This window comes from Botryllus schlosseri, chromosome 13 (genome assembly GCF_051294905.1).
Source record: "Botryllus schlosseri isolate E-star chromosome 13, Bs_hap1, whole genome shotgun sequence".
NCBI lineage: Eukaryota > Metazoa > Chordata > Ascidiacea > Stolidobranchia > Styelidae > Botryllus > Botryllus schlosseri.
In genome coordinates this window covers 22,781,138-22,849,805 of record NC_137248.1, presented here as the reverse complement: position 1 = coordinate 22,849,805, position 68,668 = coordinate 22,781,138, and the positions used below count along the sequence as shown (strand labels likewise).

The 68,668-nt window shown below is 41.1% G+C and overlaps 2 protein-coding genes across 3 annotated transcripts; both read left to right on the top strand.

Moving 5' to 3' along the window:
• Positions 1 to 37,958: 37,958 nt before the first annotated feature.
• On the top strand, positions 37,959 to 43,646 carry LOC145453304 (uncharacterized). Of its 2 annotated transcripts, XM_080331291.1 has the most exons (3): positions 37,959 to 39,220; positions 39,277 to 39,387; positions 43,388 to 43,646. In XM_080331291.1, the coding sequence occupies exons 1-3, from the start codon at positions 38,543 to 38,545 to the stop codon at positions 43,607 to 43,609; spliced, it is 1,011 nt and encodes a 336-aa protein (XP_080187417.1). In that variant the 5' UTR covers positions 37,959 to 38,542; the 3' UTR covers positions 43,610 to 43,646. The 2 variants fall into 2 exon arrangements, with proteins under 2 accessions (XP_080187417.1, XP_080187416.1); XM_080331290.1 differs by lacking the exon at positions 43,388 to 43,646 and having other exon boundaries at positions 39,277 to 40,315.
• A 2,880-nt stretch (positions 43,647 to 46,526) lies between these two features.
• On the top strand, positions 46,527 to 53,609 carry LOC145454319 (uncharacterized). Its single transcript, XM_080332312.1, has 3 exons — positions 46,527 to 47,274; positions 47,541 to 47,662; positions 52,674 to 53,609. The coding sequence occupies exons 1-3, from the start codon at positions 47,175 to 47,177 to the stop codon at positions 53,082 to 53,084; spliced, it is 633 nt and encodes a 210-aa protein (XP_080188438.1). The 5' UTR covers positions 46,527 to 47,174; the 3' UTR covers positions 53,085 to 53,609.
• The last annotated feature ends 15,059 nt before the right edge of the window (positions 53,610 to 68,668 follow it).

Here is a 68,668-nt window from a genome sequence, read left to right as displayed (position 1 = left end):
ATGGTAGATATGGTGCTGACTTTAATTTTGAAACTGCTATAGTGCAGGCATTAGGCCTGGTTACATGTTCGACTCGACTTGGCGTTCAAGTCGTCTCCGGTGACGTCACGTCTCATCTCCAAGCTGACTCGTTAAAGGGCCCTGTTTACATGATCCTTCAGGGAGCTGTATCGTGGACGACCCGATGTCGCTTTACCCCTTACAAATATATATTCGTAGTAAGTTTGGTGGGCAAAGGTACAACGACAATCTGTGTTTGGTCGTACTCTGAAACGTTTCTTATCCTCGAAATTAACGAGGATGATGAGATACTCATAATATCGATATTTGTAGAGGAAAATAATCTTGTTCATATCATGATTGTAGAGGAAAACAACAAGTATAAGTTATCAGCTAGCTTTTTCGGCGTCAACGAAGATGGACCGTGGAGTATAGGCGGGAGTAACGACTGTTTTGATATGTCAGGCATCACTTGTCGATGCGATTAAAATAAGGTCATTAACACTCAAGTGACCCACTTGCAAACCCCATGTGGCCTCTAGTTGTTCAGCCGTTCCTCTGTAACAGACTACTCCATGTATGCCGGTGACTTAAGAGTCAGTCACGATACAGGAACTACTGCAGAGATTTTATTGAAGCATCTTGTCGGCATGATATGCCAAATAGCAAGTTAACAATACCAAGAATGTCTAAAAACTGTCATAAAGAGCAGTATAGAGCACTACTACTAAATTGCTACCCACCAATTAAACTTTGAGAAGTGCCAATTTCAGCACCATCACAAACACATAGGCTACCATGAATACAATATCAAAACGGCAAGCTGAAAATCGTGAACACCCGCACGACCGCATCATATCAGCAGAACACTATATAACCCAGAACCCAGAACTGAAAACAAAGCAATAACACCGCTGCGCTTCATCATCACCGGGAGAGTCACAAATCTCCATATCATCCACCCGGGAGAGACACCATCAGCTCCATCCCATCACATGCGCGCTCACATCAGTTTATCCAGTGGAACAGTAGGCCTATGTACGAAATGCAGCAATCGTTCATGTATTCCCGTATCGATATAGCACACTGCAAGGCCGCTTCTTCCATCAGTTCACTATGCATGTCGTAGTCGAATTGTAGTACCGGTACAATCCACATCTCTTCCGAACTGTAGTCTGAGAAGTTGAAATATACAGATGCAACGTTTTACATTGTTAGCCATTTTATGTAGCTGATGACAGCAACTAGGCTACTACAGATCGAAGCGTCGCAGCCAAATATCAAATATAAAACTGCCCTAAAAGAGCACGGTTGCTACTCCGGTACTGGTGTACTACATATATTCCATCGTAAACAAGCGAGCACTTACAAAGTAACCCCACTTTTCCTTGCCATGTTTGTCCAATTTCTTAACATCAGATGGAAAACATGAATTACGATGCCAAGAGCCCGCGCGGCAAAAACCAGCGCTGTCGAACGAAAATCGTCGGACGCCGATGACCAAATACTCAAGCCGATCGTAAACCACATTACACAACAGCTTGAGGCTCGAGTCGACTTGAAGCAGTTTGCCTTTCTCTTTTCATCGAATACGAGAGAGTCGGATCGACGAGTCAGCTTCGAAGCTGACTTAAACCGTCATGTAAATGGGCTGTATACAGGATTCCGTTCCAACTGCAAGCATAACAAGAATGGTTTTAGCCTTTTTAGGGATGTCGACTAAACATTGGTCGCGGAAATATTTTACTGGAATGTGCTGAGTGACAGGGCCGATGTAGGACTATGTCTTTTCATGCACAGAGATGTCGCCAATGAGTATATAGAAAAAGTTTTCCCTCTCGTCAACTAGGAGAAATGTGCTTGCCATAGAGGAGCTCCTATACGACACCAACGAAATGCAGTTTGCAAAAAAACTTTTCACAGCATTAACAAATTTGATAAAAATTTTGACTCTTTTGACATGTCAAAAGTCGAAAATTATTCGCCCTAGTCATCACTAACAGTGGAATATTTACATATTCTCTAGTGAAAATTGTTACATAGATTTGTAATGCGAAACGAGTATTTATACTTCCTGTGTGGCCTTGCATGTGAAATGCATTGATAACCTTGAACGAAAATTGAAAAGGAAGGAACATACACATAATTTGCCATTTTTATTGCTGAGAAATTGCATCATTTATATCAAATAAATATCACCAGAGCAACAATAATGACTTGTGCAAATCCTAAATCAGACTTTGAAATGTGTAGGAAAGCAGATTTGCGATTTGGAATTTCTGCTGTCCTTGAGTGCATATTAGGGTTGTTCAAAATTTGGAAAATGTTTGGAATTCTGCCTGTCCATCGCTTATTCTGTAGATTATTGTTAAAAAACAATGATGGGCTTGAAAGAAGCTCACAGGAAAGCCGGTAATATTTGTCTAAATGCGTTTGAAAGTAGCCGTCGGCGAGTGGGCGGGGAATCGATGAAGTGGGCGGGCAAAGAGAAGCCATTAATCCTGATTAGTTGAAGCCGGTAATAATAAGCTAATGATTGGCTGAAAGACCGACTTTGTGAACACTGCTGGTAACGATTTTTGCGTACTGTTTTGCAGTCGTTTCTGTTGGTGGCAATACAGACATGATATATTGCCTTTGTTAATGTTGTCATCAAGAGTCTATAGTACAACATTGCAACCGCCTAAGTTAATATCTACCTGCAGAATGTGTATAAGTGCTATGTATTGCACAGGTGCTCTCGCTAGTTGAGATACGAATAAACTAGATGCATGCATCTTGCTACCTTCAACCTTTCCAAAAGTTGCCACCAGGAGTCAACATCTCAGTAGTACTTGTTATGACTAGTCGACGTCTCACCCATAAACGAACGCATATTGCACTTTTTATTCACAATTGAATGAAGGCGAAAAGCACTATTTACAAAAGACAATAAAAAAGTACGTTGCAGATCAGTGTTGCATTGTCAGGCACAAGTTGCAGATTACAGGCTTTTGATTAGAGTTGACTTCCTGCTGTCTCCATCTGTCTTCCTATGCTGTTCCACAGCTTGAAGCAGACTGTCTCTTTGTTGTTCATTGTCAGTCAAGATTGCAGCATAGTCTGTGCTTAGCTTTACACCTCGTTCTGCGGCATCATTAACGACTTTGACAGAACTGATGTAGGAGCTCATTCTGGTGTAGGAATATGATAAGTGCCAAATATCAACCGGTTGAGCTAGCCACGCCCCAGAGCATTCAAAAACATCAAATATGTACCACGACTGTGGCCCAATAAAATCAGACAAAGTAGCGTCCTTGTTGATGTGTACAGTTGCATTCAACGAGGGCGGGCCTCTCCTGAAACTTGAAGTTCACTCTAACTGCAGGAGCGTTTTTGCCATATTTTCTCGGGTTTCATTGCTTTCACTCGGCGAAAACAAGGCATATACCGCGGTTTCCTCCACTATATACCAGTTATGCATTAAAAGCTTTTGTGAAGCAGCTTTGGAAACTTGTTCATCATGTTCCTTGTAACTCAACATGTCCTGGATGAATCTCAAGTCATTACCGGCTGCATCACGACCAATGCTGGAAGCAACCCAGGCAGGGATATAAAAGAGAACTAAAAATAAACTGAAGCGATGCAGCAGTTCCACTTCTTCAGATTTGTAATGTAACTGATCAGCCCACATGAACATCTTCTGAGCATACAGAATTGTGCCCATCCACCTTGCATGGTGTGTTGCACCAGGTTTGTGATGATGTATATCTCCATCTGCACCGGGAAGAGCAAGAGCATTAGTCACACATTGTTTGTAGTCATCCCGTGTGAAGAAATCTTTTCTGGCGAGTAGTAGCTTGAAGTTCTCAACTGTCATTGCTGCTCGGGTGGGGTGGGCAAACCATGTGTTCTCTGGTCCGGTTGTTGCTTTTCCAAATAAACATTTCCAGACGTCTTTGACTACTAGCTCATACACATGGTGCCGACACGCATAGTAAAAAACCTTGTTTCCCAGAAGGTCCTCAAGGATCTTCGCTGCACCCTTCTTCCAGCCGCTGTTGCTTGCTGTGGTGTCAAAAACCAAAGCTGTTACAGCATCTTGTATATCCCACTTTTTAATTATGTCGAAAGTAGTTTCAGCTTGTGTCTGACCTGCCGCATTTTGTATCTTCTGAATTCGAAGTAGTTTTCCTTCCGAGTATTGAGGTAGAACAATTGACAAAGCTTCATATCGATTTCCTAACCTATCCTCTGTGAGCTTTCCATCACAATGAATGGCAACATGCTGTGGTCTATTTTCGGCAAATTTTTCCAAAATGCCCTGAGATATTTCCAGGCGATTTGTTTCCCTGGCTCTCTTCGTTGAAGATCTTGACAGAGAGAACATGGCTATATCTCCTCCACAAGCCTTAATAAATGCTCCCATCAGCATCGTTGTCAGTTACTTGCAATCGATCCAGAGCTTGGGACACATGAGTATTTTTCATAATATTTTTAGGTGCCATCAGTTTAATGGATTGGGTCGAGGTGCCAAGTCCAACATCAGCATCATAGTCAGAACTTGAACTCAAACTGTCACCCTCTTTTGAAGATGACGAATATGCTAAAACAACATAGTCACAACTTGAGTCGTGTGAAACGTTTTCAACAGTTTGATCTGCAATGGCTGCTGTTTTCTTTTTGAGGTCTTTAGCCAGAATTTTGTCTCTTCCCAACATTATTGACTGGCGAGATTGCCGCTGATCTTCATAAGATGCAATGTCTTCAAGCTTTCTTTCATGTGATAGATAAATGTTATTTTCTATTGTTGTTATGGCATCTCTACTTCCAATATCCCACAGCTTGTCCAAATTATCAGTGAATTTTCTCCTCTTACACTTGGGATCACTTTCCTGTTTCGGATTGTTCTTCAGATCACGCCATCTTTCGTGCAGGTTTTAAAGTGATCGCACCACGTGTGATTTCTGCATTGTCGCAATTCTCCCCATTTTCCACACTGTCATTACATCATCCACCACCACAATACATAGTTCATGAGTTGACTGAGGACAATGCTCTTTCAGATGCAGCAAGTAACTCATTACTTCTCGTATAGTAGGTAATCTCGAGCCACAGAGTAATTGCAAGTATATCAGACCAAGTACTGCTCAGATTTGGATCTTGTTCTTCGCTGCGGCATGTGTGCAATCTTTCGCCGTTTTGCCTCTGCCATGACTGCACTATTGTTGCTCCAAATCATAAACTATTACTATCGACTCTGAAGCATTCAAAAAACACGTGTTACAGTACTACTAATGAATCATCAACCCACAATGCGCTTGTACAGAACCACAACCGCTACTAACAGACTCTACCTCAGCAAATCAGACTTTCAATTTAGTAAAGCGAAACTCCCGAATCCGAGTCAGCTGTTGCAGTAATCAGTGAAGCTTAGCCGATTACCCAATCAAGAACCGTGGTTTCGTGATTGCCCGCCTCTGCTGTCGGTTGCCCGCCCACTCTTCAACAACGACTTTCAAACGCATTTAGACAAATGTTAGCGGCTTTCCTGCGAGCTTCTTTCAAGCCCATTATTGTTTTTTAACAATAATCTACAGAATAAGCGATGGACACGCATAATTCCAAACATTTTCCAAATTTTGGACAACCCTAGTGCATATGTAATCATGCACGAATGAAATGGATGTTCAGTAATTGCATGGTGAGTTTCAACTGTCAAAATAGTACATTGATAATTTGCTGTTTGTTGACAGATTTGGAGGTCATCGGTCCTTGAAGTAGGGATTCTGTCCCAACCATCAGCCAGAAGAACGACTCTTTGGGCGCAAGCAAATGTCTTCTGTCTATTCTTGAGGATTCGTGAAGATCTATTTGAGGATATTTGTCCGATTGAATTCAATTTACATATATAGTCGTAGGCTACTATTCTGCGATCTGCCTGTTAATAGTGAACCAGTGATGTACTTCAGAATCTTTCGTCATCATTGGTAATAAAAATACCTCCACTAGGGGATCTTGAAGGAAGGAATCTTTTGATTTTTTCATACGTAGTTGGAGGAAGGTGGTTCCACAATATGATTAGCGGGCATTCAGTATTATCTTCGCGCCTTTTCCAATTTTGGCCCATTGGCTACGTTGTAAATTGCTATGCTACAACGAAGTCAGCTGTAAAGTGCAAACTATAAATCATGGTTTTTCCGGATCCGGTTAGCTGAAACCATAGTGTCCTATAAGGTGTCGACACCACTGAGCTATATAAACACTGGAGTGCGCTACTCGCGATATTTACGTTGTCACTAGAAACAGTTGCATTGTGGGGGATAGGCTGGACGATTTAGTGCAGGAGCTTATGGAAAAACGTCCAGTTCTAAAATATATTTGATTCGTATTGGGTTTGTAGTATTTTATACGAATGGAGCTTTGAATGAATAATCATCGTAACATTCAGGATTTGTTTCAGCCCAATATCTCGTGTTTATATCTGTGTTATCGGTGTATTTCGACATGTCGAAGATATAAGTGGTTTCGACTGTTCGTGGTAAAATAAGGTTGTCTATGTGTCATCGTATGTATTTTTTTGTGGTTATATTCCTGATGTAGATTGCTTTACTCGTTGTATCCAGCATATTTTACGTGTACAGAAATAACCAAGCTGTCAAAAGATGTATAATGCCAGTTCAGTTATCTTTCAGATATATGTATCTATAGGAAGTAAAAGCATCTACGATTGTTAGCTTGAAGTTATTATCGGAGCGTGCCTCGGAATTACCTATCCTGGATTCAAAATCTTCATACTTCAATGGAGCTGATGTGAATGCTATAACTGCCAGCTGTGAATATTGCTGATGGAGAAAATTCAGCATCATGGGACATATCAAAAGGCACTGCTGAAATCAACTGAATGCCATTGTGGTTATTCTACGTATTTATTGGTTCAGCGTATTTAAATAAATCCAAAAAAGAGAAAGTAAAGATATGTCTGCTATGTGTGGCGATGGGGTAGTGATTTCTGTATAAGTGACTGAATGAGTTCATTGAATGAGAGAAACAAGAAATGCATGGGTCCTTATTCAGATGTAGCTAGAATTGCCCAATTCACAGTGAAATTAGGGCTATGTTGGTTGTAGCAATCAAAACGGCACAAGATACAATCTAAACGGCGTACATGTATTTTATCATAATTACACCTATAGCTACCCATATACGTGTGTACATGAAGCTTGGCTCGTTTTGCACTTTCATGAAACCAGAAATTAGTTTGGATTCAAAACTAACTGGAGATGTGAACTGTACTGCCTCGTCACACGAAATACCGCGCTGTACTGTCTCGTACCAAAATGCTGAACTCTCATTTTCAGAAACACCAGCTTCGGTTATGAGAAACGAATTTTTCTATTAAAATAACAACATAAAAAATAAAAACAGAAATAAATTAATTGTTATCGACTTTACGTCGCCTTCGGCGTAATTAACGCTGATCTGAAAGTCAAATGTGGGATAAGTTAGGGCTTAATATCTGCGAACGAGGCATAATAAACGAACCGATTCTGATCTTAGTTCCAATTTAATGGAATTTCTTCTCTTCTTACGCGGCACAGTCACATTGAAGGCCACCCCACTACGGGTCCTACGACGACGACGTCGTTTTGGGGCACTGTTCAAGATAAATGAACTAACATATGAGCAATTGTTCACTTGAAGACACATTGATCGACATTTCATCCATCATTATGGAGCATATTACAGGATTTGCTGATGCCTCTACTTTTCCTCTGATGGCAGAAAAGGCAATACTAGTAAAGCCAGGCTCAGCGGGAAGTTTTCCATACCAGCGTCTTATCACACTTGGATGGGGAAGAGCAAGTTGAAAATTCTGACGCACAAAATTGTATGCCTTTGTGGAATAATACCGAAGCGTCATTGCAAATGATTGCAGTTCCTTGGAGTATTTGACTCCTCTTCCACCAGCTTGTAGCTTCATACGTTGCAAGAGCTCACTTGGTAGACCACTGAATTTTTGTGACATTACCTCCACACACGAATCGCTTATCAAATTGTTCTTCTTAAGAGATGCAATGACCTCATCCAGAGATTTCACTTTTTTTTGCAGACGGTATGCTCTCATTCTGGCTGCAACCAACCTCTTTTTAATTTCTGCGACCCTACGGCGTTGCTGTTGAACGACTTTTCGAGGAGACGTGTGCGCACAGTAGCTGTGGTCGTGAAGAACTACTTCAGGTTCAGCGGTTTGTGCTTCATAATGCCGTTTCTTATCTGGAACTGCAGAAGGTCTCACTCGTCGGTTGTTTGAAGCCTGAAATTTGTGAATTTTATGTTAACTAGGGCTAAAATAAAGGTAAGTAATTGGAACTCAAACTTCATAAATATATAGTCACTGTCTAGCGTCTACCGTACCTTTGGCCTCATATATTTTGGAAAATTCAGAAATCTTGTCGGCACCGCATTCGTCCTTAAACGAATTCTCCCGCCAACACGGTAAATATCACTTTCTGAAAAATGATCAGAACAGATGACCGACGATCTTGCTGGCTCCCAGTCTTTTCTAATACATTCTATCCATCTTTCTTTCAGGGAATCATTGGTAGGAAAGCTGCGTTGTAGAGAACATTGTATCAGTTCACAAGTAATTCTATGATACGAAGCACACCAAATTTACCATTCTTTGTTATGAACGATGATAAAAGTAGCAGGAACATATGTGAAATTATCTTGTTTGATTTAGATATATCTGTTACTTTCTACCCCAGAAGGATAAACTATTAGGTAACCTTTTAAATCCAAAGCCAAAGGTAAACCTAAAAAAAACATCTTACGAGACAAGTCGAACGTCTCGCACGCACAAAGCTATAATGAACTCGACCATGGAATTAGCAATTTGAACTTTAGTGTGAGCATCTGGCACCAGAAATATAGAGTTATTACTCAACTATGCTGGACAAAACCGTGTGGCCCTCAATTATACCTTTCCTTCTAGTCCTACCTCCAACCTTCACGACAATTTTAAGCAAGGATTGAGTACTAAGCTAGTTATTGGCTGAACTGCCCATACAGAATACAAACAGTGACCTGGCTGGTCATGCTATTACAGGTATACTGATGAACTGACATGGTGCTGAGACTGCTGATATAGTCTGCTCTGATCATACCAACATCATTATACTTGTGACAAAATGTTCTGGTATAATGACACTATAACATGGCCTATTCATTAATGCTGTGGCTTATCTGGACACTGATTAACTGTGATGGTCAGGAAATATTAAAAATAGAAACTGATTCTTCAAAGATAGTCTTGCTGCCCTGCATATTCTGCCATTCACTCACCGGTGAAATGTTCTTGGATGCCGACGCTTTACCAAAGACTCTTCATCGCTACTACCATCGCTATTACTTCTCATATATGACTCCGTGGATATCTTTTTCTGCCTTTTACTGCACCCATAGGCGCAACAAACGCTACCACCAAAACGAGATGTCTTTGACATGTCGAAATACACAGATAACACAGATATAAACACGAGATATCGGGCTGAAACAAATCCTGAATGTTACGATGATTATTCATTCAAAGCTCCATTCGTATAAAATACTACAAACCCAATACGAATCAAATATATTTTAAAACTGGACGTTTTTCCATAAGCGCCTGTACTAAGTCGTCCAGCCTATCCCCCACAATGCAACTGTAACATGGTGACAACGCAAATTTGTTTAGCCGGAGATGGCAGTAGTTCGGGGCTTGGTCGACACAGGCAAATCTCACGCCTCAGTGAAATTTTATCACGTCCAGACATGGGGTAATCGCGATTAGTAATCGTAATCGATTACGACGATTACAGCATTTTCAAGTAATCGTAATCGTAATCGACTACTTCCCACATCTAATCGATTTCTTAGTGAAAGAACGATTACTTTTTATTTGTTCAAGGACTATGACATAAACTGAACATTCGTGAACAAGGAAGAGATATTATACCAGCTTCGTGATAGCACACACGTCTGATTTCCAAATGCTATTGCTCATCATTACGTCAGAATTCCTATTAGTTTTGCTCGTCATTGCGTAAGAACAGCTTCTTTGAGGTACAGAACTTCAATATACAATTGATTAGTATATTCATATTAAAATGAACCCGAATATTTTCGGCTGACACTCGTCAGGGGTAATCGTAGGCAACTAGTAGAGAATTCGAAAGAACAGCGTATATCAACAATCGTAACACAAAATATGACGTCACCAGCACGAAATGTCGAATGCGTAAGAAGTATCCACATTAAATTGATATTCGATGTACGTAGCCTTATACATTAGTGTGATTGTAAGAACACCCGCCGTGCTGTATATCAGGTTATCAACACGTTCCACACGCCACTCCCTCGCAGCATGATAATTAATGTCCATTCTGCCTAGTTTAAAATAGTAACTTATGTATTGCTGTTTGGCAATGCTTCGTTAAACGCAGTTTGACCGTTGCTACTTTGGCGAGCAGTAGGCCTATGTAGTACGTACGTACACCGGACGAAGATTTGAAATTTTGAACTCGCCAAATAAAACATTACGGTTTCCACAACGAATCAGTAAAAATCAACAGCTGGTGATATATATCATAACCGAGCCCTATTTGCGGTTTCTCGTAACGGCTTCTTGCAGTAGGCTACATTATATGTATGAAGTTGAAGGCAGAATTTTATGTTCGCTTCATCGGGCCCCGGCTTCATCTTATTCCCATATAACTCTACCTGAAACGGGCGTCAATCGTTATTTCACAATTCTTTACTCAACATTGCGACCTGCCGCCATGGCCATGGGCTTCTATACCATGTTAGTGCGGGTTGTAGCTAGAATCCGGACCTAAACAGCAATTCGTCCCCCAGTCCAAACGTTGGTCTTTGGCCTCATAGGGTGTTATTTTCAAGTTGAAGACTGAATTTCATCAATATTATTGGTAATTGCATTATATTAATATTAATTTTTAATCCTCTCGCAACCCCGATGGTCAGATTTACCTGTAGAGCTGGTAGCACGTCATTCATAATTATAACGTCCGGTATCCTGTTATAATTACTTTAGTTTATGTTGTTTTAATTCGCGACCTCCGGTCTGTTCTATATATAATCAAAAGATATCGAAGTGGCGCAAAAACTATAGTGAGACGCACACACAAATTGTCATGTATTTAATACTCTGTGGGTTCCCCGGGTGGCGTTTGCATTATGGGCTCAGATAGGAAGGACCGGACTATTAGTCACGTCCACCCAGCGTGGCTATTGACAATTAACGCATAGCCAAAGTTTCGGCCGAGGTGGGTGGGTGGGTATTTGTGATGAGTGGTGCTTAGCTGCTAAGGCTTTGTGCACCAGAACCGCGTTTACTGCTTATTCCTTAAACCCCTTGTTATATGTCTCTTCCGGTCAATATAACATAGTCGATTAACGGTTGAATCGTTCTCTGATTACCTATCAGAGAAAATACTGTGTAAGGTGTTCGATACTTCTGTACGTCTCTGCTCAGATGGGTCCGTTCTACGGAATATTTATTACAGAATAGCACGAAATGGTCCACTGTTTCCGGCACACCACATTCCGCACAGAGTCCACTTTCGTGTAAGCCGAGTTTGTGCAGGTGTTTGTTTAGCCTGCAATGACCGGTGTACAACGGGTCAAGATCGAATTCTCTCTTCGGCTTCGATTGGTTTGCTTATGAAAAGTTACTTGGAGCGACTCCATCTCCTGATTGCCGAGTTCGAGTATTTGTTTAGTGGTATTACGTCGTATATGTCCCTGTAATATTCTGCTACGATGGCTTGACATTCTTTTGCTGTAAGAGGGACCATGTTTGGATGATCGACGGGTTCCCTGGATGCTTCCTTTGCCAATTTATCGGCGGTTTCGTTATATGCAAGTCCTTTGTGTGCGGGAATCCAAACAAACGTGACTGTTGATCCTCTTGCCGATAAATGGATGGTTTGTAAGTGAATGTCCCTGATTAAGTCATTGTCTTTAGATCGGTTGTCGATTGCTTTTATTGAGCTACTACTGTCCGAGAAAATTGCTAATTGTATGTTAGGTTCGCAATTGTTACAAGCCCATGCTAGACCGTCTCTGATAGCCGTCAGCTCCGCCGTAAATATACTCACAAGTCTGTTCAGTGATTTTTTATACGAAAATTCAAAACTGGGTACATAGAATGCTGATCCACATCCTGCGTCAGTTTTCGAGCCGTCTGTATAAATAGCACAATAGTTTTTGTATCGCTCTACTATTACTTCCCTGCATTCGATATTCATAGCTTGGGGATTATTGAGTTCGCGTAATTTCATTTCTAGATCAAGGTCACAAGTGCTATTTACCGACGTCCAAGGAGGAATTTGTGAATATTGTATGCATTCTATTGCTATGTCCTTTAAGCACCCAACCTTTGAAACCATATTAAAGGTTTCAAATTGTATAGAGTCTGGAAATATTTCGTGCCAAGAGTCCTGGACGACCGAAGTACAGGGCAGTGTTGGGATGACTCGAGTCATGACTTGACTCGAGTCAGACTCGAGTCACCTTTTTCGTATGACTTGACTTGACTCGAGTCACTTTGCTAAAATGACTTGACTTGACTTGACTCGGCCTGTCAGAAATGTGGATTGACTCGTGACTCGGAGCAAAATTGACGAGTCTATTTCAAGTCATCAAGTAATCGGCTTTGATCAAAATCACTGCATCTTGCATATGTTCGTATTGTTCGCCAAACGCTGGTGTAACCCGTGAGAGCGACCAATCATTTAATGATCGTGCGTTTTACTGAGCATCCATTGTTCTCTCACAAATGAATTGACCGCAAACGAATTGATCGAAACTTACAGCTTACGTTGTTGTAATCTAGTATAGTAAAGTAAATTTTGTTCTCTGTTTTTACCTTAACCAAACCTATTGTTTTATTGAAACTGAATTCGAATATAGCTTATATAGTCCTCAGCCATTGGCGCTGGCTCGAATTGTATCATATCTATTTGTAAATGCGCAATGTATTGCATCTTATCAATTCGTGTCTATTCTCTATCTTGGCTGGTAACTATAAACTGAGGTTTAGCAGTTGTACTTATATGTAATCGATACAGCGCCTTCTTGCATGTATATTTAACTCTATATGCGTTCATCGGTTCAAAATCAATGAACACTCAATCTGTATATCAGACAGCTAGCAAAATGCAATGACGTTATCATGCTTCATACTTCGAAAAGGCAACTTGACTTGAATTGTGACTTGACTCGTGACTTGACTTGACTTGACTCGACTTGACTCGAGTCACCTCTAAAAATGGAGTGACTTGACTTGACTCGAGTCACATTTGAAAATCGATTGACTTGACTTGACTCGAGTCAAAATGTGCAATGACTCGAAATGACTCGTGACTCGAAGGTAGTGACTTGATCCCAACACTGGTACAGGGGTGATCTCTTTGTGATCTTATGATACACCGGTAATTTGCACACGCCTGTTTGTAACGCATTTCTACGGGCGGCTCGTTGCAAAGAAATTGTAGTGCATGTATCGGAGTGCTCCTCATTGCTCCGCTGCAGAGTCTCAACGCGTTATTTTGTAGCGTCTGAAGTCCTTTGGAGACATATTTCGGTGAAGCGAAATATGCTTCGATGCCATATTCGATGATCGAGCGTATCAGTGCCCTATACAGTACTAACATGCATTCTTTGGAGGCCCCCCATGTAGTTCCACTCAGACAACGAAGAATATTCATCCTGGATGTGCATTTTTTGACCACAGATTGTAGGTGTGGTTTATATGAGAGTCTCGAATCAAATATTATGCCGAGATATGTGTATTCTTTTAGGAAGGGTATGGGATCACTTCCAGACAAAATCTCAAGGGAAGGTAACTTGCGACGTCTCGTGAACAAAATGGCGGCAGATTTTGCGCTATTTATCTTCATGCCCCATTTCAAGCACCAATTTGTGATCGCCGTGAGAGTCGTCTGTGTATCATTGCGCACCGTGTCGATGTTCAGCCCGGACTCGTAAAAACAAATGTCATCACCGTATATGTTAAGTTTTGAGGCGATTTTATCAGGAAGGTCGTTCATCATCACAGCGAATAATAATGGCGAGAGAATACTTCCCTGGGCAATTCCATTGTCAGTATGGAAGATTTCGGACAGGGTTGTACCCACGCGCACTCGAAATGTTCTCTGTTTCAGGAATGAGTGTATCCATCGTATTGCATTTCCTGAGATACCCATTTTGCGCAATTTAAATAAGATAGCTCCTTGCCACGCCATGTCGTAGGCTTTCTCTAAATCGAGGAAGACCGATATTGTGTATCTCTTATTTGCGATAGCTTTGTAGACTTCGTCGTGTAGCGATAAGATGCAGTCTCGGGTACCGCGTCCTTTTCGAAACCCACTCTGTGCAGGGTGGAGGAGATGGTTACTTTCCAGATACCAAGTCAGCCGATTGCTAATCATACGCTCAAAGATTTTACATAAATCGCTTGTGAGCGAGATTGGTCTGTAACTGCTAACTTCGGAAGCGGGTTTTGCTTTTTTGTGAATCGGAACTACCACTGCGTGCTTCCAGGAAGGAGGGCATATGCCATCGCCCCAGGACTTGTTGATTATTCGGAGATATTCAATTGCGGTTCGTTGGGACACGTTTCGCCTCATCTGGTGGCATATTCCATCATGGCCGGGCGACGCACCTTTTCTTTGACGGATTACCGTCATCAGTTCGTCCATTGTATACGGCGCGTTTATTCCAGTGTTCGACCCTATTTCCTGTAACAGCGGGGTCAGCTTATCAGCTTCAAACAAGTTGCGTCTAGTTTGCTCTACTTGTCCAAGGTTTTGGTTCCCACATACCGATGCAAAGTGCTTTCCAAGTGCGTTTGCTATCTGTTTTTCGTCAGTGAAAACGAGATTGTCGCTTTTCAGCGCAGTAATCACATTCCAGGATTGACTACCCCCCATAGCGCGGATAACTCTCCATACCTTCGAGACGCTCGTTGTTCTGTTCAATGAGCTACAGAAAGATTCCCAGTATGATTTTTTTGCTGTTATGATAGTCTTCTTCGCCATAGCCCGTCGGCGCTTGAAGTTTACCACATCGTCCACTTGGAAACTCCGTTTCATCTTAAGAAAGGCTGCGCGTTTGAGACGTACGGCCTTTGCACAATCTGCATTCCACCATGGGACGCTTGGTTTGTTCGAAGGTTTTGTTAGGGGAATAGTAGCTTTCGCGGCTTGAGAGAGAGCTTGAGTGAATTCCTCTGGCGATAGAGGCTCTGTTTCGTCTTTAATTTTCGATTGTATATGGTGTTCACTCGTCTGTCTGAATTTTTTCCAGTTCGCATTCCGCAAAGACCAGGTTTCAAGATGCACATCGTTTACATGAATTTTGTGATCAATTCGAATCCAAATCACGTTGTGATCGCTTCCAAAAAGATTTTCGGTGACGTGGGTAGTGCATCTATTTGCGATACCGTTCGAAGTGATCGTTAAATCTTACAGTGACGCCCGGCCGCGGTTGGGGAACGACAAATCGATTCTAGTTGGAACTGTGGTGTTCAGCACTACCATGTCTTTGCTATCGATAATATGCCCCATGTGTCTTCCACAGGTATTCATCGCGCTACTACCCCATAAAGGATGATGCGCATTGAAATCTCCCAGAATTACGAATTTCGCTGTGCATCTACTGAAACATCGTTGCAGCAGTGACCTTGAGAGTTTTTTGTTAGGAGGGATGTACACGTTCATCATTGTAAGGCCTTGAATTGATATGATCTGGGACTCGATTGGCTGTACACTTTCTGTTGACATTTCTAAAAATGGGATTCGCGACTTGATAAACATGCATAGGCCACCGCCGTGGATATTTCTATCCTTCCTCAGAATAACATAACCCGGTATTTTTGGAGAGTATTTTGGTACCAAATGCGTCTCTTGTAATGCAATAATATCCGGCTTTCCATCCAAATCTAGAATGTACTTTTTGAGTTCGTCCAGTTTCCTATAGATACCTCGGCAATTCCACTGCATTATTTTTAACATGGTGAATTCTCTTGGTATGACATGCTCAAATCCATGACCGGCTCAAAATCTGCTTGCTCGTTGTGTGTTGTTGTGAGTTCTCGTTGTGATGAAATCGATTGATTCGACGTGGTTTCTGTGTTCGACGCGGCTGCATTGGACATCGGTCGATTTGGCATGCTTTTAGTGTTTGACGCGGCTTTATTTGATGTCGATCGATTTGGAGTGTTTTCTGTAAATGACGAAGCTGTATTGGGTAAAGACATACCGAGAAAAGATTCTGCGGACTTGGCAACAATGGATGCAACGTTTATTTCTGTACCTTCATTCATGCAGATGAATGCACTTTTTATCACGTCTGCTATAAATTGGAGAAATTCTGTTGTGGCAATGGAGATGTAGCCAGCACGGTTGTGGTTAGCGGCTATCGGGTTACTGTGTTTTTTGGCGTTGGGAGCAGTGTCAGTCGCGGGTACATCTCTCCTTGGAGTGATGGCCGTGGGCATTGTTACTGCGTTGTTTCCTACAGGTGTCGAGTTTTGATGATGAAGGATAATTGCAGCGGGGCGCGGCAGAGTCGGGAAATCATCATATGATTGTGTGTTTGGCGGCATTTGTGTTAAAGTGTACTGTTGTCTGGCTTCCCAGTAACCTATTCCCTGTTGTGTCATTATCGAGTTAATTTTCCCTTCCTGTCGGTAACGCGCACAACCGCCGTAACCAGCAGAGTGTTTCTCACCACAGTTCACACATCTTGGCTCTTTGTCGCAATTCTCGTATTTGTGCTGTTCTCCACATCTGGTGCAGCGTTGTGTGCTACGGCAGTATTTAGACTTGTGCCCAAACCGATTGCAGTTATAACATCTAGTTGGCGGTGGGTTATAAACTCGGTAGCGAAATTGCATGAAACCGATTTTTACCACCGTTGGTAATATGGTAGAGGCGAAGCATAACAGAACTGATCGACTCGGCTTAGACTCTCCGTTTGACTTATAAGAAAACCGTCGCACAAATGTGACTTTGTGCATTGCTAATTCAGTTTGGATCTCTTCGTTGGTTAGATCCAAGGGAACATCTCCTATAACTCCCCGCGTCTCGGGTGTTTTCGTTTTGTACAGCTCGGCTCGTACCTCTATTGGTTTATCAGTAGTACCAAGGTTAGTGCACGTCAGCAGTTTCGAGACCTGATCGTAGCTCGCGCATAATACGCACAAGTCGCCGGAAGGAAGTACTTTGATATCTTTGTAGGCACCGCCCAACACCTTATACAGATGTCTATTGATGACCAATGGATTGAAAGATCGTAGTTGCCTAGTTATACCCTTGACGATAACTGAATTACTAGTTTGTACCGAGTTGCTTGGAGCTGATTCTTTAGAAGCAGGTCCATTGAGCTGGTCTTCTGCGGAGCGCTTATGCGCTCCTTTTTTACTTGACATTAACTACGAAACTCTGACAACTACGAAACTCTGACAACACTGACTATTAGGAATGTAATGTAATATAAACGACTGTTCTCTTGAAGAGACTTCACCACACGCGCTGCAGCCTTCGTGTCGAAGCTAATTCCCTTGATTAGGACACGTCCTTTCGCCACGACGCTCACCTCACGAATGTTTCGGCCGAGGTCTTTCTTTAGTAGCACACTTCGTGAAGTCGCATGTTGGTCGAAACTGCGAATGTATCTTTTGGTGTGTCGTGGCACGGTATTGACTGGAACCTAAATCCCTATTACTATAAATTAGGGCTGCTTTTAAAACAAAAATCAATTTAAAGCAATCATGTTTAAAACAAGGCCCTTGTTTAAAAAAAGTTTTTTTTTTAAACCACGACGTCACAAAAGAATCGAAGAATTGTGACGTCCTAGTGGATTGAGATTGACAATTGAAAATGTAAGGTAAATATAGCTCCTTTGACGAAATATCTGGACTATAACTGTTGAACATTTTATTTATGGATTTCAATCGTCCCATATATCGATGTATGTCCGCCAAATCGGGTGGTAATCGTCCGTAGTCTCATACAACATGTTTTTGGAAAGTGTTTACATAATTATGACATATTGTTACTACTTAAAAAACACAATTTAGTTTTTTTTTAAGCCTTTGTTTTTAAACACCATTTAAAACATGTTTTAAGCACAGTGTTTTGAACCAGTGGTTCTCAACCGCCGGTCCGTAGACCGGTGCCGGTCCGCGACGACGTTACTGCCGTCCGCGGGGTGCATTACAATTTAATACCCAAATTTCAAAATGCGATATGTTGAAGGTAAGTCCATTGGTAAAATAAATAAAACCTCAAATTTTATACAGATTCAGAACTTCGCGAGGTAACATTAGGGCTGGAAACATGTTTGATTTGACTTGAAGTTACAGCTGTGCCATTTGACGACATGCGAGCGACAAGTACAAGCTGACTCACTAAACCGCACAGTTTGCGCGATCATTAGTCTTCGATTAATTCATTTTGCGCAGGACCGTATCTGTCACATCCCAAACCTCGCAATTGGAGCGAGGCCGAGCTCAAAATTATTTCGTGAAATAACATAAATTATTGAGTGTATTTTGAAACTTTATCCAACTTTTTTCAAATTTTTCCGCGCCTTGCGCGATTGTACATCACTAAATGTTATGCTTATCGGGTGCCATTCCATCAAGAAATACGCGTGATTCATAGAAATAGGCATTTCAGCGTCAGTCATTACTGCGCCACAACACACCAACACATAATGAAGTTCAGGCCTCTCACGCTTTCCCTTCACTCAGTTTTTCTTTCACATTATCAGGTGATTGCCAAAGAAAAAATTTGAACTTTCCGGCTCAGCTCTCGAAATAGCCGCCGTAGCGTTACTACAGTGCTGACTAATTATGTCTCAGTCGAATTTGGCCCTATATTTAACCTAAATTCTCAAAAAAGAGGACATTCGGGCGTCCTCCGATGGCACTTTAAAAAAAGTCAAAAACGAGGACTAATCCTCTTAAAAGAGGACGTATGGTAACCCTGCAATACAGGATGTTTGGTGATCACGCTGGCATGAAGACGATATCTTTTTTGAATGGACAGCATCTGTTGCAACCTGTCCTAATGTCGACCATCATTACTATAAACGTTGGAGGCTACTTTGGGTAAGTTTGATCTTTGTAGATGCTTGTGATTATGGGATGGTATTTATCCAAGTTTGGATCAGATTGCGCTGATTTGTTATGAGGCTTTCTTGTGATCTGTATTCAGGGCAAACGGCAGACTAGTTGTTTATCTAGACTTATTAGACCGAAAAGCAGGTAATCTAATTCTGTCTAATCTAACTAATTTTGAAATACTGTGTACTGTGTAGCTACAATTCTGATGCAGTTTAAAAAAACTGTGTACTCCTAATTCAAATTCTAGTCTAATTTGAAAAAAGTGTATTCTGATATAATTTGGAAAAGCTGAAAATATTCCTAGTTGTCCAAATCTGATACAGTAGTGGTGTTAACATTTGTGTCACTCATCCCAACCCTGTAGAGAAACAGGGTTGTAACCAAGTCACAAGGTTTCAGGTAACAAGTCAATCTCATTTTTATAGTTTTGACTCGAGCCATTTTAAATTCACCACTGAGTCAAGTCCAAGTCACGGAGTGGAGTGTCGAGTGCGAGGTATAGTGTTTTGACTCGAGTCCGAGTCATTGTGTTTTGACTGTTTAGCTCCCAGTTAACGTCATGCGAAACCCACTTTTTACACAACTCTGCCCGGTGATATTGAATGCTTCCCATTCATAATAAACTAATTTTCCTCACTTTCGACAGTTTCTGGTAGCATTTTCAAGTACCAGTACTGATAGACGAAATAATAATAGCGTGATAACTTGATCATTCTTGAAATTAAAATGGAATGCCTGTTAGCAGACCCAACCTCGAGTCGTGCGCAATGACTCGAGTACAAGTCGAGTCACTTTTCGTTTTTATGAAAATGACTCGAGTCACCAAAAAATGGCGACTCGAGTCTGACATTACAACCCTGCCAAGAACTAATGGAGGTTCACCTACCGCCTGAAAACGTCCCACCCAGGCCGACAGTATCTCATCACTTACTCTTGTCCCTACCTCGTTGTGATCATCAAGCACACCATGGGCTGCTGTAGCATTTTATTTTCAGATGTAGATGAAAATGTCCAATATCGACATGTCATAACAGAGCGCCACAGACCGTGCACCGATGGACGAGGATATTACTATGTCTGATGTTGAAAAACCTGAAACTGTCACTGACACCTAACCCATTTGCTGGATATCTAGGGTCATGGCTATCTTTCATGTTAACCGTGTTTATACTTTGGTATCTGTGTTGTCATCCATCTATCCTGCTGTTCCCTTCCAGCTGTGCCCCGGATAGCTTTGCAGAACTTGCAGGCATCTAGCAAGTTGTTGATTAATTGACAAGATTCCTTTTAATTCGCCAATATACAATCCTGCACAATGCACATGAATATTGAGAGCAGTTCATTTATCGAATAGATGAGAAATTAGAGGCTTGCAGCCATATAAATAGCAGTCAACAATAGCTCGGATTTTAGTGTTCATATGACCACGGTATTCTATCCTCCTTTTTTGTGGTACTGTTTGATGATAAGCATCGTCATTGATCCATCGTAGCCTTCTATGTAATAACGTTCTTTAATGACCGTGCGACAACTGATAACAAACATTAGATGCGCAGGGAGACAGTTAATAGGGCAGATAGAATGTGTTAATCTGAAAAAATATAAAAGAATATTAGAAACTACAAAGTGTCGAGAGCATAGTAAAAATCAATATGACGTGCAATAAGAACTAAGTGCCGGTAGTGCTATGCGGATATGCTAACAGTATAATACACACAAGCGGGCTCGGCGCAGTGATAACTTATAGATCGTTATCTGTATTTCTATTTATTTAACTTAGGCTACTTCGATTGGACATAGATAGAAATCGCTTAAAACGACTAATATACGTTTCTACATTCTTGATTGATTTTTTAATCTAAGGAAGGAGGTTGACGAGTTACTGTGCACATATAGTCGCCAGCTTCACTGGCCTTTTTTAGTAACCAGCACGCCAAATTGAGAGGTGGGGTCGCGACCATAAAAAGTTTGGGAACCCATGCTCTAGATGCTAGCGACATAATTAAACACTATCCTGTATTGATGGATCGAAAGTGATCGGAGTTGGCATAAGCTGGTCGGATATTTTATTTACAGACCATTTACTATCCAATTTATGATGCAATTCAAACATGTAGCATTGTAGCCTAAATACTGCACATTGTACAGCACTATAGCATATTAGAAACCACAAAGGACACTGGCGTCGATGTTCAACTTAATAGCGACGTACAGTCATAAACTACATTTAAATTATTTAGACTAGTCATGATAACGAAAATTGTGCAACTTTGCATTTATTCATAGGTTAAATACCGTAATAAATGATCAAACTGAAATACAAAAGAACAGTTGCATCGACTAGCCTAATCCCTATTGCTCCAACAACTCACAAGACGTGGGTGCTAATATATACAATTATACATACACGCACGTCGCACAATCACAACAACAAGAAGATGAGATCACTCATGCGTTTAGGGAAACTATTAGAGAGAGAGATAGTAGTAAGAGATAATCATACAATAATAATGACAATTAACTTACTAAACCCGGTGTATGGCCGTTACGTAAGCCGTAGCATCACAGCAAACCACCAAAACATTCTGGGTTGATTGATTGTTACCTATTGATTGTTATTCAACCGTAAATGATTGACAGGCCACGCAGTTACCGTTCTATCCAATGATATATATACAATGATTGGAAACTCCAGTGAGCTCTGCGTTTGAGCGCGTCGCGAGTCATGCTTCACTACAGGTATGAAATCGATGTAAACAAACGGTTCGCCAGCAATCTTTCTTCAGGAACTGGCGTTAATGTAGTGAAAAGTTTTTCATCGAGACCTCTTTTGCACGTGAAATGTGTGCATACTGTACAGGTTTTGGCCAATACCAGTAGCATGGCTTAATATTCAGACGAAACTGATGTACCAGTGTGCCTACGTGATGAACATTGTGATCGGAGGTGGTCTCGCAGTATCAAATAAAGGTGGATACTTCATAGTACGAGCTAGAGTTGGGATCAGGTCACTATCTTCAAGTCATTGCAAATTTTTTATCAAGTCACGAAGTCATTTCTAAATTTTTCAAGTCAATTCAGGCAGGTTCTAAAACTGCCTCTGAAGTCAGGCCTTCTGAAGTTGTGGCCCTACAATATTACAACATATAATATATAAAACAACTTAGTTGCTCACACAATTATCGTAATCAACCCTTCACTTTTAAAAAATCAGGTGACATAAATGCTGCCAGAATATTTTAAAATCCTCTTTTAACAATCCTTCTAGGTTCTGCACATCTATATTGACGCTCACCCACAGTATCTATTAATTTTTTTGGCTGTGTCGTACATGCAAGGTTGCAACCGCTGCTAAAATGCCTCACAGCTAGTCGGTACTTTGATAAATGTGCATTGTTAAAAGTTATATTAGATCCTAGTATGCAGCGCTGCCTCACTATGCTCAAGAATCCAACAAAAACTAAACCAATTTGGGAAAAGCAGTGAATTAGTACCCCAGAAAGGTCGATTGCAGCACTCCCCCACAGCCGACATACGCAATTCCGTACCTCTACTCAAGCATATCCCGCGACGGACTGATTTCGCCGGGAATCTATCTTATAGCGTTAAGGGGCGTGGCAGTTTCCAATCATTGTATATATATCATTGGTTCTATCCCATTCAGTTTTCCATGATAGGACACTATGCTGAAACCATAGCCTCCTAAAAAGAGAGCACATTTTATAACTTTCCAGACTTATAATACCGGAGTTAAATCCGAAGAATTAGTAAATTCATTACGAGTTTGACGTCATTTAACTAAAAAAACGTCATTTTCCGACTCGACTCCAGAAATACGCACTTTCAATTTCTCCGTTGGTTGACTAAAAAAAGGTCAACTTTCTGGCTCAACTCCCGAAAGACCCGCTTAGTACTGATTTCCAATATCTCAGCGGAATTTTAACATACATTTAAGCAAAATTTTCAAAAAAGAGGAGAAATTCTCAAAAAAGAGGACAATTTCCAAAATGTCAAAAACGAGGTCAAATCCTCTTAAAATAGGACGGATAGTAACCCTATTATAAGGGCTGATAAAACGGAGTTCTGATCCTATCCGAATCCTGTTTCCGTCTTTAATGTTTGAATCCTTGACAATTGCGCTCGTAAAAGTGACGCAAATTCATCCTAAAGCTTGTTGGTTTGTGGTATTCATGGTGTTTTCGACTGCTATGGTCATTTACACCAGGCCGATATTCCTATATGATTACTATTAGCTTGGACTTGGACTTGGACTCGGAATTTCGAACTATACATTTCAACGTGTACTTAAACTATGGGCTGTATAAATTGAACCGGGAACTATGAAGGTGATAAAGCGAAGTTCTGGGGCCCCCAGACCCCCCTTTGCCTATCCGTTTTTTGCCGCAATTTGACATCTGTATTGGGTGTCCGTTTACTGAATCAGCTATTCCCGCGTGAAGACGCGTGAAGCGCGAAAAATTTCAGTAACTAATGTTCGAATCGGGCAATATGGTCGGGAATTACATATATATTGCTATCAATTTTGATCCTCTCTCTGCTCACGTAATCAGATTTACCGAAACTGTAGGGCCCGTAAACAATAATTACCCATCTTCGGGCGGACGGAACCGTTGGTATGACTTCGTTACATGATTTTATTTCGTTATCACCTGTCTGCTATATCAAAAATATAGAATCGCTCAAACGTAGGCTACTAACTAAAACACGCACACAATTTCAAATTGGTATTTCTTCACGGGCATATATTTTTACCTGCGGGATGGTATTTGTCTTCTGAGGTCCTGATTGCCAAGACAGGAACATATGGCGCCAGTCATTTAGGCGCCTATGGACAATTAAACCTATTATTTTGCATGTATAACGAAGTTTTCGGTCTGCGTAAGGGCAGTCCTTTTTGGCCAAGCTTTTCGCGCTGCCGATCGTTTTGGCACACTTCTTGGAGCCGCATGTAATATGTCCTAAATCGTTATATATCTTGGTGCGTATAGTGGCGTGGTAATGGCTAACGCTGATATGTCCATTTCTATAAATCGTGCTTGTTTTTTCTTAGGGGGAATAGTACCAAATAATTAGGATATCTGGCAACATTAAATTTTTGAAAAAGTTGCATAAATTTTCAAAAAATACTCTATAATTTATGTTCATTCACAAAATAGTTTTAGGCCCCCTTCGAGCTCGCCCACCCCCCAATACGGGGGTTTTGGGTGTGGCAGTTATGGTCCTGCATATATGTTATGATGAACAGTGTTTTTATTGCATGACGCGCCATATTAGCAAGCCATACACTACAGGCGCGAGATAGGCTATATCTCCCTTCAAATTGAATTTGCCATCGCGGCGCCGTGATTGTTGCGGCGAGATGACGTAGTGGTATAGGTTAATCCCAGGGTTGTAACCAAGTCACATTGTTCCGAGTCACGAGTCAATCTTACTTTTGTGGTTTTGACTCGAGTCAAGTCGAGTCATTTTCAATTCATCACCGAGTCGAGTCCGAGTCCAAGTCACCGTTTAAAGGGTCAAGTCCGAGTCATAGTGTTATGACTCGAGTCCGAGTCCAAGTCACAGCATTGAAGTCATTTTCAACCCATGTTTTCAATCCTGCTTGGGTGATATCGACTATCGAATTCCTTGCTTGCCAAACATGCTTATTTTTCCCTATCAGAGTCTTGGCACATGTTTATTTAGGCAGATTACAAACAGTTCCTGACCTCATTTACCGATGCTACAGATAGACGAGACAGGCCGCCAATATGATAACTTTACTAATCCTAGAACTTAAAATCAAATATCTGTCTTGTCAGTCTGATACATCACAAGTATAAGCATTCAGTTTTTATTGCGAGCAAATCGACGACAGCTCACAAATAGCTTGTAGAGAACCAACGAATTCACGTCTACATCCGAAAGAGAATAAACGAATTAACGTCTAGATACCAGCTGATAGAGAATCAACAGAAGCATGTTTATGTAGAGGTACAGTTTTTCTTTCACGTTATCAGGTGGTTGACTAAAAAAAAAGGTTGACTAAAGAAAAGGTCAACTATCCTGCTCAGCTCCCGAAATAGTTGCTGGAGCGTTACTTCAGTGTTGATTTACTGTATCTTAGTCGAATTTGCCCTACATTTACAAAAAATTCTCAAAAAGGACAAAATCTTAAAAAGGAGGCTACTTGTTAAAATTGTTAGATTGTCTAAAAGTACTTAAATTCGGCTCAATTCCTACCTGTAGAAAGCAATGCTATGAGATCAAATTTTGGAATAATTACAAATAGAGACTTTCGAATTTTACCGCCTACCTAATGATATTGTTAGATTGTGTAAAAATATGGTTCATAGCAAATTTGGCTAAATTCCAACAAGAAGAAGCGAAGTTATTAGAGTGGAATATTTTGGATATGAAAAAATAGTCGGCTTGCTACTATAGTATGTAGTTACATAATATGAAAGAATTTCCCTCTAAAAATACTCCATTTACTTAGAAATCCAAAATTTTCTCCTCTCATATCATTGATTCTACTTTTTAAAATTAAGCCAGATTCGGTGTTCTTTTTATGCAACATAATAATTTTATCAAGTATCTACCTAGTAGATTGAAAAAAAAAGAAGTTATTTTGGAACAGCCCTATTGTACAGACATCACACAACATTAGCCATTCATTAGTACTAACGTGCACAATGCGCATACCTAACAAAACGTCAAATGGACGGGGGGTGGTATTGTGTGTTTTCACAAACAGCAGATCAAATCAATGAGTTACACTTCAAAAATACTAAAGTGGAAAGGAGATCCTCAGATATGTTAAAGCGGCATGGCCTTAGAATAAATCCACGTCTACTAAATACACGTTCCACTGGCGCACTAGATGCAGGAATTGACAAGCATCTTGGAACCACACTGAAGAGCATTGGATACTCATTCTTTCTAGTCGCTCAAAAATGCATAAAATCACCACCTTCAAATCTACACATGAGCTTACAGCCTCTTCCAAGTACTTGACCATCTGAGTCATTTCATTGGCTCTAATTGAACTTTGCTTCTACTGTTTGCTTGTATAAAAGTCTTGAGTACTTAGATTGCGCAAGATCTATTTATTACCTCTCACTGGATGATTTTGTACAATGCAATATGCATTGCTACTATGTACCATTGTCTGTTGGTTTTACGGCGGCATATCTGATATCAGACGAGTGCAACAAAAGCAGTGGTGACAAATAGCGATGTCGGCAGAATTCGTCAGATGCATTGATCTAACCATTACGATTCGCAAATTTCTTCATCTTCAAGTCATATAAAATTATCCGAGTCACTGACTTGGGTCGAGTCATGCGTAATGACTCGAGTACAAGTCGAGTCAATCCAAATATTGACTCGAGTCGAGTCGAGTCATTTTCCCATTTCAAGAAAATGACTCGAGTCAAGTCGAGTCACAAAAAAATCGTGACTCGAGTCATTACAACCCTGGTTAATCCATATCTACATCACCAATGGGTTGCGGGCTCGAGTCCGACTCTAGAATTCCTACTTAAGTGTTGGGGGTTTATCTAGGCTCCTCCTCGCCATTTCATCCTCGTAAGCGGTGGCTTATAGCAGGCCTGGGCAAAGTGCGGCCCGCGAAGCCATTCTGTGCGGCCCGCGAAAGGTTGCTTGGAATTCATAACATTAAATCTGCTTTTTGAATGTTGATGCGTGAACTAAAGCCATATAGGCTATATCAACTAAACAGGAAATTCATTTACGTTGAAGCCTGTTCATTAATATGCAACGATTACGCTGCCTACGTACCTCGCATGCGTAATCCAGACTCAAAATGAAGGCAATGTGGCAAAGTATGAGTAACAGTTGAATTCATAAGAAATCACTATTTCCATACAGTTTGGGTCAAACCTTCTTTGTTGCCATTGTCACATTACGCCAGAGGTGGTCAAAGTAGTCAAGAAAGCTACTTAAGTAGAAGTAGAAGGGGCGACGAAAAAAATCTACTCAAGTACTTCTTACATAAGCAACGTAAAACTACTTGAAGTAAAAGTAGAATTGACTGACTTTAAATCTACTCAAGTAAGTAAGTAGATGTGAAAACGATCGTAATTCGTTCGCATGCACTGTCAAAAGCTGCAAATAGAGCTATGCGGAAGGTGAAAATATTGATGCATCCAGGAGGTGTCAATCTTGGACAGAATATGCAGTCGTCCACATCATTGGATGTAAATGATAGTATTGATATGGAAATGCGATACTAATCCTTTGTTTACTCGAACACCCCGTTATAGAGAATATCATGGCATGTAGCCCTCCCTCATACTCAGCGCCGTAACAGCACTTCGTCAGCCCCCCCCCCCCCAAACGTTGGTCTTGGGCCCCCCAGAGGGTGATAAATCGGACTTATAGGGGCTTCGCGCCCCAGACCCCCCTCGTCTATCCGCTCTTTGCAGCTACTTTTCATCAATATTCGGTGTTCGTTTAGTGGGCCTCTCATTCTCGCCTATACGTGCTAAGCGCAAAGAAATTCAAGAATTCATGATTGAATCGGTCAGTATCATCGGGGATTGCATATATATTGCTATCAATTTTTATACCTTATCTGCTGACGTAATCAGATTTACCGGTAGAGCTGGGTGAGATGTATTTGAAAAGGTAGGACCCCTCAATAATAATTAAACATCTGTGGGCATATACCCGTTGGCAGGAACGAAACAGCACTTCTTTGGGTTCCAAAAAAACTTGGGTCTTGTACTCCCATAGGGTGATAATCCGACCCCCCCCATCGAGTTGATCGCTGTAGCCACGAAATTAGCCGTACTGGATTTAGTGAGCCAACGCTGAGCGCAAAAGTTTTCGATAATTAATGATAAAATCGGTCAATAAAACCGGGTATAGCATATATAGGGTAGAGCGAGGTAACGCGCCTACCCTAAGCGGGAAACGTCATAATATCCACCAAACTATTGGAAACGGGTTGAATTTCGGAATTTGCGCGTGAGATATCGTCCCCACTTTAGCACGATTTTCTTGACAGTCCAAGTATCAATTATCATGTGTAAAATTATCATATATCCATGTTCATCAATTTGACGTTTTGCTACATGGGTGGGGCAAAACGCCTCCATTGGCTTTTCAACCCGGTACACCCTACTAAATACCGCATGATACTCAGTAACCGATAAATATTTAATCCCTATACAGACCTTTACAAGCTTCTCCCCCTCATCATGGTGCACCAGTTCTTTTGAAAACAAATTTCAACGAGAAATACCAACTGAATATAAGTCAAAGAACAAAGTCGGAATTTCTTGAAATGTATCATCATGTTTAGTCAGAGGGATAGCCTATATTCGCCAGCCGAATAGCAATTTCGATATGAACGATGTTCTCCGAAAAGGCATATACTTGATGAAACCATAAACGGCTACTCAATCCCTGCTTACTGGTCTTGAAGGGGTTGGGCGTTTGACTCCACGGGAGGGGTAGGCGTTTTAGCCTCGCGGTCGCCATTGTTTGCCGATCAGCTACCAGGTGGTTATTGCGTGAATTCACCTTCGGACTGTGGCTTAAAACAAGCTGCTAAGTGGATACGTTGAAATTGGGCTATGAGAAAGTGAGAATTATTTTAAAAAAAAATACTTTTTATTGATTTATGCAGTGTCATTATTAAATAAAATGCGAAACATGATACATTCTTAACTAATTTGAATACCATCAACCCCAAACCCCTCTATTTCTATGGAGACGTCAAAATCTATATGGGATATTACAAAGCTGGTGTTGGTACATAGCTGCGGCTTGTGTAGCTTGGTATTTAGCTTTGTTGTTTTAACAGCTTCGCTGGGCGATGCGTGAACATCCGCGCTCTTTCGGCCTCAGCCAGTCAACGAGTGTTTGTATATTACAGCGTTTTTTTCGTAATGTCGATTCAAAATATATCTTCAATCTCTAAGCACGGCGACCTGCTCACTACAAACTAAACTGACGGGTTTCCCTCTGACTCAAGCAAATAAATATGTTGTGTTCCAAATATATTTATATGATGAGCTTCTTGGAGGTACAGAACTTCAAGATACAATTGAATAGTATATTCATATTGAAATGAACCCGAATAATTTCGGCTGACACTCGTCAGGGGTAATCGTCAGCAACTAGTAGAGAATTGGAAAGAACATCGTGTATCAACAATCGTATCACAAAATATGACGTCACCAGCATGAAATTTAGTGAATGAGAGAGCGTTCAATGTAGGCTACTATTTTAGGTGGTACCTGAACTCCTTTTGTTGACAGAGTTTTGGTCGGTGTATTTTGATAAAAGTCGACTCCAAGGCACACAAATGGAATTGTGAACGGCCTCGCCCAACGATTCGAAATCGGTCGTCTCGATAATTATTCGCACAAATCGGATTATCTAACAAAGTAATGTAGTGTACGAATATAAGTGCCACTGTGATTGTGGCTACGTGGGAAGGAACGCATAAACCAACATGTCCCCAGATTCATCAGAACACGTGCATCACGCTCGGTGGAAAGCTCACCCTTAACTCATCCGCTTAAGATTGATGCTGATGGATCAAAGGCCAGCAATTCTGCCATCGGCAAACATCTGTTAGATAATCCGATTTGTGCGAATAATTATCGAGACGACCGATTTCGAATCGTTGGGCGAGGCCGTTTACAATTCTATTTGTGTGCCTTGAAGTCGACTTTTATCAAAATATACCAACCAAAACTCTGTCAAGAAAAGGAGTTCGTGTACCGCCTAAAAATAGTACACTAAACGCTCTCTCATTCACGAAATTACATGCTGGTGACGTCATATCTTGTGATACGATTGTTGATATACAATGTTCTTTCCAATTTTCATCTAGTTGAGGACGATTACCCCTGACGAGTGTCAGCGGAAAATATTCTGGTCCATTTCAATATGAATATATTATTCAATTATATATTTATATCTATATTTATCTATATTCAAAATGCCTGTTCATCGTTCATGGGTGGGCGGTACTCACGTGGACTGATTGACTTGTTTTATAGATTATGGATTGGAAACGTATGCCATGACCGACTATAATTCGCAAAGTAACAATGGGAACATACAAGTTTTGAACTATCTGGAAACAGTTGCTTTTGTCTTTAATTGTCACGGCATAGGTACTTTGCTAAATTTGCGGTATTTTGAATCCATACTACACGAACTAGGCTACGTAATCACTGTACACAGCCGATGAGCGAGCAGGCTTGAAAGTAAGCGCATTTACGATTCAGTTTATACAGCCTATGCTGGTTTTAGTCAGAGGTGGTCAAAGTAGTCAGGAAAGCTACTCATGTAGAAGTAGAAGTAGCGACGAAAAAATCTATTCAGGTACGAGTAGATGTTCTTCTTCCATAAGCAACCTAAAACTACTCGAAGTAGAAGTAGAATTGACTGACTTTAACTCTACCCAAGTAAGTAAGTAGTTGCGAAAACGATCGTAATTTGTTCGCATGGATTGATTCATATCGATGCATACCAAGATGTATCCTATTTTCGACAGCATAAGCATTGGTCCACATCATGGGATGGAAATGATAGGGCTGATATGGAAATGCGATACTAATCCTTTGTTTACTCGAACAGCTCGTTTTCGAAAATATTATAATATGGCGCCCTTCCTCATATCAGAAGGCCTGTAGTTTAGTCGTAGGGCAATACGGAAAAGATGTATCGAATACGGTGTGAACACATTGCACGATTAGTAAACGTTAATAAAAATATGGTGGGTCGTAAATGTGCAATATTGTGTAGCTTCATTTCCGGAAATTAAAGGTATTTCTACTCATGCTTTTATACTTCAACATGTATGTTCTCCAGACAAAAGAACTGAAACTAATTAGAACTCAAAGTTATGATACTGGGAATTGAAAGAGAAAGATATGTACTACTTATAAAAGCGGAAAATGTATTTCATGTCTTTGATCGAGAAAATTTGAAAGGTGGTATGCTAAAACATGTCCAAAGCTAAAATAAAGTCAGAGACCACTTTTCCAGATTAGAACCCGCCGTGAGTAGTTATTATGATCGCTCGTGACTTGGTGTTTTTTGCATGAGGCTTTATGGGCCGCTCGCACATCGTATTGAAAACTCGTGTTGGCACATCGTACTATTTGACCCCCCCCTATCGCTCGCACATCGTAATGTGTTCTTATGGGTGCGCTCGCTTGTCGTGCTTTCAGGTATAGTCATCTCTCGCATGTCGTATTGAAAACTCGTATTGGCACATCGTACTTTTAGGTATAGGCATCTCCCGCATGTCGTACTTTCGGGTATAGGCATCTCTCGTGCGGTGTCTTATGGCTGCGTTGGCAAGCCGTACTTTCAGGTATAGGCTGCGTTGACATGTCGTACTTCGTGTTGAATATGTATCAAGTATATTGATCACGTGATTGATCCTTAGTTAATTTGTATATTCCAAATTATTATATATGACCGATTCCGGGTAATCCTAACGTTTACGGTGATCGCTCACACGGTTCTAATATCGAGTCGCGACAAATGACCGCTCGCATTCTAACTCCAAGTCTTTTCTCGCTGTCTATTGATTCGTACGCAACCTGGATAATTCCAACTTTCAGACCGGATTATTCGCACCTTCCATACCGCTGTTTCGCACCTACAGAATAGTCTGCTGTTCACAGTCGCAGCATTAAGTCGCGATTTGCCACAGAGCCGGCGTAGACGGCGATTCGAAAACCAACAATAACCCCGCTCACAAGCTAACACTTCAAATAGGTGTGAAATTTATTACAAATCCTACGATCGCTCACTAGATAACACCTCAGACATAGTCATATATCATGGTTTTGTGTTGCAGAGGTAGGAATCATTCTCAGGGTAATATTTTGGCAAAAAGTTTGTCACAGAACCATCGCAGACGGTGATTCGAAAACCAAAAATATGACACTTTCCGATGATTGCTATATGTTTTCACGCCTCCGGAATAGTGGTCTACTTTAGTTGCGTGATACAAATCAAGAGAATATTCAATCAATGTGTCAATTTGCCAACTTGAAATGAAACTCACTACACAAATCAAGTTGATTCGTATTTGAATGTGTTGATTCGTCACAACCCTTATCCTCTGAGAAATCCATTTAACGCGATCTGTTGATTCCAACGCAACCTGAATATTACTGACGCCAACTTTCGGCCGCATCGGATTATTCATACATTCTGCGCCGCTGTTTTCACACCTATAGAATCAATACCAACTAGCTCTACAAGAATCAAGAATCACAAGTATGCACATACAATCATTGTATTTATTACTGAGAAATCAAACGCTTAACAAAAAACACGCAACTAATCATTTGCCAGCTCTAGCATAACCAAAAAATTCAGGCATTGTTGATTGAAAATCCTGGAGTCCTTATTATCAAAAATGTTATAGTGCGATGTCGGAATCCATTCGCGGGATGTACTAAAGGTAAATTCAGATAATCCAAAATGAAATATTTTGACTTTGACATAGTCTGAATTGAAATAGATTGACAAACATGACTACCAACTTTCAACCCAGTCATATTTAGAGATTATACGCATATTGATTTGAAACAAGTAATGAAACCTTACAACTCTATTCACGACTGAGTTTTCCGTTTGTCAAATAGAGTTTCAGTAAATAATATCACTATGCTATCGCGATATTTGAATGTGTTACTACACACAATCGAGTCAATCAATGAAATAGCACCTGTTGTAAATATTTCTAACTTGACAACCACTTGTGCATACCGCGAGTTGCGACGCGATGAGTTAAATCGGAATATTTCAATCTATTTGTCTAAACCTTGAACAAGCTATCTGGTTATTTTTTGTTGCAATTGAGTGTACGCAAATAGTATTACGTCTCGACATCTTACCATCTTACCATATTCAAAGAGTCAACCACAAAAACATTGTCAAGTAAATCCGTTTGTAACTTACCCGACCAACTCAAACAGTATCAGTATGAAAAACAACCAAGCATACACGAGTCCATCCAATCACTAAAACCTAAAATCCATAACAAGTTCGGTTGTATTCATATCCCGACGATGCGTCTTTTTTATTCAACTTTAAAAGTCGTTACTATTCTGTAAGATACAGGAATTACTACGTGGTATATTCTGCAAGACAAAGTAATTATTACTCGATATATTTTGTAAGACAAAAGTAATTACTACTCGGTGCAGGCGACTTGAAATTAACATAATATGTTTGAGTATACGAGATTTGAAAGTATGACCAACGTAGTTGAGAATTCATTTCTTACAATCGAACACTGGTGTTATATCGAAAGTTATCATGCTGTAAACATAAGGATTGATGCATTGATTTGACATATGAGATTTTGTAATGGTCGATCATGACTTGATTATTAAATTATTCGCGTTAATTAGACCCGGCGTTGTGGTAAAGGTTATTATGACAGCAACAAACTTTTCAGTACAATTGTTATTAACATATTGAGTTGTAAAACTATACGTGTCTGAAATGTTCTTGATTGGAAAATTATTCCACCTTGGTACAAATCACTCTGCGTATCGCGGATATCAGAAAATATTTTACAAATGTAATTGTTTCCAGTTACCAAAACAAAAGATGAAACAACAATCTCATTTGTTGAATAACAACCGGCGCAGGGCTTTATTGTCAGAATCTGTGACAGCGAATTGAAACATACACACATTTCACAGTACGAAAATATCACTTTGGAATTCGAGGGCATCATTTAAACTCTTTTCACACTATCTGTCGAACGCGTGAAATGTAAAACATTACGAGGTTACACTCTAAGGCTTTGATCATCAAGAAAGTAAATAGAGGTATGTTTGTTGGATACATCCTATTCAACCGGTCTTGGTTGATACAAAACTCATAACAACAATAAAATCGCAGTATGTGCTACACTGAAATCTACAAAAATGTGTTTGGATTGCTGTTCATAGTAGTGATATCGATTTGAACCTCCAGAATAATTGTCATCATCCAACCAAACTACTGAAAGTCGTTGTCAATTTGTATGATGTTCAGTGATTGCATACTAGAACTATTTGTGCAACGGACACGATCAGAGAAATTGGAAATTTTCCCATTGTCATTCGTCCAAGTAAATGTCGTCACAATACTCAGTCACTAAAATACCATATACTTGTATGTGATTGAATCACCGGCAATTAACTAGCTAAATCAAACCCCTAAGAAATTTCACTCACTCATTGGATATTAAACAGCATCGCCTAATCGGTGTGGGTCGTTTTTTCTAAATACAAATCATATCTGTCCAGCAGAAAACAATTTTCACTCACTTGGGTAATGAAGCCAGTGTGCAATATCGATACAAGATATTTTCGTCACACAAAAAATAATCAACTTCACTCGATGTTCCCATACTACGAAACTGTACAACGGTTTCATGTTTTTTGTATGACATGGAATTAATACCGATCGAAGTAACTGTCACACAAACACACTCTTCGTGGTTAACATTCTCATCGATTCTATTGAGATCAATGTACTTCATTTGTTCTGGATTCATTTCGATATGGTTAAACATTCAACCGTGACAGATACGAATTGTCACACACTCAACTATTATCATACCGAATAGTTATTTACAACAACCGAGACACAGAAAATTTGTTTTGGACGTTTCGATTTTATTACTGGAGGTACTCGTCACTTCGCTTAATACAATCTAGATCTAAACTCCATCGAACCTTTGGTGTCTATCGTTTTGCTGGATACGAATTATGTTAGTCTAACAGTAAACAATTTTCACTATCTTGGGTTATGAACTCAGTGTGCCAGCGGCGCCAAATTTGAAGTTTTCGATCAGTTGCCGAAGCAGTTCACCTTCCACAGTTTTCTCGGTCAGCGAAACCATATCGTATTTGTAACAAATAGCTCGCGAGTCGTGTGCACTGTGTATAGCCACATTTTGCCGCCCCATAGCATCCTGGCGCTTACTCAGAACTAGAACGGCCAAGTGGCTGCTAAGCCACTGCTGTAAAGCACACGCATCGTCTGTCTCAAGATGCAACTAGTGATATTCTAGTGCAGAACTATTCTCAGCGGAGCTGTGCATTTGGGATTCTTCGACAATGTTATTGAATAGCCAACCTTTACCGATATGAATGTTTCGGAGACTGGACGAGATTGAGAGATTCTTCGGATTATCTCGGAGTCTGGGATTGAGCTCTTCGGAGTCGGATGGACTTAGTTGCCGGAGGGATTCGGATCATCGAAAAGCACTATCCGCCGATCATTGGTAAATAACTAACCTACGGATAGATACGCAACACCCGTCGTTACGCTTGCTTGCCCGGGGAAATTACTGCTCAGCAATCTGAACGCAACATAATTGCTAATCCCGTAGCTGACGACCCGCGAGCTTAAATTCAATAAAGTTGATCTTATTTGAAAGCTACTGTCGCACTGATTCCGAAAATATACATTAAAATCTAATCATGGCAAAGGAACCCCCTTGAAATACACCTCAGTCTTAAAATCGGCATTGTTCTAAACCAGTGGTGGGCAATTACTTTCCTCTGCGGGCCAAATGAGAAGTATAAAATTCGTTGGCGGCCGAGTGAAAAATTTTAGCTACACTGTTAAAAATATTCTATGCCAAATTACTGGTCTGGTCCTGGCAGCAGTTTTACGACTCTGAGACCGGTAAATTTGAAAAATATTTTCCCCGTGAATAATATTGACCGTAATTTATTTTTACAAATACTGACTGTTAAAATTTTTACGGAAAATTCCCGTTACCTGACGTAACGGAAAACGGCTGTAATACCAAGTTACTGGTCTGGTCCAGTGCAGCAGTTTTACGCTGATGAGACCAGTAAATTCGAAATAACTCTCCCCGTAATATGATTTTACATATGCTGGCCGTAGGAAGTTTTACGGAAAATTTCCGTAACTAAAGGTAACAGAAATCTGCTGTAACATCAATATACTCGTCTGGTCCCTTGCAGCAGTTTTACGTTCCTGAGACCAGTAAATTTGAATCAGGTTTATTTGTTGCGGGAACACGTAAAAAAAAAGTAAGTGTGGATAATGACGAAAATCCAGTCTTTCTTGTGAAGATCATCAGTCAGCAACTGCTTGAATGAAGAGGGCTTCATCAAAACTTCAGCAGCAGTTGAAGGATTGTACTTTGGGCCATGCTCTTTTGTAGGTTCCTCTATAATCTGAACAAAGATTATGCAGTCATCAACACAGTTACAATTTGGAAACTTTGAGACGCTATAGTATGACATACTGCGACTTTTCATATTCTTGTCAATTTCTCGAATAATGATGGCCTAGGATAGCGGTGTCGAACATAAGGCCCGCAGGCCGCGTGCGGCCTGCGAAGCAATTCTGAGTGGTTTGAAAAAAACTGTATTACCCAGCACATTTTCTGACAAATGTTGAGATATCATTGTAAGAAATACTTCCCGCAAGGCCACAAATGTCAAGATCATAGGCCGTAATATAATTATCTGACAGTGGTGTTATGGTTTTACTCTAGTCATCATCACAAACAAGTTGGTGATACTGACATCCAATTCCCCAAACTCCAAAAAGTGCACACTGAGTTCATATTTTTATGAAAAAATGAGCAAAAAAGTAGTTATTCGTGAAGTGAAAAAGAAACTGTTATATGCAGGTCGCATGGAGAATATAATAGTTACAAAAAATACAATTCAAATATATTTGGTCGGACTGCTGTATCACTCCTACTCAAAGGCCCCAGATAGACAGAGAAACCCGAATGACGATTAATAATGAGCCAAATTCTAACGTCTGCGTTTACAATTAAATCACTTGTGTTCCTCAAAGCGCATACGATGAGTTAACGGCAGATTACGAATAAAACAAAGGGAGCATACAAATATATCAGCTTATTCCGTCGTTAGAGTCAGTGTTTTAGCGGTTGAATTCAAACGATCAATCTTTGAATTTTTGCCAAAATTCCGTTGTTTGCGAGTAAAGGTGCTGCTAGAATATATCGATATGATATGATCGTGAATGTTATGTAACATACCAAAATGTATACAGGATTGATAATAAACTATTCAAGCGAAAAGTAAGGGCGGGCGTTTTGATGTACCGTAACATTTTGAAATGATATCACTGATCTGGCCCGCGAGCGGTTTGAAAGTTTTGAATCCGGCCAGCGACGCAAGTTGAGTTTGATACCCCTGGCCTAGGACTTCGTACCTGAATCATCTTTTCCAGCGTGATTGCAAACTTTTCTGGCAATATTCCTTTGCATCGCACGTCCAATGCATTTTGCGCGGCACCGTGCTAGAGGCGAAATGATCCCTTTCTATCACATAAGCATTCGACGTCATGATTCATAATGCCATAACGCTTCCATTTTCGTGTAGTTCAATGTCAGAAAATGTAATACATTCTCATAAGCCATAGCTTCTGTTCACCATTAAACTGTAACGAAAATACATAGGTCTTCAGAAACAGCTCGGATACTGCTATACCTACAATATCTGCTATCAACACCTGCAATATTCTAAAGCTAAAGTGAAGCTGTGGCTTCGAAACCCTCAATATCTTACAGCAACGCATCTTGTTATTATCCAATACGAAAACATTACGTCGATATAATATCAATCTCGAAACATTCAGCCGCACGTGCTCAGGTTCAGATATGTCTGACGTCTGACGCCGCTACGTCTCGAATATGTATGACGTCACAATGTACTGTTCGCTCGAGCAGCTACGAATTCATGATCAAACAATGGGAGACATTCACATCCATGGTCAACCACTAGAGGCGCGCCCTTCAAGTCCTACTTGTGATCTCACAGTGTTCTCACTACCCAGAAAACTATAGTGATTTAAGCCTTTATCGGCACTCGGCAGTGCATCATACCATCGATTAGTCTAAAGCTATTCACGTCATTCGAAAAAGATTAACTAACATTATGAGTTCTACGTCATCGAATGCCAATACATTTTCCTCGTGGACCGTAGACCGCCTGAAAACAGAATTGTCCAAAAGAGGTGCCAGGACTTCTGACCGAAAGAGTGATTTGGTGGAACGGTTAGTATCAGGACAGTACCGTAACAATATTGATACACTTATTCTACAAAACAAAAACTGACATTTTCCCACGCATGCATGAGATAACGACTAGATAAAAAACTGTAATCGAGGTCTCCATGCGTATCGTCACCAGTCACAACAGTCCTAAATAATTTTTTAACAGACCGTGATACATTATACATAATGTATCTGTATTCAGGTTATGCTCGTATGACAGAAACGAGGACTTCAGGTGCGGGAATTTTATTCGAACAGCTGGAGAACGATTTCCTTGGCCAATGAATGGTTATATGACACTTCAACCGGATATGATTCCATCTATTAGCAATGCCCTCATCATGAGTTATTTTATAAAGTTTGGTAGGACCGATGACGTGAAAGAAGTTAAATCAGTTTCCAAGGGAATGAAAATGCTGGAAGCCATGTGCGTTGAAGCTTGTTCCGTGCTAATGGTTGGTGAACAATATTTTTATACGGGAATGGTCAGGGCATCAATGAAACGTCATGCCAAATACTGGTGCAAATTAAGATGTAACACGTCAGGAGAATTGATGAACAGCGAATGTGAATGTACTGCAGGCGACGGGTTGAATGCGCCATGCAAACATGTAGCCTGCATTGCATTGATGCTAGTTGAATGTGGTTTGACCGGCAATGCTAGAATAAAAAAATTGTGCACCGAAGAACTTCAGAGCTTTCACCAACCAGTCTCGAAAAATGGAGGTAAATTTTTAACTGCCGAAGAGATCTTTAATGGGAAAAACGAGTCCGAAAAAAATTATGATGAAGCTTTCCATCAAAAAGCCAGATTAAAAATTCTTCATTATTGCTCAGCAAATGATCACGATATATCTGCCAAGTATTTGTTTCAACATGCGAATTTGGCTGCCGCAGTTGTTGAACATGATTATTTGGAAAGAAAGTTTACGGAATACTGGGTTGATGATGCGCTCATGGTAAGCTGCATTCATGTTAACTACTTCATATCCTGATAATGGTTGATTTCTTGCAGGTCTCTCGCGTAAAAGCACAACAAATAGAGGAACTGAGTGTAATGCAGAGTGACTGTGCATTATGGGTCAGAGAGAGGAAATGGAGGATCACTGCATCCCATTTTGGTGAGGTAATTTTAGCAACAGAGCGTCGAAATATGGTAAAATTGTGCGAGCGCATCTACGACGATGCAGACTTGAGAACTGATGCAATAATTCACGGGCGTACTCACGAAGCAACAGCCATACGAGAATTTTCGGCCGCGACAGGTCTTGTCACAACTCCGGTAGGCTTATATATTCATAACGAATACCCTTATCTGGCCGCAACTCCTGACGCGAAAATCGATTCCGACTGGATTGTTGAAGTAAAATGTCCTTATGCTGCCAGGAACGAACGAATTGTTCCTGGCAACCTCTTCCCATACCTCGAGAAACTATCGTCCAATTGTAGATTGAAAAAAAGTAACAAGTGGTATTATCAGATTCAGGGGCAGCTGGCATGTTCCAGAAAAGAAATGTGTTTTTTTGTTATAAATACATTTGTTGATCTTCACATAGAGACAATATACTACGACCCGTCATTTTTTCAACAAATTATGTTGGCTAAATTGGGCGACTTCTACAAAAGTCATTGGCGTCCTTTTATATCGCCTAAAATTGCTGACCCTGACACTGTTATCCATTCCGGATCACAGGACTTGATTCAATCCTAACCTTGATATATATGCTGCCGTATAGTATTATTTTACAGATGCAGATATGCGATATCGACCATGGCCGCTGCACCGACAACGCCGCGGACCAATGATCGACGAGGAGATTAGAAAATCCGATCGTAAAACTGTCACTGACACCCAAACCCATTTGCTTGATATGAAAGGGTCGTGATGATCCGGAGATCTTTCATTTTAACCGGGTTTATACTTTGGTCTCCTCGGTGTTTTTATACACCAAGCTGCTCACTTCCAGTTGTGCCCCGGATAACAATGCATAACTGGCTGACATCTAGCAAATGGCCGATAAAATGTCAATATACAATGTCGTTACCGCACATGACGGCGGAAAGTTGTTTATTTATTGAACAGATAACAAAGGAAAGCATACAGTCAGAATTGTGCTCGCCAGATTATTATTATTCAACCTCGAATGATTGACTGTTATATCACATTCATGTTTCAGGCTAGCGTCACTCATCACATGATAGGTTTACGAAAATTAACCAGCATAAAACAGACAAAGACAATCTTATTGCACAAAGGCAGTAGATTGAATGGTATAACACCCTGCAAAATTTTATAAGTCTTAGCGTACCCTATTATTCTTTCTACGTGCACTCGCTTTGAGGACACGGCGAAATCCGATTTTCGCTCTGATGCGCCAAGCCTTGCTCGTCCTTTCAGGAAGGTAGGGGTGTTGATCGCTACGTCAAAAGGAGCAAATAGATCCTGGACTAAAAATCCCTTGTCCGCCATAATACTATCGCCTTTCTGAAATAGGGAGGATGCATTCTGCAAAAGGCTTGATTGATCAATCATTTGCCTGTCACTCGTTGATCCACCATAGCAATCGCTTATAAATGATACTGCTCCTTTTGGCGTTATTCCAACAAGAACTTTGATCGTGTTTCGGTTTTTGTACGTCGAAAAGGTCTGTTTCTGCGCATTGATATCGGAGGGTTTTTCTATGGGAATTTCCGTAGAATCAATTATTACTCTAGTACATGGAAACAGGGCATGGTATGGTATGGTATGGTATGGAAGTATGGTATGGTATGGATCGATATTTTGGTATGGAATATGGAACAATGCATGTATGGTATGGAATGGAAGATTTTAATCTATGGTATGGAACGACATTTCCATACTTCCATACTTTGGTGTTTTATACATTTTTGTCGTTATCTGTGCAAGCTTCATGAAGCGTATACGTTGTTCGCTGTTCACGGAATACGATCGCTTTTGTTGTGTGTGAACGTGAACTGTTAAACGCTGTGTAGGATCAAATACACGCTTGTGCAACGGTTTTTGAAGCACTTGGAATGACATGATTTTGTGATGTAATAATGACAACAGTAATGTTGATCCGATATTCTATTGAGTCTAGACACGACGTCTCCGAGCGTAGTCTATCATGTGATGCAATAATTGGTAATGTTGGCTACTCCAACTACCTTATTCCTTGAGTGACGAGAGCTTACAAGCCATCATGATGCAACGCACTTAATGCTAAATGTGATTGATAATTACATTTCTTCTGAAACATTATACGCACTTATATACTATTACATACCGAGATATCTTATTGGTCATATTTCAAACGCTATGGCATTAGGATTATATATCAGGGAGTGGGGTAAATCTAGTTTGAAATTCTCGCCACACTAACCCCAGCCAAATACTGTACTAATAATCACGCAGATCGCTGCAGCATTGATCGCCTGCAGCTGGGATATTTTATGGGTGCGCCTATATTATAAATTATTTTGCGAGCATTTACTTCAAACTTGCATGTGCCTCAGGCCAATGTACCGGAAATGCGATGATATTCTTATGGAGCAGGGGCGTGCTACTTCTCTAGTCGGCGGGCCGGATATAGGAAAATTAAGTACTTGGCGGGCTGGATTGCTGAATGGATAAATTATTCGCCCATATATACAAGAAATAAATCGTATTTATTGAATGTATTTTATCGACAGCAATGTCACTTCAAAGCCATTTCTTGCCGATAATGAAAATACTACAATGTGGATTTGAGAACAGCATTGCCTTACAGGCGCCGCTACGTCTGCTTCTCTCTGATCAACTAACTCACAGTGCAATCCTTAATTAAGATTTTAAAGCGTTTGATAAGCCCCCTACACAAAATTTACCAAGATATCAATTCATTAGGGTTGAGTATATCGTAAATGCCGATAATGCAAGTCTTCTCGCTTCGAAGAACTTACCCATGAGCTCCACTCTCGCACGCTGCGCTGTGCGCAGATCTATATAATAACATGCAGTCACTAAAATTTGACGTTCAGGCAAGTAGTGGGGAATCTCAGCAGACTGGGGCCGCGGGCCACATTATCATGTAAGACGGGAAACTGTCCGCGGGTCGGACAAAATCTCGTTGCGGGCCGTATGTTGCCAGTCCCTTTTATGGACGGTCCTAGATAACAATCTGCTGACTATCTCATTTTGCTCGCGGAAGCTGTAGAGTAGAGGCACACGGCACCTCACCGCTGTGAACTAAACCTCACCAAAACAGACTCTGCGAAACTATTACCAGGAGTTGGATTCGCATCATGGCTAGTTTAAGCAATAACGACATCCGAAATATAAATAATATAGGTGCTAGAAAAGGTACTATACTTATGATATTGAAGTATTTGAAAGTATGGAATACGTATGGAGTATGGTATGGAACAATGTTGGTATGGTATGGAAAATTGCAAGTATGGTATGGAGAGAGTAAGGCAAGTATGGAGTATGGAAAATTCTCGTTCCATACCATACCATACCATGCCCTGAATGGAAATTGCTTCTTGAAACTTTCAGGCATCGTATGTAAAATGGTTGATTTTGTTGGCCAAATATTCATTTTTTTCAAGGTCGAATATGAATGCTTAATCCACGAATTGAAGATTCTTGAAACCGTGGCCTCCGAAATATCAAACATGTAGGATAGTAACGGATGATCAAGGTTCAGGCGCAGTTTTATTAATACAAGGAAAAGTTGATCCATATGTGATATCATTGAGCAAAGGTATTTGGGCTTTTCCGGGTTCTCCAAGAGTATATCATAAAACAACCTCATATGCGCAAAATTCTCAAAGCCAGTAAAGTATTGTATTCCTTTGTCGTCTGATTTGAAATTAGCCACGCGAATTTGTGGACGTGCGGACTGCATACTCTCAAGGGTCAGATTTCTATTATCGACGGCGTCTGTCTGTGTAGAGACAGTGGTGTGTTGGATTGGCATCAAATGTAACGATTCGTCATCAGTTTCTAATATATGCGGCTGCGTGCTCAACGGTGGGACTGAGCGATTATACTGAGACCTTATTTTAACGGGCTTCGAAGGTCGATCAGCAAATACTGACGGTACAGCTCCGGGTTTCAAAAGCCTCCTTTTGCAATTTTGCAGGTAATCCGACTTGGCGAAATGATCGTGGCAAACCACGTCGAAATCAAGGTTCGGCTCCCACAGATCTTTTGTCGCTTTATCGCTCCGTCTGATTGCAACTCGCCACTGCAATCGCAATTTCTTATCGCCGGGGAAAAGGTGTCCCCCGATCCGATTTTTACATTCCGGAACGCAACAATACTGAGGCATTATTTCACGCGCAAAGCTCGGAAATTGCTCTAATATATATGAAGGAAAATACAGGCTTTTATTATAAATACTTCTTGCTTGACAAATTTGACAGTGAGGCTTGGGAAATTGCTTTTCATGAAATATTTCTTGTCATGACTAAGGCCGTGGAACTACCACAAATAGAGACAAATTATTTAGACTATACCGGTACTTAAAAATGGGGCGAACGGTCTGTATTGAGCCCGTTTTAGAAATACAATAGCTGTAAATCTATGAAAAAAACTACCCCGTTTTGAACAAAATGATGGTTTGGTATTTTTTGCACGATTGTTGCTTGATAAAACGTATTCTCCGTTACAAGGATGCGATATCTATTATAGAAAGACCGTCCATTGATAGTAGACATTATATCTAAGTGACGAAAGAAGGACTGGAAGGGCGCGCCTCTAGTGGTTTGACCATGGATGTGAATGTCTCCCATTCATAAGGCCATTCGCAGGAAAAGGGTAAAGGACGTATACTCCTCTCGTCGCAATGGCAAAGGAGCATGGCGGCTATACACCAGCTCCAGTGTTTAGATATACAGTTTGCATCATACATGCGTCAAGGAGTCTACAATGGTGGCAGAACTGGTCCAACAGATAATTACACAAAAGATCATACCTGCAGCAAAACTATATAACATACCAAATTCGCTTGGCATGCTACTATTGCTAGACCTTGATGTCTCAAAGGATACTATTTATAAAGCGATATAAACGATGGTATCTGCAATGCCCAAATGTTCGGATACCATTCACCGATTAGCATTCAGCACGGCCATCGATGTCGTAATTTGCTTGATGATTGAAATATGATGTAATGACGAAAATCACATATATATGTCCATAAGACCGTAAGCGTGTGAAATGATCGAATTGTAAGTGCAATAGCAATGTTGTAACTAATGATTATCCAGTAAATCGCTTTTACGAATGCAAAAGTAAATCCAGAATACTGATTATCCAGTAAATTGCTTTTACAAATCCAAAAGTAAATATGAAATACTGGTTATCCCGTAAATTGCTTCTACGAATTTAATCTGTAATTTTTTTACCCTCTGAAAACAAGTAAATTTACTTTCGACGTGCCCGTATATTAATTTAACGAGCATTTACTGTTAATATAACTGACGGGACAAATTTACCGGTATAATTTGGGTAAATCTACGAATATTTCTGTGAGTGTATATTCTCCAGCGTATTTTATTATATTTCTGAATTACATTGTTAAGAAATGCTGCTCAGTGAATGTGTTGAAGTTAGGTAATGAGAAAGGGGCGGTAAATTTTTAAAAAATATCGATTTGCCGTTATGATTCGAAACAATGTTAAACATGACACATTTTTAATTCTCTAAACAACTATCCACGTTATTCTATTAAGACACTAAAACAGTGGTTCTCAAACTTTTTTTAGACACGTCCCCTTTATGAAAGTGAAAAATTTCGCGTCCAAACCCCCTATTATGATATAAAAAAAAAAAACATATTAAAAAGAGCAACCAGCATGCTAGCAATCCCGACGGGTAGTTTGATGGCATGGAAGGTCATGGTTGTTGATGAGAGAATTCTGCAATATCAAAGTCGGACAATACACAGAGCAATAAAATGTATAAGCTGGGGTTAAATCGCGCTGAGTGCGCAAAAATTTTTCATTCAACTTCAGCTTCACGCCCCGCAGTTCGAGAACCACTCCACTGAAATGTATATGGGATAGTAATTAAAAGCTTGTCTTGGTTGCTGCATTCCGAGCAGAGTGTAGCTCAAATAGTCTTGATGTTGAGCGAAATTTTTAGATTTTCTGAAATTCATCCTCCCTTGCCCGAGTGTTTTGTGTTTTGTCACAATTAAAATCCTTATAAATAAATAAAAATAATAACCAAAAATAATAACCAATCTCGGCACCATGCTCGGCAAAAACTAAAAGGACGGGTTTACCCCTAACTTCAGTATACAAATATTTAGTGCCCTAAACCTTCATTGAATTTCAGCTTTGGGCTTTCTCTTTTTGACATGCCTGTTCAGCGTTCATCTTTTATGGGAGATAGATATGATGAGTTATATAGAAATCGCGAGCACTGATTGACTTGTTTTTCGAATTAGGGATTTGGAAACGCCTCACGTAACAATTTGAAACACGTACGCGAACACTGCGTAATCTGACAATGACAACAGAGAAGGTTTGACCTAAGCCATATCAAAATAGTGATTTCTTATGAATTATGAATTGCTACTCATACTTTGCCACATAGCCTTTATTTTTAATCTGGATTACGCATGCGAGGTAGCCTACGTAGGCAGGGTAATAGTACGTGGCATAGTAATGAACAGGCTTCAAAGTAAACGAATTTCTTGTTTAGTTGATACAGCCTATGGTTTTAGTCCACTCATCGACATTCAAGAAGCAGGTTTAATGTTATGAATTCCAAGCAACCTTACGCGGGCCGCACAGAATAGCTTCGCTGGCCGCACTTTCCCCAGGACTGTTCTGAACAATCGCAGCGACACAGCACAATTACCATAACAATTGTAAAAACTGTTTACAAGTCAAAGAAAGTTTGCAACCTGCATTTCGTTTGTGTCGTGGATGTCTGCACTGTCGGTGAACTTATCGTTTGACATTTTACGGCTTTTAGCCTACTTGATAGGCCTACCTTCGTCGACGGCCATTGTCTGCTCACTGTGAATCATAAACGGTCAAATGAAACAACAAGGTTTACATGGCGTGATGCCATGCGTGCGTGCGGGCATTGGTTCTTATATCAACTATTCTTTGCGTTCTGTAGGATTACGTGTTTCCACTACATTCTCTTCGCTGAAGCGTTATGTTTAAGTTGGTCTTGGATCATTGAACTGGGATTACAAAGTCTGCTTCGCTGAAGGCGTTTCCGCTTTTTATAAACAGATCGCTATGAAAACGCCCAAACTATGCTCACAAAGTCAGCTTACATTTACCAAATGTCACAATATTTACCGAGGGCTCCAATTTCCTATGTCGTGAACAGTACGACATTGGGTCAAGGGATCTGATGTAGCGATCAACATTGCATTATGAGCAGTCAATGGGCCTGAGCAGTCTATTAGGCAGTCAATGAGATCTCCGTGGGCAGGTTAGACTGCAGTTATTTAGCCAGCGTATGAGAAAAACTTAAATTGTATACGTTTCATGCAGAATTACAGCGTATGTAAAACTCTACTAACATTATATGACGAAACATTTTAAAAAATATCGGCTTGATTTTTCAGGAGTCTTGCTACCGAATATTCGTAGTTTTGTACTATAGCGTTAATCGATACCCATCGAGTGTTAGCCACGAATACGTGATGAAATATGGTACAGGTTATGATAGAAGCCTAAGCGTCCATATCATCAGCATGCATATATCAAAATCTTACTGATGTACCAATATTGCGAGACAAGATCTCTTTCATTGCATCTCAATATTGCGGTGTTTTGATTTGATGATAATTTAGGTGAAATTAATGACTGACTGACATGACTTGATCAGTTATTAAAATATATCGTTAGCTATTTTATTTGAACAGAATAAACGTGACAGTTTTTAACTACCGCAATATGCATACGCTACTTCTTGCATCGATTCTAACCTGCATATATATATCGAAAAGTATAGCGACAACGGGGTGGAACTTGATTAATATTGTAGAGGAGCAAGGTGCGTGCAACTAAGCATAAGAGAAAGAATGGCAGCAATTATTTTCACAGTGATACATATCCCTATATTTTCATAGCCGATTCCAGTCTAGTTTTGTTTTCGATCACCACGAATGTAATTCCCTCTGCTGCCGATTTAAACACATTTAACCTTACGGAGGCGAACTTCAAAAGTGTCACAACTAATGCCCTGGTGAAAGCCTAACTGTCACCACTTCGCCATTTCATTTCCGCACGTCGCCTAAGATCAAAACGATTTCTTTTCAGAGGATGATAGCTGCCCAGATGGAGAAGTAATCCCCTGCAATAATACCATCAGTACCAACAATACCATTTTGCGTTATGAGCGCGGAAATTTAACTCATATCACCCATTCCATACCGAGCAAGGTAAGTAGGCTATGCGTAGATGTATGTATGGTATTCCGTGTATAACCAGCATCTCAAAACCGTTTAAATTAAAGGCTATAGTTAGAGTTTAGCAATAGTGTCGTTTTCTGCTCCTGAACCGATCTCGCGATACGGTGTGCATGAATTCTGATCCAGCTTTCCAGCCGTTTCGCAATATACCTCGGGTTTGAGGGTGGGTTTAGACGTGTACCGCTACGTTACATCAGTGCTCCTCAACTTTTTTCGTCGTGGTACACCCTTTTAACGTTTTCTCAGCCTTATCTGGGGGTGTTCAACCTTATTCCTACGGTCGCATTCCAGTGGAGAGTCGTCATAGATCATCTGGACGACAAATACTCGCGTGAAATTCACTATCGGTAACATATCGCACCGCGAAGAGCCCTTGCGGGGTTCTGAGCCATCACTGTTTTCTTCTTCTGTTTTCTAGTTGTAGAAGTAGAACACCCACACAGGAGTACTATGCACCCAAATTGCGAGTATTATTCTTAGGAAAAAAATATTTGGGATTCATTTGATATTCGGGAAAAAAATTTCAACCTCATGAATGAATTTCGTCGATAATATTGGCCTACGTAATCAAATTAAGGTGTAGATTTAGTTGAAGGGCGGTCTTCGAAACTTTTGGTCACAAAATTAATGATGATGCATCTTCCAGTTCTGTTAATCACTTTGCTGCATGTTGTTATTTCTTCTTCTTCTTCATCAGGATTGTCGGTATAGCCAAAGTATATTGAAATCACTCAAATATACTAGAAAAACCGTTATTCGTGAGACGCATTACTTTCTTATGCGTTTCGCATTCATACGGTGGGGCTCAGATTGCAAGGACACTATTAATAATAGAAACGGAGAAATCCAAGTCACCCGAGACCGTACTGACCGTGGAAAATTTTTTAAAGTCGACTTAAAAGTTTTGAGAACCAATTCAAATTGCATATTAACGGCCCCTAACACACGCTAACATAAATATGTGCAGATGGCCGTTTAATTATAATTACGGATTTGCGGCTGCATGCGTCCACAGTAGGGCGGAGCATTGACCGGAACGGGATTGGATATCCAGCCGGTTTCTCATTTTTGGCCGGAGCCGGTTCAGTACTTTTTCTGATATGGCCGGAGCCGGATCAGTACTTTGGGGCAGCCTTATCCTCTTCCACTTCCACCAATAGTTAAATTCAATCAATCAATAGTTAAAGTGAAACGTTCATGGAAATAATCCACATGCCAAGTCCAAGTTGGCATAAATACTGCAGATAGGGGTTATGCTTGATCTTTGAGTTTTTAAATTAATGTTTGCATTGTTTCAATCATTATTCAATGGGGGAGTTCCACTTCATTTTGGACAAGCGGAGGCGATAAAGATAACTCGACCCAAATCTGTTTTGTTGCTATATGCTTTACTATGGGATTGGGCTAAACATCGACCCAATTTCGTCTCTTGAGGTGCGACGAGGATGGTGAAACTATCCATATCTATATAAATTATCCATATGGATATCAAATAGCTGTTAGTCGACGATAATGATGCTATTTCGTGGCGTGTTGTCCTCGTGATGGACATTGACATTCAGATACTGTTAATTTTCTAGAGTCGTATGATATGGCTGTTGTTATATTCCTCATTGCCTAAGGATGATAGTCATTTGATATCAAAAGATGCATCAATTAGAAACAGAAAGTTATCGGGAGGATGGTTCCGTTTACGAAGAAGAGGTATGGAGGATGCCTGGTTCTGGAAAAGTTGTCTGCAGAATATCAGTTCACCAACATAATTTATCCTGCTTCCCCTGCAGTAAATCAGTCCACCCATGAGTGTTGTGTGGTATGGAAAATTATGAAATGAGGCTGTGAGGTCCTACAACATATAAAAATCATGCGTTTGAATTACCATGAAGCTGATGAAACTTCAATTGAGGCAGCCTCATCTGTTTTCAATGAAAGAGGTTGCAGAAGAGACGTCAGTGTCAAAAGCTGTTGCAAAATATAAACTGTAGAGTCATCAGTCACGGCGTCTTATTCTGACAATTCAACAATTTGGAAAAGGGGATAGCTGAATCTATAGTGATTCATCCGTTATCGAAAGAATCATAGCCTACTTGATAGTTGATAGTGAAAAGCAACCACCATCATTGCGATGATAAATCCATTAAATATGGTATCGGTACTTTTTTCAAGTACAGTCACTTCAACTTCTTCTTTGACATTCTGGTGCGTTGCCTACCGTATGGATTGAATTACAGCAGTTGGACATTGAACCCAGAGGAGTATCAGTGAAGATGAGTAAATCCAGTGATAATTATGAGCCTGAGTGGAATTGGTGGCAAGTTTACACACAACTTTGCTTCATTCCTAATTATTCCATGCAAGTACACCTTCTGTCATGCGCAACTTATTGGCCTAAACAACCACTGTTTCTGGTCTGGATTACGAGCTCTCTGTTGCGTTCAAGATATCCATGAACACTGTTGGATATTGAAAGGATGGCGTATTTTTTGTACTTCCAACAGAATGACTTGGAAATTATAGGTTTAGTTGTAAGACAGTGAAGCAAACGATCTCATAATGACTTCAACAAAACAGGACTATTGTCGGTTGCTTGCTACCTGGACTCTTTTATTTGTAGCCTATCTGATACATATTATGTTGACAGCGCAATGAACTTTGCTAAAAGCTTCAAGATTTTCAAGTTCAAACTTGATGATCAAGAATGACTAAGGCTCACAAGCTCATTTTTGTGTTTTACAATCTACAATTTCGCATTAGTATTCTCGTTGAATGTTCTTGGATGTGGTGATGCTATTTGTATGAATTGAGTTTACACCGTAGTATTTTGCTTCGTGTCTGAATGCAATCCCATACATGGGTTTCTCAAATAGCAGGTTGACATTCCTTCTTCCTCAGAATTATGTAATAGTGTAATAAGTGAGCATGTGTAATACGTTTCTTATAATTTTATATTCCAAAGTTTATGTGCTTACCATACAATTCATTTTCAGGGTCGGGCAAAAAATACTCGAGAACCTCTGCTTTATAAACTATATACGCTTTGCGACTTCATTTTTTCTGTTCCATTTTATTCAACAAGATAACTGCAACAATACAACTGGTACATCGTTTAATTGTCAATGATCAGAGAGGATGAGATTTGGTATTATTAGTATTATAACTGCAACAATACAACTGGTACATCGATTAATTGTGAATCATCAGAGAGGATGAGATTTAGTTGGTATTATTAGTATTTTATTATTTAAATATACCAACAGTAACAGATAGTGATTAGATTAAAGGACAGGACTCGGGCATTGAAATGACATGAATATATCTAGAAAGGGTTTGTGTTGAATTTAGTCCAACCTGGTGTAGTATTGGCTGCTAAATGGAGAAAATAATAATGATAGAACCATTGCAGTTGATGATAAGGATAGAATCATAATTTCAGCACTTCCGTCACGAGGACAAGACGCCAAGAAATAGCATCATTTTCGTCGGCTAACAGTTATTTGATATCCATATGGATTATTTATATTGATATGGATACTTTCACCATCCTCGTTGTACGTGAAGAGACGAAATTTGGTCCATGTTTAATCCAGTCCCATAGTAAAGCATATAGCAACAAAACAGATTTGGGTCGAGTTATCTTTATCGCCACCGCGTGTCCAAAATGAAGTGGAACTCCCCCATACTATCCTGGGAGTAGATAATTATTATCGGGGTTTTTCGGACCTGATCACGGTACATGTCCAGAATCCGGCTTTGGAGTCGGACCGGAGTCGGACGAGATCTTTAAAAAACAGGATCGAAGTAGGACCAGAGAATTTGTCGATCTGCTCCGTACTAGTCCATAGGGTGGCCACCCCTGGCCTAATCGAAATAAGAATGACCAAGGCTGCAATGTATACGAAATGCTAAATACTAATCCGGGTTCGAGGTTCTCGAGCTACCATTTAAGACAGTGGTTCTCATAATCGACTCCGATTACCAATGGCTATACCCCTGCAATTATGTCGGCCTACACTCCGCTTTTATAACCACCTGGTAGGAAGTACCAATTCAAAATTGCTAAGAAATCGTGGCGATTTACGCTAGAATCAATCTGAACTCATGTTGACTAATTCGTGTTGTAGGCCTACTCTAAAAGGAACCAATAATCCCATTATCAACGGTTGAATGATGAGGAGAAACATTGCTGGTGACATCACAAAAGGAATGTAATTTACAAGCATATAGTTGATATGAACATTGTACGATACTGCGCATCCGGTCAACCTGCTGCGAAGCATGAATTTGCTTATATATTGTGATAGCTAGTCATTAGTATTTTGTAATGCGATATCTGGTATACACAGTACGCCCTATGAACGTGGTACACCCTTTATGCATTATGGTACTCCCTGGGGTGTACGATTCACCCGGTTGAAGAGCCCTGCTCTATATGATATCCAACCCTCGATTTCTAAAAGTAACGACCATGACACAATAAGTAGTACATAGATGAAGTAAAGAGCTTCTTGAAGGTACAGAACTTCAATATACAATTGAAATGGATCCGAATATTTTTCGGCTGACACTCGTCAAGGGTAGGCTATTCGTCAGCAACTAGTGGAGAATCGGAAAGAACATCATATATCAACAATCATATCACAAACTATGACGTCACCGGCATGAAATTTGCGATAATCGGGGCGAAGAGAGAGCTTTAGCTCAATGTGCTAGTTTTAGAAAGTAGCCTACACGAACTCCTTCTGTAGGCATAGACTAGATTCAATAATATGTGTTAAATCTTCCGAAAGTACAATGTTTATGCTATGATGACTCAGAAAACCTTCATGTAATGGTAATAGGTCATCATTGACTGCATAACCGCAACCAATATCCCGTCAGCGTCCACATCCTCATTTCAGATTAAATTTTCTATCCCCTGTAATCAATCAAACCAACAATTTTATGTAAACCCACGCACCAGACAAATACCTTCTCGATACAGGAATGTCCATGGAGAATACGAGCACCACCGGGTACGACCATATACATGCGGACCACATGCTATTACCATTTTCACGTCAGCAACCTGACCGAGTATTCCGTCTGCTTTGCTTTGGAGAGCAGGACTGATACATCTACTACTTCGTCGTCCATTTGCGGAGGAGGCTACACGTCAGAGTCGTCAATTCCAGTAAATGAGGTTGACTATTCGGTGTATTACAGCGAAGGTCATACATATGGGATGGGATTTACAACCGAGATTACATTCGTTGGTGAGCCCGACATCGTAACGACCGACGCTGCGACAAGTCCAACAGAAGTCACTACCTCACGCGGATACAGCCTATCTCTAAAAGAACTGTTGCGGTCTATGCCTTTAATGACATTTTTCCTAGGGAGTGGCCGCTATTGAAAGCGGCCAACATTTTTCCTGAGTATTGCATATTGTCATGGCCTATCGTCTCATATTCCTTCCCAGAAATTCTGAATTACACGAGGCTATATATCTCGTGAAGTGTACAATGTTTACAGAATGGATCTCATTTAAGGTTACCATACGTACTCCTTTAGGAGGATTTGTCTTCTTTTTTCAGTAAATCGAAAATATCGTCAACGACGCCCAAGTGTACTCCTTTTTTGGCATCGCCCTTCTTCCTAGCGTTGACTGCCAGCCGATTATACAGGCACAACTTATAAACGCTATAGATGACGCGGAATCTGGATTTTTTACGTACTCCCACACATTTTACACCCATAGACTAAATAATCCAAACTGCTCATGCGATTGTTAGATGCCGTTCTCTCATAATTGCTATGGACTCATTTCTGTATGTTACGCATATCTTTATATTTCGAATTGCAGTCTCCAAATTTACTGACGGCCACTCCCGACGAGGGTCAGTTAAAAAGCTAAGAGTGAATAAATTGCGAATATGAATGTGTTGTTCGTTGCAATATCTTTTTCCATATACCCATATAAAATCCGACTAAACTAATTCGCGCCACCCCCGAAGAACATTTTCAAGAACAATAAAATATGTCTCCAACCACTACTTTTTGCAGATTTACATTATAATGCTGGGTCACTTTCAATCTTGTCCACATAAACTGATGGGCTTGGGGCACGGCAGTTAGGCCTACGGTCCTGCGCTGAATATTAGCATAATGGCGGACATTAATTTTCAGTGCTCGGTTATATGAAATCAGTCGCCAATTTTAATGATCCAGGGTTACGGGAGCTTCAAAATTTTCTGCGAGGAGCTTGTGAGTTGTGATTAAAAGGAATAGGTTGGAAACCATCGATGCACGCATAGCAAGAACAAAAAACGTTGTACAATAAAACAATGAAGGAGAAATTTCAATGACATCCACGTGACTGAATCAATGAATTTTTGTAATTATTAATGTTTCATAGAATTGTCAGGCGTACTAGTTGTCTGCACCTTCTCTATTTCTTAAAAGCACCTGAAAACGTTTAGCATACCAAAATTAGAGATACATTTCTTTCGATGTGTGAGGCTTGGGTCGCCAGATGTTAAAACTCAGATTTGGGCCACGCTATGAAAGTTTTAGAACAACGGGGTAGGCTTCGTTAAACCTTATTACCAGCGGCGAGATAGCGCATTGTGGTATCGTCCACAGCTGCAACACCAACGGGTTGAGGGTTTGAGCAGGGTTGTAATGACTCGAGTCACGATTTTCTGATGACTCGGCTTGACTCGAGTCATTTTCTCAAAATGCGGAAATGAATCGACTCGACTTAAGTCAATCTGCGTATATGACACGAGACTCAGACGGTCGAGACCGACATTTGATTGGGATTTCGAACAATAGTAAAGTAACCACCATATTGGGACTTTGTCTATTGGTACTGGTACTTAGAAAAAGCGACCAGAAACTGTTAAAAGTGAGGAAAATTAATATATTATAAACGCGAACCATTCGATATCATCAAACAGAGTTGTAAAAGTGGGTTTATTAAGACTTTAATTGAAAATTGAGCAGTCAACACAATGTCTTGGACTCGGACTCGAGTCATAATACCATGACTCGGACTCGAACCTCTGCTCCATGACCTTGACTTTGTGTTCAATTGAAAATGACTCGACTTGACTCGAGTCAAAACTATAAAAGTGAGATTGATTTGTGACTCGGAGCCTTGTGACTTGGTTACAACCCTGGGTTCGAGTCCTCTCATCTGTGTAAGCGGCCTCTCATAAAAGTGTAGAAGTAGGCCGCCCTGACGTCCACACCTACAAGATAAAAATGGTGAAAATTGGCCTGATATAAATGATTATAGTGGTCGACAAAAACCATGCATATCACAAAAAAAAACCTTTATACCACATAGGTTTTAATCTCCTCGGAATAACTTACAAGACAGCTAGCGATTCGAAGAAAGTAACCATATATAGACCGCATCGTCTTGCTAATAAAATCATAGATGAAGGATTTTCACCCAGGTTGGGTCAAGATTTTCCCGTTTTGGAAACTTCTTTTTCACTTTCTGCAACAAACATGGTTGTGATATATCGTCGTATATGCGTCAAAAATCATTTGACGTGCCATGAAGATGCAACTCGCGTTCCACAGATTGTCGACCCCTATTCTAGCCAATTTGGTATCTCAGTTAGCGTAAAAATATAATCCGTTCATGCAGACAAGCTAATGTGCCCACTATAATGCAATAATTTCCGGTATTTGTTTTGAAAATAATGCTTTGCCGAATGCTCCAGCGCGATCCAAAGCAAATTTCCGCGATCTGTTCCTTCTCACGACTCGCCGACTGAGATGTCAATTATTGGCCGCTTTTCTATCAACATCGATTAGATGGAACGTGTTCATATAATACAGTGGTTCTTAACCTTTTTTCCTCCAGCGCCCCCTTTCAAAAATTATCGTGCTCCAGCGCCCCCCCCCCAACCTTATATTGTAAGGAATGTAATAAAGACAATGAATAAGAGGGAGGGCCGTAACAGCACTTCGTCAACCCCCCTAAAAACGATTGCCTTGCGCACCCATAGCGTGATAAACCAAACTTCTGAGGGCTTCGCCCCAAGAACCCCGTGGCGGGATTTCGATGGTCAGCAAAGTTTGTGTGGCCTGGTCGCCCTAGGTACTAAAATTTTCTATAATGCATGAATGAATAGGTGGTAATTACATATATAAGTCGCTATAAACTTTTTATCCTCTCAGCCCACGTAATCAGATTTACCAGTAGCGCTGAGTGAGCTGTTGTATGGGAAAATAAAGGGCACGTAATTAATAATTGAACATACTCGGGCGTGCCCGTAGGTACAATTAATTCGTTACCAGGCCGTAACAGCTCTTCGTCAGCCCCCCCCAAAAAAACGTTGGTCTTGGGCCCCCCATCGGGTGATAAACCAAACTTCCGGGGGGCTTCGACCCCAGACCCCTCTTCGGCTATCCGCTATTTGCTGATACTAGTCATCTACATTGGGTGTGCATTTACTGAGGCAGCTATTCTCGCCTAGACGCGCCAGGCGCGAAAAATTTCACTAATTAATGATTGAATTGGTCAATATGATCGGGAATTGCATGTATATTGAGATTAATTTTTATCCTCTCTGTGCTCACGTAAACAGATTTACCGGTAGAGCTGAGTGATGTGTGATTGAAAAGGTAGGACCCCTCAACAATAATTATTCATCTTCGGGCGTATACCCGTTGGCAGGAACGAAACGGCACTTCGTCAGGCCCCCCGAAAAAACTTGGGTCTTGGACTCCCATAGGGTGATAAACCGACCGCCCCCTAACACGTTGTTCGTTTTTGCCACGAAATCAGCTGTACTGTTTAGCGAGCCAGTGCGCAGTGCGAAAACATTCGATAATTCATGATAAAATCGGTCAGTAAAATCGGGAATTGCATATATATTGCTATCAATTTCTTGTCCTCTCTGCTCACGCTATCAGATTTACCGGTAGAGCTGAGTGAGGTGCAATGTTCTCTCTAAGCTGCGCACGTGCGCAATGCTGACACGGTCTCTGCGCACAGAAAATCCGAAGTTATGACCTTTTTTTAGTCGTTACGCACTGTTGTCCAAGGGTCAGCGTACTGAGTTGTTGAGTGGCGCAGACTCATCAAAACTTAGAGCGATTATTGTGAGGTGTCTTGGAAACTGTAGGGCCCGTAACTAATATTTAAACATATTCGGGCGGGCGAATCCGTTTGTATGACTTCGTTGCATGATGTTATTTCGTGATCTCCTGTCTGCTATATCAAAAAATATAGAATCGCCCAACAGGGATATCGACCAACAGGAATATCTAGTTTTAGATATCCCTGTCGCCCAATCGTACTAAACTAAAAGACGCACATGATTTCAAATTGGTATTTCTTCACTGGCATATATTTTTTCGCTGCCAGATGGAATTCGTCTTCTGGGGTTCAGATTGCCAAGACAGGAACATTCGGTGCCAGTCATTTACGCGCCCATGGACAATTAAACCTATATGTCTCTTGTAGGCTATATATAACGATGTTTTCAGTGTTAATTTGCTCTGAATACTCATTATGGATATGTCCTACCACTTCATTGTGTGATTATCTCTTACTACTATCTCTCTCTCTAATAGTTTCCCTAAACGCATGAGCGATCTCGTCTTCTTGTTGTTGTGATTGTGCGACGTGCGTGCATGTATGTATTGGCACCAGGGTTGCCAGATTGGCCCTTTCGGGGCCAAATTCGTGAAATTTGGCCCTTTTTAGAGGCTGCTGGCCCCAAAATAATAATTTGGCCCCTTGGCCCTTCATTTTCAATTTTTGGCCCTTTTTGGAAGCAGTTGAGACATACCGTCAAACCAATGATATATATATCATTGGTCAAACTAAGTATTCAAATAAATCTATCTCGCAAATTGAGCTGACAATGTTTATGCCAATGTCATAAGATTCGAGTGGAAACACTGTGGAAGATTTGGATTTGTTTTTGTAGAATGTAGACTGTGTTGGAATTGTAAATACAGATTTGTGAACAGGTGGACGAAAAAGCATCGAACATAGATGGAAGCTATCTAGCAGAAAAAGTCTGAAGAAGAGCACCCTTATATTACTTAATGATTGATAGAAATTTCAAAGAAAAAATGCAACATAACCGTAGAGTTTTGTGGTGAAAAACCTAAAAATTAGGTATACATATTAAGTGGGATAAGTTTCAAATGTAAAGAAACTATTCTCTCAATGTTTAATGAAAATTCATAAAATTTAATCACTCTTATATTATAGCACAAAAAGTTTTATTTTACGATTTTATATTCAGTCGGAAAAGGCTTGAAACAATGAAGCAGTTATTGCAGTTGGATCCAGTGTAGTTGCAGGTCGTGGATTTGGTGTCCTACAACAGTATCAACAATATAAAACTGGAATTCCAGGTGTCTATGGGTAATGTTGCAACGTTATTGACGTTATTGAACAATTTGGCCCTTTTTGGCCCCTTTTGGCCCCTTTTCCGGCGCTGTTTGGCCCTTTTTCGCAAAAGATGTCTGGCAACCCTGATTGGCACCCACGTCTTGTGAGTTGTTGGAGTAATAGGGATTAGGCTAGTCGATGCAACTGTTCTTTTGTATTTCAGTTTGATCATTTATTACGGTATTTAACCTATGAATAAATGCAAAGTTGCACATGATCAAACTTAATACGGATTAAAAATGCCGAAGCTTTCTTGCCCAATCCAAGACTGCGAGTACGAGACTGAAACCGAAGACGTGGCCGGCGCCGCCGCACAGCTAGCGATCCACGGTCTAATCCACACAGCAGGTCGTACTGTCTCGCGTTCGAGACCCCCTGCCATGGAACGACCCGTCATTTCGCGTGGCTCCACTGCCGAGGAATGGCAAATCTTCCTCAGAAAATGGGACGATTTTAAAAAAGGGACAGAGATACCCGAGAGAGCCACCTTTGGCAATGCTGTGAGATAACTTTATCGAACGACCTCTTCAACCAAGTCGGTGACTTCAATCAGGTCAGTGAAGGTGATATGCTGAAAGCTATCGAATCTCTAGCAGTTGTCAAAATCGCCACAAGCATGCGCACCGTTGCTCTATTTTCGGCCCAGCAGGATCAAGGGCAATCCTTTAGTGCATTTCTGGCCAAAGTTAAATCGTCCGCAAGAATTTGCTCGTTCCAAATGACTTGTACCAAGCATGACTGCACCCAAGTCAACGACTTTTCTGATAGAATTGTTAAGCATATTGTCATCGCTGGCCTGGCTGATGATGAGGTTCGGCGGCAAGTCCTTGGTGTTGCAAATCTCGATGCAAAATCGCTAGACGAAACTGTCCAGATTATTGAAAACAAGGAACTGGCGCTCCGTGCCACCTCCTCCCAGTTGAGAAATCAGCATGACTCTTGTGTCGCAGCCAGCAAGTCAACTGGCACGCCTTCGCCCGATCTCTCCCAAGTCGTCAAATGTAGCAAATGTGGCAGTGTCATGAAGAAGTATAAATTCTTGCATGGGAAGTTTGGTAAGCCGAGGTTGCGCGAGTTTAAACAATGTCTAGCCTGCTGGCGAAAAAGCAAACAATCGGAGACGCCTAGTACTGGCACTGCTTCTGGTATCGATATCGCTTCAGTATCGAACCGTACCAATAACACTGTCGAGTCTCATGCTTCGGAAGTCATATTGGACCACCACATATTCGATGGCACATACGGCTGGTTGCTGAAAGACTGCAAGGCACAACCGACCATTGACCTTTTGGTCTCCACCCGGCAAGCCGATTATGCTCAGTTCAATATCCAGCGTCCCAAAATATCGCCCAAGAAGATAAAGGCGATATCGGACACTGGTGCACAATCATCTTTGATGGGATTGAAACTGTTTCGAGCATGCGGCTTCCAAGACCAGCATCTCATCCCGGTGAAGAAACGCATGGTTGCAGCTAATGATGAGTGTATCCACATCTGGGGCGCTGTGTTTCTGCGACTTTCGGGTGCAGCAGTTTCTGGCGATGTCATAGAAACCGCTGATATGGTATACATTACGGACTCTACGAAACTCTTCTACCTTAGTCGAGATGCCATGCAGAAGTTCGGCATCATTGGGCCCGATTTTCCTCAAATTGGGGCAGCTGAACTCCACGCGACGCGAGAGTCAACCCTTGAGGGTAACCCGCATCAAACATGTAGCTGCCCACGGAGGTCCACGCCTCCTCCACGCCCCCAGCAGCTGCCATTCCAGCCTTGTGCGGAGAATATTGATAAAATGATGCAGTGGTTAATTGAGAGGTATGCATCATCCACATTCAACAAGTGCAAACACAGCCCACTACGAACCATGACTGGGCCGCCTATTTCCATTCATATCGATCCGTCAGCGACACCGCCTGCAGTCCACACACCGGCTCCCATTCCACTTCATTGGAAAGAGGAAATTGAGAAGCAGTTGGAGGCGGACGTAAAATTAGGGGTGATTGAAAAAGTGGAGCCGAACACGCCAACGACCTGGTGTCATAGGGCCATATGGGTCCGCAAGGCAGATGGCAGCCCGAGGAGAGTTGTTGACTTCCAATCGCTGAACCGCTTCTGCTCTCGAGAAACACACCATGTTGTGCCTCCTTTCAAACAAGCACGCTCGATACCTCCAAACACTTACAGGTCTGTCACAGATGCCTGGAATGGTTACCATTCCGTGCCCGTGCGTGAAGAGGATAGACACCTTCTGACATTCATCACTGAGTTCGGGAGATATCGGTATAGAGTGGCCCCGCAGGGATACCTGGCCAGTGGCGACGGGTACGCTTACCGCTACGACAGCATCATTGCCGACACACCACGCAAAACGAAGTGCGTGGACGACACGGTCCTCTGGGACGATGACCTTGCCACGCACTGGTGGAGAATGATTGACTATCTAGAATTAATGGGCCGTGAAGGTATCATCCTAAACGCCTCCAAGTTCCAGTTCTGCCGCAGACACATCGAGTTCGCCGGCTTCGAAATTACTTGCGAGGATGTTCGACCACTGCCCAAATACTTAGAAGCAATACAGTGCTTCCCACGGCCAACAAAAATAGCAGATATACGTGCATGGTTTGGGCTGGTCAACCAGGTATCTCATTATGGCCGGCTTTCTACCATTATGGCACCATTCAAACCGTTACTGAGCACGACAACTCCATTTTGCTGGACTTCCGAACTTGATGATGCATTTGCGAACTCCAAGCTCGCGCTCATCAACGCTATCAAAAATGGAGTACGGATCTTTGACCCCACTAGAAGAACGTGCCTGACCCCGGACTGGTCAAGGTCTGGCATTGGCTACTGGCTGCGACAGAAGTACTGCAAATGCGTTTCCTTGACCCCTGACTGTTGCGACCATAGGTGGAAAATCACTCTCGCTGGCTCAAGGTTCCTCCGATCCGCCGAAAAACGTTATTGTTCTATAGAGGGCGAGGCGCTTGGAATCGCATGGGCATTGGAAGATACGAAGTTCTTCACCCTCGGATGTGACGATCTCATCATCTGCACTGACCACAAACCTTTGGTAAAAATCTTTGGGGACCGCTCCCTTGATGAAATTACTAACACAAGGATTTTTCGTCGGAAGCAGCGCACATTGTCATGGCGCTTCCGTGTCGTCCATGTTCCTGGCAAACTCATTCCTGCGTCTGATGCATTCTCCAGGCACCCTGCTCCCTCGACTCCAGTGGATGACATGCCATTGGACCACTGCGACAGTATCGTGTCTGCCCATGAGGACACCAATCTGATTGAAATCAGCATCGTGGCCGCCTCCCGCGCATCATTGAATGCCATTGAAGTTGTCTCCTGGGACGATGTAAAGCGCAGTACTGCATACGATCCTGTCCTCAGTGAGTTAAAAACTCACATCATCTCTGGATTCCCAGACAAATCGGACAAACTGCCTTTTCAACTACAATCATATTGGCGGTACCGCGACAACCTTTCGATCGTAGACGATGTTGTCATGTATAATGACCGGATTGTCGTTCCCCCGCCGCTGCGAGGGGTTATCTGTGAAATCTTACACTCGGCACACCAAGGGACTGCTGCCATGTCACAGAGGGCGCAGGCCACAGTATTTTGGCCTGGGATGACTGAGTGTATAGCACGTACACGAGCACGTTGTGACAACTGCAGTAAAATGGCACCGAGTCAAGCATACATGCCTCCGGCCGAGCCATTCATACCGACCTACCCTTTCCATGCTGTTGCCGCTGATTATTGCACCGCCGCAGGCCACCACTATTTAATTGTTGTTGACCGCTTCAGCAACTGGCCAGAGATATTCCATGTGAAGCACGGTGGGCAATCGTCTGGAGCCCTCGGACTCCAAGATGCATTACGAAGTTACTTCGGCACGTTTGGAGTGGCCGAAGAACTTAGCAGTGATGGGGGACCCGAATTTGCTGCGCATAGCACTCGGGAATTTTTTCAAAAATGGGGGGTGCGTCACAGGCTGTCGTCGGCCTACCACTCCAGATCAAATGGCCGCGCGGAGGCCGCGGTGAAATCGATGAAACGACTCCTTCACGGCAACATTTCGCAGGATGACAGCATCCGGACCGATGCAATTACTCGGGCATTGCTACAGTTTCGCAATTGCCCCGACCCCGCGAATGGACTCTCCCCTGCAGAAATAGTATTTGGCAGGACTTTGAAAGATGCGTTGCCGATCAAAGCATGGGTCCCAGTTTTCACCCAGCGCAACATCAGGCCATTATGGAGGAACCTCTGGCAGAGTCGCGAGCACACGTTACGTACCAGATTTGCGAAGCAGCTGGAATATCTGTCGTTGAACACTAAGCCATTATCACCGCTTCTTGAAGGTGATGTCTGTCGCATTCAAAACCAAAACGGTCGTTATCCCCTTCGCTGGGACAGAACCGGCACTGTGGTTCAGTGCCGGGACCATGACCAGTACCTCGTGAAAGTGGACGGTTCCGGCAGATTGACGCTGCGTAACAGGAAATTTATACGCAAGATTGAGCCGTACTTCACGAACCAAAAGCACACATATTTTCATCCAACGGTCTCGTCTCCCGGCACAGCTACGTCACCTCAAGTCGTTTCGCCACCCGCTCGAAGTGGACAGTCACATGAGGTAGACCCTGGCGTGCTGCGATCCGCCGAATCGAGTGCCGAAGATCATCTACCAGTTGAAGTACCGATCGACGACACTAGTGTTGCCGCACCGTCTAATGATAGACGCCAGCGCTCGGGCAGAAATGTTACTCCGCCAGTATGGCACGAGGACTACGTTATTGGGGCACAAATTTTATGTTGATTCCCGCTTCAATCGCCATTAGAGTATTTGGTTGGACGTTCTCTACTCGCTGTATTTTGAACTCCTCACCCAATGCTCGTTGATTTCGTTAGGAGTTGGGGGGATGTGTGATTATCTCTTACTACTATCTCTCTCTCTAATAGTTTCCCTAAACGCATGAGCGATCTCGTCTTCTTGTTGTTGTGATTGTGCGACGTGCATGTATGTATTGGCACCCACGTCTTGTGAGTTGTTGGAGTAATAGGGATTAGGCTAGTCGGTGCAACTGTTCTTTTGTATTTCAGTTTGATCATTTATTACGGTATTTAACCTATGAATAAATGCAAAGTTGCACAATGCACATACATCACCTACTGCGAAGCCATTTTTCTCCAGCGCCCCCCATACCGCCCCACTGAGCCCAGCGCCCCCCCATATCGCCCCCTGAGCGTTTCCGCCCCCTTCAAAATCGCCAGCGCCCCTTGGGGGCGCTGGAGGCAAGGTAAAGAACCACTGATATAATAGAAAGCTGCTGTGACCAGGATTCGAACCTGGGTTACCGCGTGAGGTACTAACTAGGAAAGGTGTGAACGTAAGGTTCACGTTCGCGTTCCGTGTGTGAACCTCAAAATTTTAGAGGTGCGCTTTTACAAACGAACCTTGGTAGGTTCTGCACTCTGGACCTTTTTCATATGTTACAACAGGGGTCTAAAACTCAAATGTGCTCGCGGGCCAATTTCCTAGTTTTTGATGACGCCGCGGGCCGCAGAACCAATAATAAGGGTATTCAATGCATAATTTGCGAATTATTGGCCTTATTTGACGGGACCATGCGGAGTTGCGGACTGACATTCCACATGCATCTTGAAAATATGATTTACTATATATAATAAGATACTTATATATAAATCACTATACAATACTTTTTTGTGCTGGGCATAATTTGTCAAAATAATAAGTTATAGGCATCGCGCGAGAGGACAAATGCATCATTTCGTCTTAAAAGCTGACGCGTTATAATATTGCTGCTAGCGGACATATGACGTAGGCTACCACAATTTTAGATAGAATATTTTAGAATTTACGAAAGATTGATCTGATATCAGAGCATTTGGGAAGAGTAGCCTAATCCGGGTTACTGTTATAGTCCAGAAAAGTAGGCTATTGTACATATCATTGCCAAAGTCAAATTAAACCAGCATTAGATTTGCCTTCAATTATTGGAGCAGATCAAAAACAACTTAAATATAATAATTATTGTGTCATAGTAATAGCAGTGTTTCCTAACCTTTACTTAACCTGTACTGTCATAAATAAGATTTCTCGTACGCCCTGTCTATTTTCAACACGGTTTCTAGTGATACCTATTTTAAAATCAAAAAGTCTATTCACACAAAATCGCGCGTAGAGCGAAGAATATTTCTCAGTTGAATAAATTAACCCAGAAAATATTCCGCTTTTTGTTGGTTTGCAAAATAATTTTAAGCTCCACATAGCATAAATACCTAATTCCACAATGCATCTCGTACCCCCTAATATGGTGCTTCGCTTCGCGAAGGGGCCCACGGGCCCCTGGTTAAGGTCGCTTGGAATGGAAATGTCCAGTCGCCGAATAATCCATTGGTGTTACAGCTATGAAGCGTACCACTACTTTACTCGCCACTGGCGATAATAACGTGGATTAAGAGACCAAAGATCACCCAGGATGTAACCAACTATACATTGTGAGAGCAACAAAATGCCAATGGTTTCCATACTGACCTGATTAACCAGCTATATAGCCTACGCCACGCAAGGCAAGCTACGACCTTTTCATATATTACTATTCCCCATGACAGTTTGATTTTTGATAGTTTGTTGCGTCCATGGTCGTACCAAGTCACGGTGTTCCGAGCAGACAAGGGGTAATCGCGATTAGTAATCGTAATCGATTACGACGATTACACCATTTTCAAGTAATCGTAATCGCAATCGATTACATTCGAAAAAATTCCGAAGTAATCGTAATCGACTACTTCTCATATCTAATCGATTTCCTTGTGAAAGAACGATTACTTTTTATTCGTACAAGCACTATGACATAAACTGAACATTCGTGAACAAGGAAGAGATATTATACCAGGTTTATTGTTAGCACAAACGTCTGATTTTCAATCGCCATTATTACGTCAGAAGAGCCTATTAGCTTTGCTCGTCATTGCGTAATAAGTATCCACACATAGTAAATAGATATTTGAAACGTGCGCCATTCGTTATTTCCGATTCTTTACTTAAAATTCGGACCTGCCGCCATAGCCATCCGCTTATACACCATGTTAGCTTGGGTGGTAGCTATAATCAGGACCAAAACATCAATTCGTCCCCTCACTCCAAACGTTGTTCTTGGGACTCATAAGCTGTTCAATTTCCAGGTCGATGATTGAATTTCGTCAGTATATTGGTAATTGTATTATATTACTATGAGTTTTATATCCTCGATGGTCAGATTTTCCGGTGCATCTGGGGGCAAGTAATTCATAGTTATAACATCTGATATGTTGTTATAGTTGCTTCATTGTATGTTGTTAATTCGTGAGCTCCTGCCTGTTATATAATAAAAACATATTGTAGTCACCCATACGTAGCAGACAAAAACTTTCGTTAGACGCACACACAAATTGTTGGTCACTTGGTACATTATGACGTAACAAGCAAAGGACATGTTATCTATGAAGAATTTTTTTATCTCATTACGCCTTTTCATCGCAATCCTTATATTGTCTTCCGATATATCTTTTAAGAATAATTCTAAAAAGCAAAATAAATGTAATCGTGAGTAATCGTGATTACTTTTTATATGTAATCGTAATCGTAATCGACTACTTCCTGATTTTGCTGTAATCGTAATCGTAATCGTAATCGCGTGATCCAGAAGTAATCGTAATCGCAATCGATTACATTCATGAAGTAATCACCCCATGTCTGGTTCCGAGTCACAAGTCTTTCTCTGATTTTAACTTTGACCCGACTCACCTCAAGTCATTTTTTATTTTATCACCCATAGTCTGTCCGAATTCGAGTCATTTTGAGAATGGTCTCACCCAAGCCCAAGTCCAAGTGACAATTATCAGTCACGAATCATCAACGGGTCATGTTTTATCATCATGAACTAGAAATGTCGGGTTATCATAATAGCTGACTTCCACCGCATGGTAGCTTTTCAACGTGATAGTGAAGTTTGATGAGATTTCAAGTTTTTGAAGTAGTTTTAGAGTGTACTTAAGTTCTCAAAATTAAAAAATATATTTGGCAGTTCAATATATTGTCGAATACTTGAAAATCAAAAATGCTGTTCCGGGCCGCCCAAAATGCACGCGCGGGCCGTGTGTTTGAGACCCCTGTATTACAATTTTTACGTAATTAGGCTATTACATCTTTGGTTGAAATGCTTTGTATTTCAATTTCGGAACACTATATGCATTGCGCTGGCAGCCCAAAAATCATCAACACTAAACGAGCATGCACCGTGGCCAATCGCAAAAATGTTCATTGCTTTGTCACAACAGTTTGCTCGAAATATTCATCGGGGGAGATAGCGTTGTGGTGACGATAGCGCCTACGAATCGGGCGGTATCGGTTCCATTTCGGTCGAAGGTTCATCTGGGCTCCTCTTCCCCCACAGCCGTTCTTACGGCGAAAAAAGCCCAGACAAAGACCAGACTGAAGAAAGCACTCACAAAGGATGGTAAGAACTAGAAAGGGCCGCGGCTTCAAAAGGATCAACATCAAAAAGCTCTGTTACATCGGGCATTCTAGGCCGAGGTGGATGTCAGTCGAATTCTAAAAGTATCGCAGCTGCGTGTCGTTTGATATCCTCCTATCTGTTCATTACATCGCATTGTGTCTTATCGCATTGTACATTGCATGTGGCCTGTTCAGATGAAAAATACAACACAACGATTGTTGATACTCCGTTTCTTACTCTATGCTGCAGGTTGTAATGACGTGAGTCATGACTCGACTCGAGTGCGCCCCGAGTCACGATTTTTGGTGACTAGACTTGACTCCAGTCATTTTTTCAAATGCATAATTGACTCGAGTCAATTTGTGTATTGACTCGACTTGTACCAAGTCATATGACTCGAGGCTGCGTGACGGCCAAGACGGACAATTTATTGTAACTGCGAAGAATAGTAAAGTCACCACATTATTTGTATGTCGTCTATCAGTCCTGATACTTGGAAAATTGAGCCAGAAACTAATACGACTGGGGAAAATTACGATGTTATGAATGCGAGCAATTCTATATCACTCGAGCAGAGTTTATAAAAGTGGATTGAACCGGATTGAACTCAAAACTGAACAGTGAACACAACGACTTGGCCTCAGACTCGAGTCGCAACACTATTACTCGGACTCATCCCTCTACTCACTGACTTGGATTCGGACTTGACTCAGTGGTGAATTGAAAATGACTCGACTTGAACACGGCGCGGCTACGTTATATATTTGAATGCCTTATCTCGTTGAGTGATACAGAGAAGTGCTAACTTGAACAGTTGTTTCAATTCCGTGAGCTCACATATCGCGATTGAGGTAGGCTATCACCTTTCTCTTAAGGCGAGTTAATGCGTCTCACTAGACAGTACAATAAATGTCGGTTACAATCGTGGCAAACACGACTAACCTGTGGGGGTCTTAGGGGCGAAGCCCCCCGGAAGTTTGGTTTATCACCCTATGAGGGGCCCAAGACCAACGTTTTCAGCTTACGTATTTCAAATTATTCGGAAGAAAATATGAAGTAGGCCTACAGTAGTTCATACCAGAGTTGGATCAATTACATTATTTCAGTTCAATTACAATTAAAATTACAATTACTTTCATTTTCAATTACATTACAATTACAATTACTCCATGCTAAAAATATCAAATTACAATTACAATTACAATTACTCCTTGCATGCTTCAATTACATTACAATTACAATTACAATTACTGCTGTTGAACATGTAATTGAATAATCATAAATTCAACCATGCTCCTTGACAACCGTAGCGTCGTAATTAACAACAATTCAAGTATTCATGTTTCATTCATGATGCGCAAATACCCGTTAATTAATAAAAAGAAAAAACGTTTTCGAACTATTCCAGTATGCAGTATGTCGCTGAAAAAAGTATTATAATATATGCACGTGTTGGATTTGCGTATATAGTATATAATTAAAGAAATAATATTATTTTTATCGAGGGACGTAGGAATTAGGATGAGGAGTAAAAACAAAACCGTGCTTTGTCAGATAAGACGTTATATAATATCCAGTGGTCTGGTTAGTTAGCCAGACGAAGTAACGATGCAGCATCGTGATCTGAAATCGTATTGTAGATTGCCAACCCACGGATAGATGCGCAAGATGTGAGTCACGGATGAATGTACCGACAAACGTACTGCAGAGCCGGCTAAAAGCAGCAAACTTTGTAGTCCTAGAGCTGGCGATCCTAGCGTCCAAATTTGATGCATCTGGTCTTTATCGTAAGCTCTTGATGCACTAATTCCGAAAATACAAATTAAAATCTCGTCAGGGCAATGTAACTGCTCCAAAATAGCCGTTTAAGGCCGACTGTTCTGAAAAGTGAGAGCGCCGCAGCAGCATGACCACAACAATGACCAATTACGCCCAGCGATTGTTCAGAACAATGCTGATTCCCAGACTTTCACGACTATTTGGGGATGGTACCATTGCCTGAAAATATACTTTTATTGCGGAATC

What these genes read in the sequence shown, in the direction of transcription:
- LOC145453304 (XM_080331290.1), top strand. Translation starts at nt 38,543, where the DNA reads ATGAATGGTTATATGACACTTCAACCGGATATGATTCCATCTATTAGC. An exon ending in GGGTTGATGATGCGCTCATG is followed by an intron (nt 39,221 to 39,276) that starts GTAAGCTGCATT and finishes GATTTCTTGCAG; the next exon opens with GTCTCTCGCGTAAAAGCACA.
- LOC145454319 (XM_080332312.1), top strand. Translation starts at nt 47,175, where the DNA reads ATGCATACGCTACTTCTTGCATCGATTCTAACCTGCATATATATATCG. An exon ending in TAATATTGTAGAGGAGCAAG is followed by an intron (nt 47,275 to 47,540) that starts GTGCGTGCAACT and finishes ATTTCTTTTCAG; the next exon opens with AGGATGATAGCTGCCCAGAT. An exon ending in CCCATTCCATACCGAGCAAG is followed by an intron (nt 47,663 to 52,673) that starts GTAAGTAGGCTA and finishes TTCTCGATACAG; the next exon opens with GAATGTCCATGGAGAATACG.